This window comes from Nelumbo nucifera, chromosome 1 (assembly GCF_055504915.1).
Source record: "Nelumbo nucifera cultivar China Antique chromosome 1, China Antique-T2T, whole genome shotgun sequence".
NCBI lineage: Eukaryota > Viridiplantae > Streptophyta > Magnoliopsida > Proteales > Nelumbonaceae > Nelumbo > Nelumbo nucifera.
Genome location: NC_142649.1, coordinates 51444700 through 51516788, shown reverse-complemented (window position 1 = coordinate 51516788; position 72089 = coordinate 51444700). Strand labels below are relative to the sequence as shown.

Below are 72089 nucleotides of genomic sequence, written 5' to 3'. Positions count from 1 at the left end.
TGATAGGGTGGCTAAAAGATGAGAAACAACAGTGTGGAGCTATAGAGATGTATTAAAAGCAAATTAGTAACAATAAAGAGAAAAAAGTTAAAATAGCCAATAATTGACATATAAAGAAGAAAATATGTCTATAGACCAAAACATATAGTAACAAGTTGGAGTTCTATGATATTTGTGCTCCAACTTGAAGGGGAGTGTTGAAGTGTCTATTATTTATTTCTTTTCTATTTATCTTCAACGGGGGTATAGTTGGTAATTTACTTATATTATGTAATATAATTTATCTCTTTTCTTAGTTAAGAGCAAAGGTGTGATTTGTCATTTCATTAGTAAATCAATAAAAGAGGCAGCAGTTAGAGAGACAAACCGACTCTCGATCTCTACTGCTTTCTTTTTAGGAATAAAATTTATTAAGAGAAAAAAAGAAGATTGCAAGAAAGGTGACTAGAAGTAAACCAAGAGAAAAGGAAAAAACAATAAACCTTCGAATCACAACTCCAACCAAACAAGATAAAAAAGCACCTCATATACATCAAAGAAAACAACCACAAGAAACAACCAAACCCAACCAGCCAAGACAAATCCACAACCCTTTTATCTTTCCCATACATGCAAATCCTTGGCTCCAACTACAATCTGTGACACCCCTAATTGTGAGAATATAATGTATTCCTACTGGCAATAAAAGACGGGTTGTCCAAAAGTTGGACACTACATAATATACCTTTGATTTCAGAAAATTGGCTGATCACTATATAACTTATAAGGACTTGGGCGAATTCCCTCACATGGCAGTAATCTAAAAGTCGCCCTGTCACCATTTCCAACATCAGTTTCTACACACCAGTAATTCAGGAATACAAATAATTACTCTATGAAACCACAGGTCATATGAATATTCTTAAGTTACAGGCATTATTGACCACCAACCCATATTCTTAACTTACAGGTCATATGAATATTTCAGGTTAGAAAAAGCAAAAGATGAGGAAAAGCACAAGATGGATAAGTGGGAAAAAGCAAAAGATGAGAAAGCAGAGTAATTGTTGAAGGGAACTCTCAAGTGTTGATAGGGTGGCTAAAAGATGAGAAAGCAGCAGTGTGGAGCTATAGAGATGTATTAAAGCAAATTAGTAACAATAAAGAGAAAAAAGTTAAAATAGCCAATAATTGACATATAAAGAATAAAAGATGGCTATAGACCAAAGCATATAGTAACAAGTTGGAGTTCTAGGATATTTGTGCTCCAACTCGAAGGGGAGTGTTGAAGTGTCTATTATTTATTTCTTAAGTTATAGGCATTATTGACCACCAACCCATATTTATCTATAATAACTTCCTCCATAACACCTTCCTACTTTCCTTCAGCTCTATATAGTCAAATGCTAAATGGTGATTTTCAGGCCCACAAACTCCATTTCACTTTCATGAGGTGGAGCACTCTCCCTCTCCATAGGATCATTCAAGATATAATATTCCATCACGAAATTGGCATTTCAACTACAAAATGTCTTTTGTTCTCTTGGGTCATAGAATATATATCCTACTAGTCCTTTGGGGTAGCCTATGAATAGGCAATGACTGGTCTTGGATTCTAATTTATTTGCACTTGTTCTTTTAAAATATGCTAAACAACCCCAAATCTTCAAGTGTCTTACAGTTGGTTTTTTACCGGTCCATAGCTCATAGAGTCTTAGGAATGGATTTGGTGGAACCTGGTTCAGTACGTATATAGAAGTCTCCAATGTGTGTCCCCAAAAGGATATAGGTAGCTCTGAATGCACAAGGAGTGGTCAGACCATATCTAATAGTGTCTAATTTCTCCTCTCTGATACAATAATCTCGTTTAAATTGAAAACCCAGACCTACTCAAACAAACCAATGAACTTGGATCAATCCATACAGCACCTTGTCAACGGTCTCAAAGAATTCAAAGGAAATATTTGACCTAAGCAATTTAACGTATAGGAACTAGGCTTAATACAACTCTAATCACGATATTCGAAATTAAAAAAACCCTTCATATTTTGAGAAATTAGGAAATCAACTCAACTCCTTTAAAAAACGAAAGCAGTTCTACTCAAATCAAAACAAAGCCAAAAATAAGCATCAATCCAAGCAAACAATCCACCGTTTAAACAACCTAATACAAATCAAACCATTGAATCAAATCTCACATAAATGATTCTAGCCAAACCAGGTATAATCAATTAAACATTTTCCAAAACTGACCAAACCCTCAACATCCATTCAATGATCGACCAAATCTAGACCCACTAACAATCCTTATTAGAACTCTAAATTCAGTGTAGTAAATTCAATGAATCCAACATACTTAGATAAAGTAGGAAAACAATCATCTCGTTTAAATAGGAAGCCCAGACCTACTCAAACAAACCAATTAACTTGGATCAATCCAAATAATACCGTGTCAACGAGCTAAAAGAAGGAATTCAAAGAAATATTTGACATAAACAGTTAAACGTACACGAATCGAGTTTGAAACAACTATAATCACGATATTCTAAATTAAAGAAACCAATCAAATTAAAAGAAATTAGGAAATCAACTCAACTTTTTAAAAAAATGAAACCAGTCCTACTCATATCAAAACGAAGCCAAGAAACAAGGATCAATACAAACAATCGCACCGTTTAAATAACCTAAAACAACTCAAAGCAGAAACCTGACATAATAAATCCATCATGTCTAGATAAAATAAATCCAACCACTCACACTTATAACAGAAGCCTGTAAGAATTTATCCACATTATTTAACAAATCCATTCTAAACTACCGAGGCATTAACTAAAAAAGACCAACTACACAAAGTTTAGCAGAAATCAACTTAAAACAAACCAAGATAATCCAAGCAAATGCAACCGATCAAGAAAAAGCCAAATTAAAGACAACAAAGTTGAAAGTAGAATTTGACAATTTTTTATGACACATTTTCAAACGAACCGATCCAGATACACGTGAAACAAACTCAACATAGATAAACTCATCTGGTAAATATCGACTATACCATAGGTTAATCAAACAATTGAATCAAATCCCACATAAATGATTCTAACCAAAGCAGGTAGAACCAATTAAAAATTTTCCAAAATTGACCATGCCCTCACCAACCATCCAATGATCGACATAATCTATACCCACTAACAATCCTTATTAGAACTGTAAACTCCTTGTAGTAAATTCAAAGAATCCAACATACTTAGATAAAGTAGGAATACAAAAATCTCGTTTAAATAGAAAACCCAAACCTACTCAAACAAACCAATGAACTTGGATCAATCCATACAGCACCTTGTAAACGGTCTCAAAGAATTCAAAGGAAATATTTGACCAAAACAATTTAACGTACAGGAACTGGGCTTAATAGAACTCTAATCACGATATTCTAAATTAAAAAACCCTTCATATTTTGAAAAATTAGGAAATCAACTCAACTCCTTTAAAAAACGAAACCAGTTCTACTCAAATCAAAACAAAGCCAACAAACAAGCATCAATCCAAACAATCCACCATTTAAACAACCTAAAACAAATCAAACCATTGAATCAAATCTCACATAAATGATTCTAGCCAAACCAGGTAGAACCAATTAAACATTTTCCAAAACTGACCAAGCCCTCAACAACCATCCAATGATCGATCAAATCGACCAAAACTAACAATCCTTATTAGAACTCTAAATTCCATGTAGTAAATTCAACGAATCCAACATACTTAGATAAAGTAGGAAAACAATCATCTCGTTTAAATAGGAAGTCCAGACCAACTCAAGCAAACCAATTAACTTGGATCAATCCAAATAATATCATGTCAACGATCTAAAAAAATGAATTCAAAACAAATATTTGACAAAAACAATTTAACGTACAGGAACCGGGTTTGAAACAACTCTAATCACGATATTCTAAATTGAAGAAACCCATCAAATTAAAAGAAAATTAAGAAATCAACTCAACTTCTTTAAAAAATGAAACCAGTCCTACTCATATCAAAACGAAGCCAAGAAACAAGGATCAATACAAACATTTGCACCGTTTAAATGACCTATAACAATTCAAAGCAGAAACCTGACATAATAAAATCAACCGATTAGAATCATGCTTATTTCAACTCTAAGTCACTATTATACCTTAAACAAACCCATCATATCTAGAAAAGATTGATCCAAGTTCATTGGTTTGTTTGAGTAGGTCTAGGTTTTCTATTTAAACGAGATTATTGTATTCCTACTTTATCTATGTATGTTGGATTCTTTGAATTTACTACAAGGAGTTTACAGTTCTAATAAGGATTGTTAGTGGGTATAGATTATGTCGATCATTGGATGGTTGGTGAGGGCTTGGTCAATTTTGGAAAATGTTTAATTGGTTCTACCTGCTTTGGCTAGAATCATTTATGTTGGATTTGATTCAATTGTTTGATGGGTTTGTTTAAGGTAGAATAGTGACTTTTAGAGTTGAAATAAGCATGATTCTCATCGGTTGATTTTACTATGTCAGGTTTCTGCTTTGATTTGTTTTAGGTTGCTTAAACGGTGCGATTGATTTTATTGATCCTTGTTTCTTGGCTTTGTTTTGATATAAGTAAGACTGGTTTCATTTTTTAAAGGAGTTAGTTGAACCAATTAGAAAACAAAACTGATTCTACCCAAAGCAGGTAGAAACAACAAAACATTTTCCGAATAGATGAAGTAGAAAACAATCATCTCGTTTAAATAGGAAGCCAAGACCTATTCAAACAAACCAATTAACTTGGATCAATCCAAATAATATCGTGTCAATGATCTAAAAGAATGAATTGAAAACAAATATTTAACATAAACAATTTAACGTACAGGAACCGGGTTTGAAACAACTCTAATCACGATATTCTAAATTGAAGAAACCCATCAAATTAAAATAAATTAGGAAATCAAGTAACTCCTTTAAAAAATGAAACCAGTCTTACTCATATCAAAACAAAGCCAATAAACAAGGATCAATAAAATCAATCGCACCGTTTAAACAACATAAAACAACTCAAAGCAGAAACCTGACTTAGTAAAATCAACCCATGAGAATCATGCATATTTCAACTCTAAAGTCACTATTCTACCTTAATAATCTTGTTTAAATAGAAAACTCAGACCTACTCAAACAAACCAATGAACTTGGATCAATCCATACAGTACCTTGTCAACAGTCTCAAAGAATTCAAAGGAAATATTTGACCTAAACAATTTAACCTACAGGAACTGGGCTTAATACAACTTTAATCACGATATTCTAATTTAAAAAAAAAAAAACTCATCAAATTTTGAGAAATTAGGAAATCAACTCAACTCCTTTAAAAAACGAAACTAGTTCTACTAAAATCAAAAGAAAGCCAAGAAAAAGGCATCAATCCAAACAATCCACCATTTAAACAACATAAAACAAATCAAACCATTGAATCAAATCCCACATAGATGATTGTAGCCAAACCAGGTAGAACCAATTAAACATTTTCCAAAACTGACCAATCCCTCACCAACCATCCAATGATCGACCAAATCTAGACCCATCAATCTTTATTAGAACTCTAGACTCCATGTAGAAAATTCAACGAATCCAACATACTTAGATATAGTTTAAATAGGAAGCCAAGACCTATTCAAACAAACCAATTAACTTGGATGAATCCAAATAATATCGTGTCAACGATTTAAAAGAATGAATTGAAAACAAATATTTGACATAAACAATTTAACGTCCAAGAACCGGGTTTGAAACAACTCTAATCACGATATTCTAAATTGAAGAAACCCATCAAATTAAAATAAATTAGAAAATCAAGTAACTCCTTTAAAAAATGAAACCGGTCTTACTCATATCAAAACAAAGCCAAGAAACAAGGATCAATAAAATCAATCGCACCGTTTAAACAACCTAAAACAACTCAAAGCAGAAACCTGACTTAGTAAAATCAACCCATGAGAATCATGCATATTTCAACTCTAAAGTCACTATTCTACCTTAAACTAACCCATCATATCTAGATAAGATAAATCCAACCACTCACACTTATAACAGAAGCCTGGTAAGAATTATCCACATTATTTAACAAATCCATTTTAAGTTATTGAGGCATTAACTAAAAAAGACCAACTACGCAAAGCGTAGCTGAAATCAACTTAAAACAACCCAAGATAATCCAAGCAAATGCAAACTATCAAGAAAAAGCCAAATTAAGACAACAAAGTTGAAAGCAGAAGAAGACAATTTTTGATGACACATTTTCAAACGAACCGATCCAGATACACGTGAAACCAACTCAACATAGATTAACTCATCTGGTAAACATCGACTATACCATAGGTTAATCAAACAATTGAATCAAATCCCCCATAAATGATTCTAGCCAAAGTAGGTAGAACCAATTAAACATTTTCCAAGATTGACCAAACCCTCACCAACCATCCAATGATCGACATAATCTATACCACTAACAATCTTTATTAGAACTCTAAATTCCATGTAGTAAATTCAACGAATCCAACATACTTAGATAAAGTAGGAAAACAATCATCTCGTTTAAATAGGAAGCCCAGACCTACTCAAACAAACCAATTAACTTGGATCAATCCAAAAAATACCATGTCAACGAGCTAAAAGAATGAATTCAAAGAAATATTTGACATAAACAGTTAAACGTACAGGAACCAAGTTTGAAACAACTCTAATCACGATATTATAAATTAAAGAAACCCATCAAATTAAAAAAAAAAATAGGAAATCAACTCAACTCTTTTAAAAAATGAAACCATTCCTATTCAAATCAAAACAAAGCCCAGAAACAAGGATCAATAAAATCAATCGCACCGTTTAAACAACCTAAAACAACTCAAAGCAGAAACCTGACATAGTAAAATCAACCGATAAGAATCATGCTGATTTCAACTCTAAAGTCACTATTCTACCTTAAACAAACCCATCATATCTAGATAAGATAAATCCAACCACTCACACTTATAACAGAAAGCCTGGAAAAAAAGTTATCCATATTATTTAACAAATCCATTGTAAACTATCGAGGCATTAACTAAAAAAGAACAACTACGCAGTTCGGTGTCTACCTAGTTTGTATTTGTTTGACTATAGCAGTATGTTGAGCGCTGAAGCTATCTTGTAGTAGGTTGTTGCTTGGAGTATTGTCACTTTGCTGTCAACAATTTACTACCTTGGCACAACAGGTAGCTTAGCTTATCATCACAATTGCGAGTCATAATCAAGTTATTTTCATCGCATTTTGGGAATACTAGGTTTGTAATATTCCATTTCCCTTGGGTTTGCTAAGGGCTTTCTTTTACCGATATTCATGTGTAATTGTAGTGGTGAGGCTACGTATGGGGGTCTCCTTGAAGGACAAAGGAAGACCAGATGCAAGAGGTGGGATAAAGGCTAGGGCAAACGTGGATGATAAGATGATTTTATTGTTATGAGATGGACCCCTATTTATAGGGAGAGATCCCAAAGTCCTGAAAGCAAGGAGCCAAAAGCATTTGATTCCAACTAGGAAAGGGAATATTGGATTTGCTGTCAATTGTTTGGGTTTCACCACGTGTACTACGCGATATCCTTGGAATGAACTTTCCTTTTGTCTGAGGATTCTCATAATCCACATGTGTTACTTCCTTTCGTGATCCATTTAACCAATGTGGCACGAGTGACATCATCATTTAGTGGGTGCGCCTTTACTAGATCCATGGGGCATCTTGTTATGTGCATAATTTAAAGACGCACATGTAACTAATATTTATTCCCTGTCTACAGTGATTCTACATTTGTCATGACTCTGTAATGGCTTTGAATTCATCGCATCCCTGCATGTGCCTAAAGCTCATCGCAAATCTGTGTGTCTAAGGTTCTTCATAGATTTATGCATGTCTAAAGTTCATCGCAAATTTATGTGTGTCTAAAGTTCATCGTAGGTTTATGCTAGCCAAAGTTCATCACGACCCGTTTTGGGTACGGGTTTGTCGCAGTCATGCGATGAGTCATAAATTCATCGCAGATGTCCGATGAGTTGTGAACTCATCACAAACGTCCGTATGGTATTAATTTGGTACCCTCTGCACTCTGATGGTCTGAGCGATTGATAAGCATCTTTGCCCTCGATTCATCTTCAAATTTTGAGATGGAGAGGGATTAGTATGCATTGTGGCACATTGATCTTTGTGTGTTAAGTCAGTGATCGTCCCTGTCTTGATTGGATCTTTCGCGACCAGTGAAAATTCATTTGGATCTGTTGTCAACCCCCTGTTTATTGACAAGTTGTGAACTAGTCAACAAGCTATCATACATTCGGCTTAGTAGTATCTTCAGATGGGAATTGAGGTGTTCTTTTTGGGCTAGCTTTTCGTTCATTCTGTGATTTAGCCCCCTTGTTTATTGATAATGTGTTTTTTGTTAGTAGGCAACTCTATGCTTAGTTTGTTAGTGAAATTCTCAGCACCCTGCCTATTGACAGGAAGTAAATTGTCAAAAAACAAATATGAAACGTTAGAGTATAGACATCCAGCCCCCTATCTTTGGCGAAGTAGTGCCCGTTGCGAATATACAATTTGAGTTGATTGTGTTCCATTTAGGTGGCTTTTCATATTCAATCACAATTGAAGTGATAGGGAAGATGTTATGCGCCTGTGACGTGGCGGTCATCATTAGGGCTTTTTCGTAACTATCGTCTCCACATAAATGCACTGTGTTCGCGTGTGTGGCTCAAAGGGAGGATGTAACTTTTAAAGTGGTGGATGCCAACGCGACGCTACTTTTAAATTAATGCACCAGTTTGTCCCGCCCGACTAGGGGTATGACTGGAATTTTATATAGTTTACTTTTCTATTAAGCATCAATGGGGAGATTTGTAATCATATCGTTTCGTCTTCCACGATGCCATTTAGCATTTCAGACACATGCGAGGTTTCTATAAAAGAGCGCTACGCCTTCAACTCTTCTTTTCTGCGTTCTCTATTATTCTCAATCAGTTTGCCCTCTTTGTTTCCATCTTTACCTCTATAACAATCGTTCTCAATCCATTTCCTCCATTACTCCCTCCCTATCTTTTTACCATGGCCCCTCGCAAAATGAAAACCGAATGTCCATTTCTTGAGTTCGTCAGAGTCGTGGATACAACAAAAATACAGTCCACAGTGCCAGTCCCCTAGCCAAACTTGTTTATGTGTCTTAGGCGGACGTGTGAAGAAAATGGCTCCTCTCGTCCGCGTAGGAGGGAGCTTAGGAAAGTTGATTTAGTAATAATTTATATCTTTGATGCATTTGTTTTACTACTATTGCAATTACCATGGATTATATTGATCTATTTATAGTCGTTTGTGTTGAAGTGAGTTGAGTCGATGGCGTTTAGCCTGATGCAAAGACCCCATAAGTCTCATCTGAAAGTGTTGTGGGCGAAAAGGTATGGATAATATGGGAATTTGTATGGTTTTCCTATTACGATTATCTCATTGTACTAATCATTTGTGGTTTATCTCATTGTAGATGATTTTCGATGTGAATCCTTCTACGGTGCCAATTTCGCCCATTATCAAGCGGCTGGTGTGTGAGTTGCAATCCTCGATGTCGCTGTTAACAACGTTGCGCCTATCTCTAACGCACGAGAAGGGGTAGAGACCCTTGTAGGTCTACAAAATCAGCCCCCTAGCGAGCTCGTGGGCCAAACAAAGTTTATTGAAAAGGGTCTTCTAGCGATTGGGACACATGAAGAGCCGATTTTTGGATTAGGGCAGTCTACCAAGGAGGGGCAGGAACGAACTGTAATGGAAATGCTGTCTAAGCCTGCACACAAAGCAATGACAACAGTCACTAGTCATGATGAAGAAGCTGCGCCTACCGCTCCTGCCAAGGCTGATATCATTGGAGCTGCACCTGTAGAGGACATGGGGACTCAGCCTGAAGTTGAATCTGTGAGCTCAGACATAGCATCGCCACCCAAGGTTCTGTCGCATGACGAGGAACTCACATTAGTGCGGCAAGAGCTTAGGGAGTATTGATTGTGAGAAGCATGAGGTCGCTCATCTCGGTTATTCCGTCGTGGACCCAAACGGTGGATTGTTTGGATTGATGCTTGTTTCTTGGCTTTGTTTTGATTTGAGTAGAACTTGTTTCGTTTTTTAAAAGAGTTGAGTTGATTTCCTAATTCCCCTAAATATGATGGGTTTTTTTTAATTTAGAATGTCGTGATTAGAGTTGTATTAAGCCCAGTTCCTGTAGGTTAAATTGTTTAGGTCAAATATTTATTTTGAATTCTTTGAGACCGTTGACAAGGTGCTGTATGGATTGATCCAAGTTCATTGGTTTGTTTGAATAGGTCTGGGTTTGCTATTTAAACGAGATTATTGTATTCATACTTTATCTATGTATGTTGGATTCTTTGAATTTACTACAAGGATACAGTTCTAATAAGGATTGTTAGTGGGTATAGATTATGTCGATCATTGGATGGTTGGTGAGGACTTGGTCAATTTTGGAAAATGTTTAATTGGTTCTACCTGCTTTGGCTAGAATCATTTATGTGGGATTTGATTCAATTGTTTGATTAACCTAAGGTATAGTCGATGTTTACCAGATGAGTTAATCTTTGTTGAGTTGGTTTCACGTGTATCTGGATCGGTTCTTTTGAAAATGTGTCATCAAAAATTGCATGTTTCTACTTTCAACTTTGTTGTCTTTAATTTGGCTTTTTCTTGATAGGTTGCATTTGCTTGGATTATCTTGGGTTGTTTTAAGTTGATTTCAGCTACGCTTTGCGTAGTTGGTCTTTTTTAGTTAATGCCTTGATAGTTTAAAATGGATTTGTTAAATAATGTGGATAATTCTTATCACGTTTCTGTTATAAGTGTGAGTGGTTGGATAAATCTTGTCTAGGTATGATGATGGTTTGTTTAAAGTAGAATAGTGACTTTAGAGTTGAAATAAGCATGATTCTTATCGGTTAATTTTACCATGTCAGGTTTCTGCTTTGAGTTGTTTTATGTTGTTTAAACGGTGCGATTGTTTGTATTGATCCTTGTTTCTTGCCTTTGTTTTGATATGAGTTGGATTAGTTTCATTTTTTAAAGGAGTTGAGTTGATTTCCTAATTTCTTTTAATTTGATGGGTTTTTTTAATTTAGAATATCGTGATTAGAGTTGTTTTATGCCCTGTTCCAGTACGTTAAATTGTTTATGTCCAATATTTTCTTTGAATTCTTTTAGATCGTTGACAAGGTATAAGTTGGATTGAGAGAGAGAGCGAGATGAGAGAGAGAATCTATTTATAAAGTAAATAATTTAGTAAATTCAATAAATACTTTTTTTAACTTAAAAGAATAACAATATAAATAATTCGATGACAAAATGAGAGAGAAACAAAGAATTTCCTCACCGTGCTTTGGGCCCTATATGAATGTCGGGCTCATGCTCAAGATCTAGGCCCGAAGTTCGATCCGGACTCAAACTTGGGAATAAATATGTTATATTGATATAAACGCAAATCACAATCCTAGCCCGACCAATTTATAATTGTAATCCCAAATGAGACCTAACCTATTGAGAGCCCTAAATATTTGGCTCAAGGAGGGAGATTGAAATATCTTCATAGTTAAATAAATTATTAATTACATGAATAATTTTGTAAGTTCAATAAATATAAATATATGGATAATACCTTACTTAATTTTGTAAGATAAACAAATCAAAAATTGAATTTAATAAAATAACTAAATATTCATTTATTATTGGTTTAGTAAAATAAAAAATTAAATAAAATTTCATTAATTATTGGGACGGGACAGATACATGCTTCCACACTAGACCTAACTCGTTGATAACCAAAAAAATAACGATCAAGAGAGAGCAAAATAAATTATTAATTAATTTATTAAATTAAATAATAAAATCTATATATAACGACTCAATTCATTTAGTAAAATAATAAATAAATATCCAATCAATCTAAAACCTAGCCCGACCCATTGATAACCCAAAATATTAAACTTGGGGAGGGAGAGATATAGCGAAATAATTTGTTGATAAAATTAAATCGTTTAGAAAATTAAATAAATAAATTTTTTAAATTACTAAATTAAATATATAAATTAACTAGTGAGGAAATGAGAGAGTACTAAAGAATAACAATTTCCTCGCTGGGCTCGACCCAAAAGATAGACCTGATGCTTGAGTTGGGCTTCAATATATTCTATTGATATAAAGACAAAGCCCTTCCCGAACATGCCACCACCTGTGAATAGGTTTAATCCCAACTCAGACCCTAACCTGTTCATAAATTATTAATTAATGGAATAAATTAGTAAATTAAATAAATAGAAATCTAGGGATAATAATTTACATAATTTTGTAAAATATATAAATGAATAATTTAATTTAATAAAATAAATAAAATATCCAAGCTACGTAGAACAAACCCCACCCATTGACAACCTTTAAATGTAGGACACAGAGGGGTAATAAAGAGTGGGAAATAATTAAATAATTTGGCACGCTCTAAATCTCAGCTTGATGGTTGGCCTAGGCTTAGACTTGGGCTTTAATAAGTTATGTTGATATAAAGGAAAAGCCCAAACTAAATGTGGCCCGACCAACCGATACATATCCTATTGATAACCCTAAATATTGGGCTCAGGTTGGGGGGGAGAGAGAGAGAAAGAGAGAAATAACTTATTAGTTAAATGAATTATTAAGTACTTGATTAATTTGTTTTAGTAAAATAAATTAATAAAATTTCATTTATTATTGGGACAGGACAGGTACATCCTATCACACACCTGACCAAACATACTGATTGCCCTAAAAATAGGGTTCGAGATGAGATCAAATAATTTGTTACGAAAATAATTCATTAATTAAAAATTTAGTAAATTAAGTAAATAGAAATCTATGGATAAGAATTTACTTAATTCTTAAAAATAGATAAATCAATATTAACTTTAGCAAAAAATAAATAAATATTCACTTGTGATTGGTGCAAGACTGGTCCAAGATATCGAAATCCAAACCCGCACCATTGACAACCATAAATATTGGTCACAGATAGAATTAAATAAAAAAATTATGGAGAATATTTATTTAATCTATTAAAACAAATAAGAAATAATTTAATTTAGTAAAATAAGTAAATAAAATTTCAGTTATTATTGGGACAAGACATGTATAGCCTATCCAACACAAGATCTAATCCATTGATAGTCTTAAAAAGGGAGAGAGAAAGAGAAATACTTTGTTCATAAATTAAATCATTAATTAGTTTAATAATTTAGTTAAGTAAATAAATAAAATCTATGGATAATAATTTACAAACTTTTGGTAAAATAAATAACTATCCAAGCTATCTAGATCTAAACCCAATCCATTGACAACCCTAAATATGTAACTCACAAAGAGAGAGAGCAAGATGAGAGAGAGAATCTATTTATAAAGTAAATAATTTAGTAAATTCAATAAATAATTTTTTTAACTTAAAAGAATAACAATATAAATAATTCGATGACAAAATGAGAGAGAAACAATATGTTATATTGATATAAACGCAAAACACAATCCAATCCTAGCCCGACCAATTTATAATTTTAATCCCAAATGAGACCTAACCTATTGAGAGCCCTAAATATTTGGCTCAAGGAGAGAGATTGAAATAACTTCATAGTTAAATATAATTACATGAATAATTTGGTAAGTTCAATAAATATAAATATATGGATAATACCTTACTTAATTTTGTAAAATAAACAAATCAAAAATTGAATTTAATAAAATAACTAAATATTCATTTATTATTGGTGTCGGGTTCAATTGAATAAATAAGAGCTTATAAATAATAGTGTATCTAATGTATTAAAATATATAAATGAATAATTTGGTTTAGTAAAATAAATAATTAAATAAAATTTCATTAATTATTGGGACTAGACAGATACATGCTTCCACGCTAGACCTAACTCGTTGATAACCAAAAAACTAACGATCAAGAGAGAGAAAAATAAATTATTAATTTATTTATTAAACTAAATAATAAAATCTATATATAACGACTCAATTCAGTTAGTAAATTAATAAATAAATATCCAATCGATCTAAAACCTAGCCCGACCCATTGATAACCCAAAATATTAGACTTGGGGAGGGAGAGATATAGTGAAATAATTTGTTGATAAAATTAAATCGTTTAGAAAATAAAATAAATAAAATTTTTAACATACTAAATTAAATATATAAATTAACTAGTGAGGAAATGAGAGAGTACTAAAGAATAACAATTTCCTCGCTAGGCTCGACTCAAGAGATAGACCTGATGGTTGGGTTGGGCTTGAAGTTGGGCTTCAATATATTCTATTGATATAAAGACAAAGCCCTTCCCGAACATGCCACTACGTGTGAATAGGTTTAATCCCAACTCAGACCCTAACTTGTTCATAAATTATTAATTAATGGAATAAATTAATAAATTAAATAAATAGAAATCTATGGATAATAATTTACATAATTTTGTAAAATATATAAATGAATAATTTAATTTAATAAAATAAATAAAATATCCAAGCTACGTAGAACAAACCCCACCCATTGACAACCTTTAAATGTAGGACACAAAGCGGTAATAAAGAGAGGGAAATAATTAAATAATCTGGCACGCTCTAAATCTCAGTTTGATGGTTGGCCTAGGCTTAGACTTGGGCTTTAATAAGTTATGTTGATATAAAGGAATAGCCCAAATTAATGTGGCCCGACCAACCGACACATATCCTATTGATAACCCTAAATATTAGGCTCAGGTTGGGGGGAGAGAGAGGGAAAGAGAGAAATAACTTATTAGTTAAATGAATTATTAAGTACTTGAATAGTTTAATAAATTAAATAAATAGGAATCTATGCTTAACAATTTACTTAATTTTGTACAAAAATTATTGATTAATTTGTTTTAGTAAAATAAATTAATAAAATTTCATTTATTATTGGGACAGGACAGGTACATCCTATCACACACCTGACCAAACATATTGATTGCCCTAAAAATAGGCTCCGAGAAGAGAGAAAAATAATTTGTTACGAAAATAATTCATTAAGTAAAAATTTAGTAAATTAAGTAAATTGAAATCTATGGATAATAATTTACTTAATTTTGAAAAATAGATAAATCAATAATTAACTTTAGCAAAAAATAAATAAATATTCACTTGTGATTGGTGCAAGACTGGTCCAAGCTATCGAAATCCAAGCCCGCACCATTGACAACCGTAAATATTGGTCACGGATAGAATTAAATAAAAAAAATTATGGAGAATAATTTATTTAATCTATTAAAACAAATAATAAATAATTTAATTTAGTAAAATAAGTAAATAAAATGTCAGTTATTATTGGGACAAGACATGTATAGCCTATCCAACATAAGATCTAATCCATTGATAGTCTTATAAAGGGAGAAATAAAGAGAAATACTTTGTTCATAAATTAAATCATTAGTTAGTTTAATAATTTAGTTAAGTAACCCTAAATATGTAACTCGCAAAGAGAGAGAGCGAGATGAGAGAGAGAATCTATTTATAAAGTAAATAATTTAGTAAATTCAATAAATTATTTTTTTAACAAAAGAATAATAATATAAATAATTCGATGACAAAATGAGAGAGAAACAAAGAATTTCCTCACCGTGCTTTGGGCTCTATATGAATGTCGGGCTCATGCTCAAGATCTAGGCCCGAAGTTCGATTCGGACTCAGACTTGGGCATAAATATGTTATATTGATATAAACGCAAAACACAATCCAATCCTAGCCCGACCAATTTATAATTTTAATCCCAAATGAGACCTAACCTATTGAGAGCCCTAAATATTTGGCTCAAGGATAGAGATTGAAATAACTTCATAGTTAAATAAATTATTAATTACATTAATAATTTGGTAAGTTCAATAAATATAAATATATGGATAATACCTTACTTAATTTTGTAAAATAAACAAATCAAAAATTGAATTTAATAGAATAAATGTTCATTTATTATTGGTGTTGGGTTGAATTGAATAAATAAGAGCTTATACATAATAGTGTATCTAATGTATTAAAATATATAAATGAATAATTTGGTTTAGTAAAATAAATAATTAAATAAAATTTCATTAATTATTGGGACTGGACAGATACATGCTTCCACACTAGACCTAACTCGTTGATAACCAAAAAACTAACGATCAAGAGAGAGCAAAATAAATTATTAATTAATTTATTAAACTAAAAAATAAAATTTATATATAACGACTCAATTCATTTAGTAAAATAATAAATAAATATTCAATCGATCTAAAACCTAGCCCGACCCATTGATAACCCAAAATATTAGACTTGGGGAGGGAGAGATATAGTGAAATAATTTGTTGATAAAATTAAATCATTTAGAAAATTAAATAAATAAAATTTTTAACTTACTAAATTAAATATATAAATTAACTGGTGAGGAAATGAGAGAGTACTAAAGAAAAACAATTTCCTCGCTGGGCTCAACTCAAGAGATAGACCTGATGGTTGGGTTGGGCTTGAAGTTGGGCTTCAATATATTCTATTGATATAAAGACAAAGCCCTTCCCGAACATGCCACCACCTGTGAATAGGTTTAATCCCAACTCAGACCCTAACCTGTTCATAAATTATTAATTAATGGAATAAATTAGTAAATTAAATATATAGAAATCTATGTATAATAATTTACATAATTTTGTAATATATATAAATGAATAATTTAGTTTAATAAAATAAATAAAATATCCAAGCTACGTAGAACAAACCCCACCCATTGACAAACTTTAAATGTAGGACACAGAGCGATATTAAAGAGAGGGAAATAATTAAATAATCTGGCACGCTCTAAATCTCAGTTTGATGGTTGGCCTAGGCTTAGACTTGGGTTTTAATAAGTTATGTTGATATAAAGGCAGAGCCCAAACTAAATGTGGCCCCACCAACCAATACCTATCCTATTGATAAACCTAAATATTGGGCTCAGGTTGTGGGGGGTGGGGGGGGGGGGGGAAAGAGAGAAATAACTTATTAATTAAATGAATTATTAAGTATTTGAATAGTTTAATAAATTAAATAAATAAGAATCTATGGATAATAATTTACTTAATTTTGAAAAATAGATATTAACTTTAGCAAAAAATAAATAAATATTCACTTGTGATTGGTGCAAGACTGGTCCAAGCTATCGAAATCCAAACCCGCACCATTGACAACCGTAAATATTGGTCACGAGTAGAATTAAATAAAAAAATTATGGAGAATAATTTATTTAATCTATTAAAACAAATAATAAATAATTTAATTTAGTAAAATAAGTAAATAAAATTTCAGTTATTATTGTGACAAGACATGTATAGCCTATCCAATATAAGAACTAATCCATTGATAGTCTTAAAAAAGGGAGAGATAAAGAGAAATACTTTGTTAATAAATTAAATCATTAATTAGTTTAAAATTTTAGTTAAGTAAATAAATAAAATCTATGGATAATAATTTACTAACTTTTGGTAAAATAAATAAATATCCAATCTATGTAGATCAAACCCCAATCCATTGACAACCCTAAATATGTAACTCGCAAAGAAAGAGAGCGAGCGAGAGAGAGAGAGAGAGAGAATTTGTTTATAAAGTAAATAATTTTTTTTAACTTAATAGAATAATAATATAAAATAATTAGGTGGCAAAATGAGAGAGAAACAAAGAATTCTTCACTGTGCTTTGGGCTATATATGAACGTCGGGCTCATGCTCAAGATCTAGGCCCGAAGTTCGATCTGGACTCAGACTTGGGTATAAATATGTTATATTGATATAAACACAGATCTCAATCCAACCCTAGCCCGACCAATTAATAATTTTAATCCCAAATGAGACCTAACCTATTGAGAGCCCTAAATATTTGTCTCAAGGAGAGAGATTGAAATAACTTCATAGTTAAATAAATTATTAATTACATGAATAATTTGCTAAGTTCAATAAATATAAATATATGGATACCTTACTTAATTTTTTAAAATAAACAAATCAATAATTGAATTTAGTAAAATAACTAAATGTTTCATTTATTATTGGTGTCGGGTTGAATCGAATATATAAAATTTTGTACATAATAGTGCATCTAATGTATTAAAATATATAAATGAATAATTTGGTTTAGTAAAATAAATAAATAAATAAAATTTCATTAATTATTGGGACGGGACAGATACATGCTTCCACGGTAGACCTAACTCGTTGATAACCAAAACAATAACGATCAAGAGAGAGAAAAATAAATTATTAATTGATTTATTAAACTAAATAATAAAATCTATATATAAATGACTCAAGTCATTTAGTAAAATAATAAATAAATAACCAATCGATCTAAAACCTAGCCCGACCCATTGATAACCCAAAATATTAGACTTGGGGAGGGAGAGATATAGTGAAATAATTTGTTGATAAAATTAAATCATTTAGAAAATTAAATAAATAAAATTTTTAACTTAATAAATTAAATATATAAATAAAATGAGAGAGTACTAAAGAATATCAATTTCCTCGCTGGGCTCGACTCAAGAGATTGACCTGATGGTTGGGTTGGGCTTGAAGTTGGGCTTCAATATATTCTATTGATATAAAGACAAAGCCCTTCCCGAACATGCCACTACCTGTGAATAGGTTTAATCCCAACTCAGACCCTAACCTGTTCATAAATTATTAATTAATGGAATAAATTAGTAAATTAAATAAATAGAAATCTATGGATAATAATTTACATAATTTTGTAAAATATATAAATGAATAATTTAATTTAATAAAATAAATATAATATCCAAGTTACGTAGAACAAACCCCACCCATTGACAACCTTTAAATGTTGGACACAAAGTGGTAATAAAGAGAGGGAAATAATTAAATAAACTAGTAAATTCAATCAACAAAATCTTTTTACTTTTCAAAATAAGTATATAAATAAATAGGCAAGAAAATAAGAGAGAATAGTTAGCTCTTCATTAATGGCATCATTGTAAATAGTTACAAGTTAGCAACAAATATGGAAGAGAGATTTATAGGAAATGAGATAAACAAAGAATAAAACTTTCCTTATCGCAATTCGAGCTTTATATGATCAAGCACGCTCAAAATCTCAGCTTGATGGTTGGCCTAGGCTTAGACTTGGGCTTCAATAAGTTATGTTGACATTAAGGCAAAGCCCAAACTAAATGTGGCCCAACTAATCGATACCTATCCTATTGATAACCCTAAATATTGGGCTCAGGTTGGGGGGGGGGGGGAGAGAGAAGAGAGAAATAATTTGTTAGGAAAATAATTCATTAATTAAGAATTTAGTAAATTAAGTAAATAGAAATCTATGGATAATAATTTACTTAATTTTGTAAAATAGATAAATGCAATAATTAACTTTAGAAAAAAATAAATAAATATTCACTTGTGATTGGTGCAAGACTGGTCCAAGCTATCCAAATCCAAACCCGCACCATTGACAACCGTAAATATTGGTCACAGATTGAATTAAATAAAAAAAATTATGGAGAATAATTTATTTAATCTATTAAAACAAAAAATGATTAATTTAATTTAGTAAAATAAGTAAATAAAATTTCAGTTATTATTGGGACAAGACATGTATAGCCTATCAGACACAAGAACTAATCCGTAAATAAAATTTCAGTTATGATGTCTTTGAAGGCATCATAGGAAGGGTGATTCACTGGGTAAAAATACTTGGATATTTTCTTGTCATATTCCCATGATGATAAGGAATTGGAGGGAGGTGGCTTTATCCATTTTACGGAAGAGTAAATCACAAAAAGATTAGGATCCACCTAAAGACTATTACATAATATTAAATTTTGATGGAAGTAGCTCAGGCAACCGAGGACCTCTAGGCATGGGAGGTGGTTCCAGGTTAGAAAAAGCAAAAGATGAGAAAAAGCACAAGATGGATAAGTGGGAAAAAGCAAAAGATGAGAATGCAGAGAAATCGTTGAAGGGAACTCTCAAGTGTTGATAGGGTGGCTAAAAGATGAGAAACAACAGTGTGGAGCTATAGAGATGTATTAAAAGCAAATTAGTAACAATAAAGAGAAAAAAGTTAAAATAGCCAATAATTGACATATAAAGAAGAAAAGATGTCTATAGACCAAAACATATAGTAAAAGCAAAGGTGTAATTTGTCATTTCAGTAGTAAATCAATAAAAGATGCAGCAGTTAGAGAGACAAACTGACTCTCGATCTCTACTGCTTTCTTTTTAGGAATAAAATTTATTAAGAGAAAAAAAGAAGATTGCAAGAAAGGTGACTAGAAGTAAACCAAGAGAAAAGGAAAAAACAATAAACCTTCGAATCACAACTCCAACCAAACAAGATAAAAAAGCACCTCATATACATCAAAGAAAACAACCACAAGAAACAACCAAACCCAACCAGCCAAGACAAATCCACAACCCTTTTATCTTTCCCATACATGCAAATCCTTGGCTCCAACTACAATCTGTGACACCCCTAATTGTGAGAATATAATGTATTCCTACTGGCAATAAAAGACGGGTTGTCCAAAAGTTGGACACTACATAATATACCTTTGATTTCAGAAAATTGGCTGATCACTATATAACTTATAAGGACTTGGGCGAATTCCCTCACATGGCAGTAATCTAAAAGTCGCCCTGTCACCATTTCCAACATCAGTTTCTACCACACTAGTAATTCAGGAATACAAATAATTACTCTATGAAACCACAGGTCATATGAATATTCTTAAGTTACAGGCATTATTGACCACCAACCCATATTCTTAAGTTACAGGTCATATGAATATTCCAGGTTAGAAAAAGCAAAAGATGAGGAAAAGCACAAGATGGATAAGTGGGAAAAAGCAAAAGATCAGAAAGTAGAGTAATCGTTGAAGGGAACTCTCAAGTGTTGATAGGGTGGCTAAAAAGATGAGAAAGCAGCAATGTGGAGCTATAGAGATGTATTAAAGCAAATTAGTAACAATAAAGAGAAAAAAGTTAAAATAGCCAATAATTGACATATAAAGAATAAAAGATGGCTATAGACCAAAGCATATAGTAACAAGTTGGAGTTCTATGATATTTGTGCTCCAACTCGAAGGGGAGTGTTGAAGTGTCTATTATTTATTTCTTAAGTTATAGGCATTATTGACCACCAACCCATATTTATCTATAATAACTTCCTCCATAACACCTTCCTACTTTCTTTCAGCTCTATATAGTCAAATGCTAAATGGTGATTTTCAGGCCCACAAACTCCATTTCACTTTCATGAGGTGGAACAGTCTCCCTCTCCATAGGAGTCCTTTCTAATCTCTCAAACCTCTCAGCAATGATGAATATTCAGGAAAAATATTAAATATCCGCAAAAGCTTGCCAAACAGCTTACCAGCATCAGGTCTCAATGACTTAAAGTGCAAGGTTTTCCCCAAAAGGCAGTATAAAGAATCGGAGAGAACCCCATGCGTCTCACTCATAAATAAAATCCATCAATATATTCACCATAAATAACATCTACCAGTACAGAAGATCATTTTTGTTCTCAACTGTTTTATCTTCAGATGGAACTTCATACCCTCCCAGTTAACCCTTGGGTTATTCTTTGTCCAGCACTCCCTAACTTTTTCTTTGAATCCTGGGTGATAAAGCCACATATTCTCAAACTGGAAAGGAGATGGACCCCTTCCCCTTAAATTGTCCTTGGACAATGAGATTGGCCAATGATCAAAAGTTATTCTTGGTAAAGGTTGCCAAGGAGCATTGTTTCATCAAGGACTGCTATGAACAGATTGGAAATAATGTAGTTGGAGCTACCAAATTCAGAAGGAACGCAAACAACTAGGAGTTGGAAGAGCTGAAGAGGTGGAGAGACTGCTAGAATTGAAAGATCCACCTATTTTATTGCCATGGGAAAGGGTATCTCGTGTTAACTATTTTGGATTAGTCCACCATAATTCCACAAGGAAAAATTGCGGGAATCTAGTGAGTACAGACAACCATAAGTTGTTGAATCAAATTTTTATAATAAAGATACACCACATTCTTGCAATCTGGAAAGATGCTTGCAAATCATATGGGTAAAGTATATGAATTGCTATCAAAGTTCACACTTGCAAGAGATTGGGCACCCATATTGACAAGAAAAGCAATGCATACTACACCTGATGATTCATTATAAAGATGAGTCTTAAACGAAATAAATCCATTTAAAGTAATCAAATAATAACAGCATTAGAAGATATTTACACTTGCAACAACAGATTGAGTGCCCATATTGACAAGAAGATATTCACACAACATTAAACAAGAACAAATCCATTTCAAAGCATGTGGTAAACTTTCAAATGTTTCTTTGCTGGTGTTGGTATGGATTAAAATTCTAGTACTTCGTCAAAACCAGCATGTGGGCACAAATTCATGACAGATTGCATTTTCTTGGTCTTTTACAAGCTAACAACCAAGCTGAGCATATCTCCAATTAATAACTAATTGCATTCAATCTCATCCAAAAACCCAATAGAAAAGATTTCTGTTTCAATTGGTAATTTTTTGAGGAGTTAGAGTAATGTGTCCAACATTGATTTGTCAGAGAGGTGAATAAAGTTTTGGACATGGCCATTATTGCTAAAAATTCATGATTGTTGGCAAACTGCAAACCTTTTCCTTCTGAACAATTAAATGACCAATGAAAATTAAGAAGCACCGGTGAGAAAATTGGACATACTGATTTGTACTCAAAAGGGAGCTAGAAAGTTAAAAATCTGCGTAGGGAGAGGAAGAGAGAGAGATTGCACAAATGAACCAAAATTCAAAGGGAAAATAAAAGAAAAAAACCACAATATTCAAGCATCTAACAAGTCCCTAAAAATCTGCCCAGGGAGAGAAAGAGAGAGATTGCACGAATGAACCAAAATTCAAAAGGAAAATAAAAAAGAAAAAAAACCATGATATTCAAGCATCTAACAAGTCCCTAAAACTATCTCAAACATCTATTAATTATTGCAAAATACAACCAACAACAATTCTTTGTCTAATTGGGGAAAAAAAAAGCTAAAAAAGGTATTATAAAAGATTTATTAAATTTAGGCAAAGCACATCAATCTGAACCAACTCAGATTACAAAGAAAGAGAGTACTTGCCTATCAAAATAAAATTGAGAATCAAAATCATTACCCGGTAACCTGATTCCATCATCACCAACAAGAATAATAATCTCCTTGGCCAGGCTGGACTCAATATTTAGGGCCAATGGTTGGGCTGGGCTCGTACTTGGGCTTGAATATGTTCTTTTGCAGGGGCGGAGCTAGGAAATTTTCATGAGGGGGCCAAAACCTAAGGTGGAATTTGGGGGGCTGGGGGGAATAAATATGGATGGTTAAAAGGAGGGACACCCCATTGGGGTGGAGAGTGGGGGAGGGGAAATTTTACGGGTGCAAGTCGGGTTGTCCTGAATTAACAGTTTACACTGTTTCGGGCTTCGGCTTCAGGTTGGGCCTATTGAAATTTTGACAAAATCCCAACCCTAACAAAGCCCAGCCTGAACCTGGCCTAAATTAGATTAATATTTTTTTAACTTAATAAAATAATAGATGTTTATTAATGACATCATTACAAATAATTAGATATTTAGCAACAATTATGGAAGAGGGATTTTTAGCAAATTTTTTTAATATGAATAAATAAATAAAATTATTTAACTTAATAATATAAATATATAAATGATTAGGCAATAAAATAAGAGAAACAAAGAATTAAAATTTCCTAGTCATGCTTTGGGCTTTATATGAGGGTCGGCCTCAAGCTTAAGGTCTAGGCTTGATGGCCAGCCCAAGCTTTTTGCTAATATGAAGGCAAAGACCGACTTGAACCTGGCACAGCCCGTGGACCGGTTTAATTCCAACTGAGACCTAACCTATTGATAGCCCTAAATATTAGGCTCGGAGAGAGAGAGAAATAACTTATTAGTTAAATAAATTATTAATTACTTGAATAATTTAGTAAATTAAATAAATAGAAATCTAATTTACTTAATTTATTAAAACAAATAAATGAATAATTTGGTTTAGTAAAATAAATAAGTAAAATTTTATTATTGAGATGGGACAGATACAGGATATCCCACACCTTGTAACAAAAATACACCACATTCTAGCAATCTTGAAGGATTCTCGCTTTCAAAATTCTGCATGCATTAAGATCTAGACATTCTAGGGCATCATTCAGCTTAAATGATCACCAACCGAATTGTGTAAGTTATCTATCTCTAACCTTCACTCAATTCGGTTCTTGATTAGCAGATCCGAATTTCTAGAGTCTTTCTCAAGCACTCTAGAACTTCCAAGAATCAAGAATAATTCAATCAAACAGAATTAAGATTGCCTAAATTCTTTCTCAAGCAATTCAGACATTACAAAAATCAAGAAATTCGGCTAGCAGTTCTAACAATGAAATTTCTCATCAAGAAACATCAAGATTGCATCTAATCCATTCGAATGAACCTACAAGCAAAGACATCAGCCATAAACTGATCATCCCCCCTTATTCTCACCATTTATCGGATGAATTTTTAGGAGGAGAATACTATGAATAGTCGGGAAACTTGTATAAGTATTCTGATCAATTCCTATGAACTACCATTCTTATCGCATACATAAGAGCCAAGGAAGGGGAGAATATGAAATTCTTCAAGTTCCAACATTCACTTCCATTCAATATGTAAATCAGCTCCTTGACCGCCAAAATTAACCATCACTTTGCTAGGTCTCAAATCTGTCACTGCACCTCATTGAATGTTCAACTAACTTTTGTCCCTTTGAACCTCAGCCGTCACCGAATTTTTTTTCTTTTCTTTCCCCTTTTTTTTTGGTGTGAGTGCATTTTATGCTCCATCTCACACGGGGTATTTTCTTCTTTCTTCTTTTTTTTTCTCTTTTTTTTTTTCTTTTGGTGTGAGTGCATTTTATGCTCCATCTCACACGGGGTATTTTCTTCTTTCTTTTTCTTTTTCTCTTTTTTTTTTTTCTTTTGGTGTGAGTGCATTTTATGCTCCATCTCACACTGGTCACAGGCTTGAGGCAGATAACAATACTCGTATTCCAACTTGCTAGTTTTACTATTCAGCTCGGAATAGCGGAGTTGGGACTAAACTCGTATCATAAACCGCTAGTTTTACTATTCAGTTCATGACAGCGGAGTCGATTGGACTTTGTCCTTTTTCTTTTTTTTTTTCTTTTGCCTTTTTCAATTGTTGAACCTCATGCATTAGCAATTCAGATATGGACTAGCTTGAGTGATCATTAATAAATCAATCAAGTGCATCATACACATGAAGGTAGTTAGGGCTGGTCATGATGAAAGTCATATTCAGCTCCCTTAACTTCATGCATTGTGCTCAATTGGATCATTCACAATAATAAAAGCTAACACATACAGTGGTCTCCCTCAACTCATTGTATTCCCTCTTTGAATTCACCTAATAAACAGCAATGATCTCGAGGGGATTTTCAGTCTATTTGGCCTGTCAATGCATGTATATAAGTGTTGGGCTGATTGAAGTGCATAGCCACAGTCTAACTCCCCCACACTTAAGATGAACATTGTCCTCAATGTTCTTAGTGTTAGAGAGCAACAATAAATCGGAACTTATTTGGGCTAGATCTCTTTTGAGTGAGATTAGGGTGAAAGTAGTCTAACTCCCCCACACTTAAGATGAACATTGTCCTCAATGTTCCTAGTGTTAGAGAGCAACAATAAATCGGAACTTATTTGGGCTAGATCTCTTTTGAGTGAGATTAGGGTGAAAGTAGAGGAACCTATGATGTTATACTATGACAATCAGGCTGCAATCAATATTGCCCAAAATCCAAATCAACATGATAGGAAAAAACACATTGAAGTTGATAGACACTTTATAAGAGAAAGGATAACAACCGGAGAAGTTTGTTTGCCTTATGTCTCTTCAAAGTTGCAGCTGGCTGATGTTCTCACTAAAGGGGTGGCAAAGATTAATTAGTTTTATGATGTTGCAGCTGGGAATGTGTGACATTTACTCCCAACTTGAGGGGGAGTGTTGAAGATTAATTAGTTTTATGATGTTTTTCTAAGTAGATGTTTTATGTTAGTTGTTAGATAGGAGGTGGAGACCATAGTAGTTATGTGAGTCCAAATTTTATTATGTTTTTGAGTGTTATATATATTGTTTTATGTTTTGCCGCCCTATAAGGGCATAATTGTCTTTGTACTGTTCTATTATTTTAGTATAAATAACAAGTGAAGGGGGCGGCCAGATTATTGCTCTCTTTTCTTTTCAACTTCTCTTCTTCTCTTCTTCTCCTTCTCTCTTCAAGAAACTACTTTCTTTCATATTATTTTTTAGTTCAGAAGATTCCTACTAAGACAACTCAAGACTGGAGTTACAACAATGAAAAAAGGAAATATAAATGGTTGACCAAGGACATGGAAGTTCAATGCACGTGGATAAAAAAAAGTGTTAATTCTTTTATGGATTATCTAGACAAGGGGTGAATAGGAATTCTATTTTTTGGGCTCAATTGTAACTGTTGTTGTATTTTGGGTGACAGTTGTGGGGAGTTAAGATATTTTAGCTCCCCTTCCATGTACTCCTTTTTTAATCATTTAATGAAATCTCATTGTAACCGTTGTTGTATTTTGGGTGACATTTGTGGGGAATTAAGATATTTTAGCTCCCCTTCCATGTACTCCTTTTTTAATCATTTAATGAAATCTCGGTTATTGACCAAAACAAAATATATATGATTGCAAAACAGACAAAATCACCTAGCTGTGAATTGTATCTATTTTCCTATTAAATGACGTCCCCAGAAAGTAATCTCGGTATCTATAAAACACTTATCTAAACTAAAATTCCAAATAATAGTCATAAGGAGATTTACATAAAACTCATTCAATTAAAGAAAAAATCAACAGATATATAAATCAATAATAGATGTATAATGACACTCCCTCTGCAAGCATGCAAAACTTACCTGGATCTAAGATTATCAAAGGCTTATACTAAAAGATTGTATCCTTGAGAACTTTTGACATATATAAAATTAATCAAATTGGGGATATAATAAACAGGTAAAGAAATTGATAATAGAATAGTCTACTACACCTGCTTTCCATGTACAATGTTCAAACCAATTAAAATTAAAAGTATATATAACAAAACCTAAAGCATTGATTAAAAACCATACCATCAATACAGACGATTTTACTCATCAAAAGCAATGCTAGAAATATGTTTTGGTAAAGGCATTAATGGAAATATGTTGCTGGCTGAAAACTTGTAATCCAACCAAAACTACAAGCTAATTAAGGCTTACCAAGAAAAAGGGGAAAAAAAGTCATCATAAAGAATGTAAATTTCTCCTTACATGGTCTCCTGTGATTGTAGTAGTTGCTTTGCTCAACAATATTAAAAATACAGAGTTAAATTCTTCAAATCAGGTGTGTGACTTGCAGCCCTATTACAATGTCCCACTTCTTCCACAAAGCAGCCCACTAAACAGCACTTGAAGCATTTTCTTTCCTCCACCACCTTAGAACTAGTGACAATGCACATGGTAACCATGGCCAGATCCTAACTCACTGTTTCAACAAAGGATTATTTAGATGAACCCTGCAACCATTATAGCCTGGCCCACTGTTTTGGTCAACCCTTTGACAACACCGGCTGCCAATTGTAGGCAACCATGGCACAACCATTGAATCCTAAGTCAGGGCTACTGCATCAAATCTGTTTAGATACAAACAAGATACAAGAAGTGAATGCCATGACCTTTGTATCCGTTCAGTGTGAACTGTTGGTTGCTGTTTTTTCTGAATTAGCCATTATCATCTTGAGGAAGTGGTTGCAAATATTGTAACTCTAAAAGTGATATTTAAAGTTACAATTTTCTTATATTGGTAAATAGCTTTAAAGTATGTATGGAGCACATGTTTTATTGCTCATATAACTTACTAACCCAAGCCCGTCCAAGTTGCACCCCCTAGATTGCAGGCAGGTGGTAAGTTGGGTGGTCCAAAAAATGGGGAAACACCTCGGTGATGAGGGTCAAACATCTAGTAGGGGTTCTTTTCCTCTTCATCTTTCCCTTGAGCAGGGAAGCAGACACATCCAAGGTCTCCTCTCAATGGTGTAGGTGTGCTACTAAACTACTGGAGCTTGTGTGCTGGAGTGTCCAATAATGACACTGAAGAGGTGGAAGACAATAGGTTCCTGTGGCTACATATATATGGTCTTTCCCTCTTCTTATGGAACCTAAAAATTATTAGAACGATGGTAGGGGTGCAACTTGGGCAAGCTCGGCTTGGGCTTTTGCAAAACATGAGTTCCAAGAAGGCTTTCAAACCCCCACCAACAATGTTTTTAAAATTGAACCGGACAATGAACCGATCGGGGGTCCGATTGCCAATTCAAGGTTCGACCATTCGAACTGAATGGATGGCCCGTTTTGACAAAAAATAAAAAATTAAAAAATAAATAAATAACAGACAAACCGTTGGACGGTTCGACCACTTGGGTCAGTGGCTTGCTGACCAAATCAACGTTTTTTGGGGAAATAATGGTTCTGGGGTAAAACAGAACCGGTCACCTGACTAGTTCCTAGTTTTTGCAGTTTGATTGTCCAGTTCGGTCCAGTTTTGAAAACCATGCCCACCAATTTCCCTAGGTCATACCTAGCTCATAGAAGCCCAAGCCCAATACCAAAAATTAAAAATAAAAGACTATAAAACCTAAATGAAAAGTTAAAATGCAAAACATAAGTTCCAGGAAGGTTTTCAAGGCCAACCAATTTGCCTAGACCAGACCAAGCTCACATAAGCTGAAAGTGGTGATAGGATTAGCTTGAACTAAGCTTGGGTTGGTAAACTTGGGCATTGACTTTGATTTTAAGGTTTAGGTCATGGGGTCAGGCCTAAAGTTGGTTCAACCCCCCCCCCCCCCCCCCCCAAAGTTATAGGTCATATTTGTTTCTGCTTCATAATAACTCATAGAACATAAGAGTAGAATATCATACATAGACAAGAGATAACAGCAGAAAGTACTCACAGATTGTGCTTCTTCTTGATGTGTCAATGACCGATTGGGGCGATAAGTATGGTTTTGACGCTTTGCCCAAAGCCAAAAACGCTGGAACTGCACTGGTATACCAAACTCTTTTGCAACCTCCTCCTGTTGACAGTTATATTAGGTTGACAACCACCAAATCATCAAGGAAAGACCACAACTCTAACAGTTATATTAGGTTGACAACCACCAAACGCTGGAACTGCACTGGTATACCCCCTTTCTAGCATCCTGAAAGAATCAAATAGTAGTAGTCCCTTTAATAACCATCTTCAAGCAGCATACTTAATCCAATCCAAATGAAAAGAAAAGATAAATAAAAAGATGCTAAATGTCATAATTTTTTGTTCAATTACCAGAATTAAGCATTAAACTAAATCAGTTCACATGGCTAAAAGCTAAAAAATTTTATTATTATTTTTAATAAATCACAAGTTATTCAAACAAATCACTGCATAAAAAATTAAGACATTTGTATTTTCTCATTTAATACAATGTAGATTTTTATTTTGAATGACAAATATAACTAGATAATATTGCATGCCACCACCATCACAACCTATTATCCACCCCCCAAAAAAAAGAATAAAAATGCTCAAACAACAAGAAAACCCTCTACGCAAGGAGGGACTCATAATACAAGAAATTCCAAATGAATAGAAGATCATTATAAAGGATATATAAATTTATTTGTGGGGAAAGCAAGTGTAGGGTACAATATGTGCATGGAGGATTTTGGTTTGAGGCAAGGTTCAAAATATTGCAACGTTGAGGGGGGGGGGGGTCTCCTTATGTTCAAACACTAAACACCCCCCAACATGTCCATCATTAAAAAACTCAGACAGAAAAAAAAAAGTTTCAACTATTCGAATTACATTATGTGAAAAAAAAAATGTGCATCATGCATGTCAGTATTTTAAACCATGGTCATTGGAGAAGAATGAAACAAGAGATATAGTTTTAAAATCTGTAACAGCTAATAATATGACAATACTAAAGACATTTTAAAAAGAATGAACATTTAACAACATTTTTTTGATAAATGAACATTTAATAACATTTTTTAATAATAAGAAGAATAAAATAAGGCTTTCATTAAATATAAAAAAGGTTACAATTTCACATGAATGAACACTAAATAGCATTTAAAAGTGGGTCAAACTCAAGTCAAATAGATTTTTCCTTACTACAAGACTAAAATAAATCAGGTGTAAAGACTTGTTATTCCAAAAGAAAAGCTACCAAATGGAAGAAAAATAGAAAAGAAAATAGATGCCCAAGAAATGTTTTAAGGACTCACAATTTAAGGGCCCATAATTTGAAAAGGCTAGAAGAACATGGATTGTAGTAGTAACTAGTAAGAAATGATTTAAGGGCTCATAATTTAACATGTATGAAACTGAAGAAAACGGAATAATGAAACAGGATTCATGTAGCCAACCCCATATGGTTGAAACTTGAAACAAGGCTTAGATAATGATGACTACAACAACTATAACAATGTTCTCCCTTTATCCTCTTGTTCAATTTCTGCAACAAAGGAAAACTATTTCATTTGAAACTATTTCTATCTTTCAAATCAGAGTAATCCACTCAAAGAAGGCAAAAGCACAAGGGAGGAATACCATGACCTAATGAGAATGGAAAGAGCTTATTAATAAACTGTATAGCTGGTGCAATGGCAAAACAAGGGGCAAATGGGATTCAACTATTTTGCAGTCAATTGTCTGAATGTTGAATGTAATGAGAAAAGGAAAGGACTAGGTGGCAAATACAGGTCTAAAGCTAAGGAATATATGGCATGCATTATATGTGACATTTTTTGTTCCATGTTTAATAAAATTTAACAGTTACCCATCAAATGAATAAGATAAATTAATATGCTATCAATGGTATGTTAGCATTTAACGTACCATTTGCTTGGGGAAAAAATAAAATGCTGCATTTTGGAGGGGATGGGAAAAAGGTCATCAAAAATCAAAAACAACTAATTGCCTTAAGATTTATCAAAAAAACAACTAATTGCCTTGAGCCACTTTTTATTCACGTATTTAGACACAGAAATTCTATAAGCTTTTCACATAAATTGTTATCCAGCCTTTATACCTGTAGCCCATGTTGCTCAGCATGATACTTGTTATCACCTTCAAGACGTTCAACTTCTACATACTTATCAAAAAAAGCATAAACATCTTTACAGCCTTTGACATCAAGCTGAAGATCTGTCATTTATACATGGGCACTTCAGCACCACAGGAGATTGGCAAGGGCAATAAAATCCATTCTACAATTCAGATTGAAATTAAAACAAAAATACCATAAAATGACTCCTTCCTTGTAGACTTGTAATCTACATTGATGCATTCAATGTAGTTCATATGGTGCCCTTCAAATAATTGCTGTATTGTACCCTCTACAACAGTCCCCTGAACACCCAAGCAAAAAATCAAAATCAAAATAGTCCTGGCAATGAGATGAAACTTTCTAAAAAAAGATTATGTTCACCAAAAAACACCTTCATTTTGTCTTCAAGCTTTTCACACAAAACCCTATTAAGTTCTTGCACATCATGCTGCATGAAATAATCATGTGTCCCATCCAAAAGACTTGGTAAGCTCTTTTGTTGCAACACTGTTGTCACTGTACTGGAGCTTGTAGAATAAGCTCTGCAGAGCCAGAGGGATGCTTCCCGATGGCATATCATTCTCAGTTGTTGGCATGTGGTATACAGCCTGATATATAAATTCCAGACAAAAAAAAAGGTTTTCTTCTTCATAAGATGATAAGTTACCCTGAACTAGATACAGAGAATTTCTGCATGTATACTAAGTTTCTAACCTTTCTGAAGTAAGGAATATGGTACAGAGTCTGGAGCAGAGAATTCATGTAACAGGTTGCTCCTTGGTTCTTAAGTCCAACATAACCCGTTTCCTTTTTTGAATCATATGTCCAATAATCCACAACCCTACGGACTGCAACCTCAGCTTCAACTATACATGTATCATTCACAAGATACCCTCTACTGGGGTCACATAGCTCACTGAGAGGTATGAATGATGTGCACTACAACAGCACCAAACATGTAACTTAACATTGTACTTAACAAGCATATGGTATCGACTATTGTACAAGCAAGGGCAGAATAATGAAATAAACAAAGATAGCAAACTCCAATCTTGTTTGAAGTTTACAGGCTTTATCATGCACTTTTTAGATAATCTTCAGGGTTCATATGAAAAGAACCTAATAGAATATTAGGTTAATAGGTTTTACTTCTTTGTACTTTGGCATGGAACAGAATACTGAGAAAACTATCAAAAAACTAGTGACAGGACCAAAATATTCTTGAAAACTGAAAAGAACTAACAACTGAAACAACATGTATACTTACCCTTCTATGAAGTCCTGCGTGCCAATATTGACTACTGTACACCCAATAGCCTTAGCAGAAATGAGGGATAGTGTAAGATTTTCATTCCTTTCCCAAGGGTTCAGCACCCTCTTTGTATTGATTGCCCGTTCATCGGTGGTCCCAGGGACTGCCACATTGATAAGTTTACTACATCAAAGAATATGCCTTCAGATTACAAAGCCCCAAAACCAAGAAAGAAAAACCATCTCCAAATTCAAATTAAAGCAAAGGGCTTAACAGGGAAATCACCATAGAAGAACGCCATCTTTTACAATCTCAAAGAGATCATTAGTGGAAGGATCTATAGGAAGGTATCTCTTCAAGAACTGATCTTCTGCTAGGTAGTTGTTTATAAGAGCAACATAGGACGTTTTCTCAGATCCACTGATGGTGTGAAGCAATGTCATCGTAGCAGCCTTCAGAAATGCAGTCGAATTCTTTGCTCCGCTACCAATTCCAGCATTCACATGCGATTGCAGTTTCAAATAGACCTGTAACGATATGATTTGCTCACTCTACTTAAAATCCTTAACCCCAGTACCAATTTCTCAACCCAAAACCATAAACTGCATAAAAAAAAATGAATTCAAATTCAACAGTTACGCATTCAAGCTGCAGATCCTATAATAGTACTCACCCGAAGGAAGACTTAAAAATCCTCTGCCTCCTCGTCCATGTCCCGATACGATTCAAGCAAACACGCAGCCCTCTCTTCCTCAGTCAAAGACTCTCCAACGGTTTTCAGCTTCGGCGTCCTGGAAGGCAAGTGTCTAATTGTCACTCGCCCGAGCTCCCTCCTCATTGAGAGGAGCTGCAGAAACCAGTCGCCAACGTTGCAGGTTCAAATACAAGACCAAGAAAACAGACAAAACATCGAAGTAACCCACAAACAAGAAAGCTACTTGGGTTTTAGGGTTTTTGAGGATTACTCACATAGGAATTCAAGCTGCGAAGCTCCACCTGAGTGAACTGGCTCTGGAGCCATGGATCGCCATTCGCAGGTAAGTCTGAGGAAATCGAGTGGTTTTGTTCTCTATTTTCTCTTTTCTAGAAGCATGATATCGACCTCTTCTCTGAATGGAAAACACCAACTCTTTTATAGTAATTACTAGATGATCACGTCGATTGATAGGGATTTAGACCGTTACAAAATCAATTTAAAAGACAGGGCAAAGCGTAACAGAGGTTGCAGAATAACTACCACGATTCTTACAACGCTATGTTTAAAATTCTAACAGAAAGAAATGAGCGGTGGTGGCCTTCGGCAATTACCACGTCCTTCACCTCCATCCAAAGCAGCCGGACAGAAATACTTATCAAAACGGGAATAAGCAGCCAGACAGAAAAAGAGACGGAATTTTTAGAACGTCCGAAACCTGTTGATGGGTCGGGCTCGGGCTAGCTTTTGTCAAAATTCTAATGGACCCGGCCGGAAGTCCAAGCCGAGATAGTGTAAAGTTGGGTCCCGAGCCTGGATTATGAAAGTCCACGTTCTGTGCACTTGTGGGTTCACGGGATATTTGAACCCAACAATCACAAGCGACCACATCGGCATTTCGAAAAAAAAACACTAATATTTACGGGTGTTCAGCTGTTAGCTGAACAAATCCGGTTCAACCACCCACGAAAAGACTATGGGTTTTATTTCGAGGAGGGGTAGTTTGGGTATTTCTTGACAATAAAACTCAGAGAAGGTCTATTGCACATGCTAATACTTCACTACTTCCCATTCATACCAGGAGCAGATCTCATAGACTACCCTCAATGGTAGACCCAACAGACGGTCTACCGTCTTCGGAACTATCCACGTTAAGGTGGGGACTGGGGAAGCCCACACTACCCGATCGAAGGTCTTCACTCTTCAAAGATACCGGTCCGGTTCGATTTGATCGGTCCAGTATAACCCGATTAAACAAAAGAACTGAAAGTGTCAGCTGGACCAGTCTTGTCTTGCCCACTGGTCAAGCAAGTACAGTGTTGGCGCTTTCAACACCCACGAGGAGGCTCAGCTTAGCAGATTGACAATCAGGTCCAGCCGGGTTTTCGGAAAAGAATGATTTTGTGTTTCGGTGTAATTAAGGTGCACGGTTTTATCGGTATCCGATTATGGACGTCATGTGGGTCTCAAATTTGGGTCTACACGAGATTCCTTATACATTATGCTTCATGACTTCCGTTTTTTTTTCTGCAGAAATGCTTCATGACTTTATTCATCAATGCTTGCGCCATCGGAATGAACCAGTAATTGTGCATAATTTCATTAATAGTTAAAAAAATGATAATTTCAGTATTTTTATCTAAACTCATTATAAAAATATAAATAACCAAAGTATTGTGTGTTTGTAGATTTAAATTTTTTATTTTCATTTTCATTGTTAATACATGTGCACAATTTTTTGTATTTTCTATTCTTTTGTTTTTATCAATTTGTTTAGTTTTTATTGTATAATAATGACATCATTTGTTAACCATTTGATTTGAAAGAAAAAATATCTCATTTTTGTGCAACTTTAAAATTTTTATTATATTCTTGTAATTTATTTAAAAAAATAGTTATTGTTTATAACACTTATCTTTTGTTTAATGTGATAAATTTATATATTTTAATAGTTATTATTTAAATATGACACCATTGGTTGACCCATTTTAACCAAATAGTTGAATCGTTAGGGGTGCAAGTTGGGTGGGTTTGGGTTGGATTTAAATTCAACGCAAGCCCAACCCCTAAGCTTAATTTGTCAAACCCAAATCCAACCAGATTGGAAGTTGATGCACTTAGGTTGGGCTTAGGCCAAGACCAAACTCATGTTGCTAAATCAGCCCATACTATGAATAGGAAAGGTCAAGGCGCTCGCACATGTATATGAATAGGAAATGAGCAAAAATGTAGCTGATCCGTCTCTTACAACTCAAATCCATCATTTGTTGGACTGTATCGTCCATTTGTTCGTATAAATACCCCAAGAATATAGATGCCAACGGAAGTTGATGACCGTTGGCAGGGAGCATGGCAAGCGAAACCAATGTCGTGCACAGGCCATAATCGGGCAACTCGGGGAAGAGAAAATGGGATGCAATGTACAAAATGAAAGCAGCGAGATGGCACTGGCTATCTGCCCCCTGTACCATCACATCCCCCCTACCATGGGTCTCAAAACCAATACTCCACCCATGCCTCGAGTGGCATCTTACCCTGGGCGGTTGACTAATCGACTTGGGCTTTGAACATGGGAAACTATAGGTGGTGGGCAGACACCAACCCACCAACGGGTAATGCCAACAAGGCAACAACATCTTCTACGGTGATAGTGAATTCACTAGATGCCCCCACGAATGTATGGGTCCGGCAACACCAATACTCAAGAAAGGGCATCACATACTTTACCCCCTCTTTGCCGGGAAGATCCATGTAGCAATCCACAAAACAGAGGAGCTCGGCATCTTGCAGCAGACGACAGTATATTGGATTTTCCAACACATAGCGCGCCCAATCCGAATAACTCACTAGGGACTTTGAGGTATCGGTCCTTGGTTCCTTACACTTGAATGACATCGACTGATCCAAGCATCTGTAAAGGCACATCAGTCACTACCGTCAACGGCATCAAAAACCCCACCCACACCCCTTGCTACTGGCATAGGTGGCCAAAAACCCTTCCCACCGTCGGCCACCCTGGCCACCTCTCGCTCGAATAGCATCTCCGTTGTATCAACAACTCTAATGAATTCCACGAACGGGCACTCAATGTTCTTTTGGTGAGGAGCCATGGTCAAAGGATGAATGGGCAAGGAGTAGAATAAGGAAAGGAAACTGATAGAGAAAGAAAGCTAAAGGCAGAAACAGAGAAAGCGAAATGATCGAAAATAACTGAGAATATAAAGGGGAACTATAGAATGCGTATCACCCTTTTATAAAACCCTCACAAGTGTAGGGAATGCCAAACGACGCCGGGGAAGACTAATAGACATGATTACAGTCTTTCAGCCAATGCTTAACGGAAAAGCAAGGTATATAAATTTATGACTATACCCTCAAAAGGGCGGGACAAAACAACACATTAATTTAAAGGAGGCACAATGTCAGAAACTGCTACTTTAAATGTTTAATCTCTTATCTGAGCCACACGCGCGGACAATTTGCATTTATGAAGATACGACAGTGAGGAAATGTTCTAATGATGACTACCACGTCATCGACACATAACAACTTTCCCGTCCCATTCAACGGTAATTGAATAAGAAAAGTCACAAAGTGAAAAATTACCAATTCACACTGTATATCCACAATAGACACCACTTCGACAAACACAGGGGGTTGAACACCTATACTTTACTGTTTTTGCTTGTCTTTTGACAATTTCCTTCCTGTCATTAGGTAGAGGGCTTAGAACTTTGCTAACAAACCAAGCATAGAATTGCCTACCGATAGAAAGAAAATTGTCAAAAGATAGGGGGGCTGAATCATAGAATGGATGAAAAACTAACCCAAAATGAACACCCAAAATCCCCATCTGAAGTTATCAATAAGCCAAATGCATGACTGCTTGTTGACTAGCTCGTAGTTTGTCAACAAGCAGGGGGCTAACAAAAGATCCAAACGAATTTTCCCTTACCCGCAAAAGATCCAATCAAAACAGGAACAATCACCAGGAACGCACAAAAAATTAGCATGCCACTGACCCCTCTCTACATTGATCCATCACAAAACCTTAAGGAAAATCTGAAGGCAAAATGCCTATCAGTAAGATTCCACTTACTAGTGATAAGTAGGGGGTTAATGTAGGTACATAGTGATCGCTCAGACCATCAAAGTACAAAGGATACCAAATTGATACCACATGGACGCTTGCGATGAGTTCATAACTCATCAGTGTCTTGCGATGAGCTTATAACTCATCGGACATTTGCGATGAATAATATATGACATCACACGATTGTGACAAATTCGTACTTGAGATGGGTTATGATGAACTATGGCTAGCATGAACCGGCGATGAACTTTAAACGTGTGCGGTTCTACGATGATATTCGGACGCGTGAGGAGTTGCAATGAATTTGAGACCATTACAGAACTACGGGATCATTGTAGATAGGGAATAAATATCGGTTACACGTCCCTCTTTAAGTTACACACGTGATAAAGCACCATGTGGATCTAATAAAAGTGCACCCGCTAAATGTTGATGTCACTAATGCCATGTTGGTTAAATGGGTCACGAAAGGAAGTAGCATACACGGATTATGAGAATCCTTGGACAAAAGGAAAGTTCGTCCTTAAGAGATCTCATAAGACACGTGGCGAAACCCTAGCAGTGCTCCTTAATAACTGACAACAAATCCAATATTCCCTTTCCTAATGGGAGTCAAATACTTTTGGCTCCTTCTTTTCGGGACCTCGAGATCCCTCCTTATAAATGAGGGTTCATCTCATAACAAGATCTTCATTCCATTACTCATTCGATCCTACCCTCTCTTATCATTCCCATTTGCCCTAGCCTCAAACCTACCTCCTGCCTTCGGTATTCCTTTGTCTTTCAAGGAGACCACTCCTACATAGCCTAGCCACCTCACCTACACTTTCCTACTGCCCCAAGGTTGGTGTAGATTGGGGTGTAGTTCTCTTAACAGTGTGCGTCGTTCTTTCTTCGCACTTCCATAACTAGCTGAAGGTTTTAATCTCCATGTTCTCTATGCCTATCTTGTAGGTGGGTTGCATGCATTGCATGCATTGTTTGACAAAACTCTTATCGGTAACATGTTCATCGAAAACAAAGTGGGTCAATTTTTGAAATCGCATCACGTAAGCTAGAAGATCTTCTCTCGTATGTTGCTTCATGTTGTGTAGGTCAGCCATCGTTAGTCTCCACTCCAAGGTGAACCATTTTGACAAAAACCTTTTGGCCAACTCCGCCCACAAGTCAATGCTATCCGTGGTGAGGTTAACGAACCAGGTGTATGCCCTGTCAAGGACTTAGAGAACTCTCTGACTTTCAAGTATTCGTCGAAAGCAAAGAACCCAAGGACATCCTCAAATTTGTTCACATGCTTTGGTGGGCTTCCTTTATGCCTGTCCTACTGTGGCCACTGTTGGGGAGGGACATAACCAACAGGATATAAGGTTTATAGAGGATCCTGTTAGAGTAGGGCTTTTGTAGGACAAGTGAGGACTGGGCTCGGCTTTGACTCTTCGCCACCAGTCCTTGGACATACTCTTTTAATTCGTCGCGACTAAGTAGTGACTCTGTTACTGGGTCAATCTGAAGAGCGACCCGGGACTGTCTGATGGTGGGTTGATTGGTCTGTATGGGTACACGGTTAACTCTGGTGGGTTGCTCAACACGGCGGGGTTTAAATTGGTGGAATGGTGGCTGGTGGGGACAGATGCAGGAGGAGTGGCTAGGGTGAAAGGGGACTGTCCAGTTCTGGCCATTTGCTGGAGGAGAAGTTGCAGAGTGGCCCTCATCTCTTGTTGCATCTTCTGCTCTAAGTGATCAAAATGGGTCTCAAACTCGTAGACCTTGTTTGAGAGTATTTCGACGTCAACCTATTTGGTTGACTGCACACCATACTGGTCCTTAACTTTTGGGTTAACATTCTCCTTAGTGTTGTCATGCTCTTCAGGGATGGGAGAGAGGTTAATCCTATAAGCAACCATCTTCAGTGATTAAAGAACTAACCAAAGATTCTAATGTAAGTGTGGTGGTGAGGCTACGTACGAGGGTCTCCTTGAAGGACAAAGGAAGACTAGGTGCAGGAGGTAGGCAAAAGGCTATGGTAAATAAAAATGATAAGATGATGATTTTGTTATGAAATGGACTCCTATTTATCGGGAGAAATCCCGAGGTCCCGAAAGGAAGAAGCCAAAAGCATTTGATTCCCACTAGGAAAGGGAATATTGGATTTGTTGCCAGTTTGTCAGGGAACACTACTAGGGTTTCACTACGTGTTTCACAAGATATCTCAAGGATGAACTTTTCTTTTGTTCGAGGATTCTCATAATCTGCGTGTGCTACTTCATTTTGTGACCCTTTTAACCAATGTGGTGTGAATGACATCATTATTTACCTGGCCCGCCCTTATTAGGCCCACAGAGCGTTCCATCACACACGTGTTTCTAGCATTTGTTCCTAGTTCGCAGTAGTTATGTGCTTATCGTGGTTCTGTAATAACTTTGAAGCTCATCATAGATCTGCATGTGTGCAAAGCTCATCACAAGTCTGTGTTCGCTTATGCGGGCCAAAGACCATCACGACCCATTTCAGGTATGATTTTATCGCAATCATGCGATGAGTTCATAACTCATCGCAAATGTGTGATGAGTTATTGACTCATCACAGGAATCTATGTGGTATTAATTCGACACCCTTTGTGCTCTATTGGTCTGAGTGACCACTATGTACCTATAGACATTGCTGTGCTTTTGTCACTTCCAGTTGGTAGGAAGGTGTCTGCCCATCATTTGTAGTTTACGGAGTTCGTCCCTGCCAACCCGTCTAATCTTTGTGCGGACTTGATGAAGGAAGTCCAAGATTTCAAATCTTAGGTGGACGAATCGACTGCCCGTGGGAAGATGCCAATAGCCAAGGTGGCATTATGGTCTGAAGGGGAGACAACTTGTGTCACCTTGCAGCTTTTGTTCTCTATGTGACATTTTGTTTTTTGTTCCCAAGTACCCCGAATTATGGCTTACGCATAGTGCTGATTCCCCTTATTGTTATTGCTGCTGGCAATCATCAACTATCGTTGGATTCCATGTTTTTGGGTTATCTATTTTACCAGATGGATGACATTGTCCATCAGATGATGGATCCTAGCTACAAGCAGCGCCGAAACTATGTTTTTGCCCCCTTTTTGTTCATGTTCTCCTGCGAGCGTCTACAACTAAGTGTTACTCCTCGCCGTTTGTCCCCAATGACTGTTGCCATCGCTACTCTAGAGGGGGGTCTTGTACGAGGAGTCCGCAATTCAATGCCATTCTACATTGGTGTCAATGTTCTTGAGGGCGACGACCAACAATGCATTGTGGAAGCTGATAGCCCTCTTGCCCTTGTGGCTCATCTTGTGCTATGTATGGCCTGGTGTCGTTGTGTATCTTGATCGAGCCGGTGAGGCGGCAGCTTACTGTCCTGACCAGCTTCTCTGATAGTTCGGATATGATGGTATGGGCTCACAGTTTCTGAGATATTTTGGTGAGGATGTGTTTTGGAGACGTCGGAATGTGCTGGCGTTTCCAAATGCCCGATTCCCTATCGCAGGTTTCGAGAGGGTCAAGCAGTGCGAGTCCTTGCACTTAACATATATGTGCTCATTGTTCGGTGGGATGTAGAAGTTTATGGCTGCAAATACCCATCCCCGTCACGTCATGGCTCTTCCTCCGATCGGGTCATGCAGCGGAGCAGAGGCGAGAAGAGGTCCCTTCCCAGCTAGGTTCTTCACCGGTGATAGCAGAGGAGCGCAAGTTTATGGGCATTGTTTGGCAAGGTAAGAGTCTTGCCATCGAGGAGGGTGAAGGCAGCTGACCCCTTGCATCTAAGAAGTTTAGGACGACAAGGGTGCCTCGCTTTTTCTGGCTGTCAATACCAGGGGAGGTTCGTGAAACCAGGTCCGACTTGTATCATCTTAGGCTGAGGAGCACCAATTTAGGGGTTCTCCATGGGACCACCTTGAGGAGGTTGTACAAGATCCTGTAGCCCCAGCTTCTGAGTCAAGGGAAGTAGTTAATGCAGAATCGGTGCAGTCTGCAATGCAAGTTCCTCCTGGAAAAGTTGTTTTTGTTCCTATCGCCAGTGGGTGGGTAAAGAAGCTTGCTCCCCGTCCTCGTAGGAGGGATTCTGAGAGGGTTGGTTTGGTAAGTTTATACAATTTTTGCGATGTGTTTAGGTTACTATTTCTTTTACTGTGTGTGCTAACTTGTACTATTTTTACAGTCCATTGTACTGAAGCGGGTGGAGGTCAGTGAGACTCACCTCGAGGTTTAAATTCCACAAGTCCCGCCTGAGGGCATTGTGGGTGAAAAAGATATGTGTCATTTAGATATTTATTTGATGTTCCATTGTTCTTTATTTCCTTACACTAATTGCATCTTGTTTGTTCTATCGCAGGGAGTTCTCAATGTCAACATTTCTGATGTGGTAGTTTCGCCTGTTATTAGGTGTTTGGTGCAAGAGTTGAAGTCTCTTCAACTCCCTCTTGAAGGGCAAGAAGCAACTGAGGAGCATCCCATTGGCTTGGGAGATGCCAAGGCCGATGAGAAGGGGAATGTTGGTGACTCTGCATTGGTTGCTCCTGTGCGAGAAGAAGAAACTCCTATGGGCTTGCAGGAGCAGCCCCCCAGTAGTCCGGTGGGTCATACTGAGGGTATCCAAGGGGATCAACCAATAGTTAAAATGCCAAGACATCACTTTGGGAGTCCAATGGATGTGAATCATCGACCCAGGAGCCAGACATTGTTTCAGGGCAGCCCACTAAGGAATAGCAAGAGTAGAAACCTATTGTTGTTTTGCCTGAGCAGGTGTGTAAGGCTACGGTGTCAGAATCTCATCATGAAGAGGAACCTGTAACCACTAGCCATGTGGAGATTGGAGTTTGTGGAGATGTATTAGTAGTGCTTCCCTAACATTCTAAGGCTTTGGCGGTTTAACCTGTAAACTTGGAGACTCAGTCTAAAAGCGAACTTATGGATGTTGAGATATCATTGCCGCCCGAGGCTCTATCACATGACGAAAAACTTGCATTGGTGCGCTAGGAGCTTCAAGAATACTAAAAAAAGCATGATGTCGTGCCTCTTGGCTACTACGTCGTAGATCTAGTCTCTATTCAATGTCTTCGCAAACACGAGAAGTACTTTTTTTCAAGCTTTGTAGCGAAGACCGCGACTCTAATCATTCAGAAAGGTTGGCTACCATCTGGTGACATCCCTCCGGTGGTTATAGTGGAGCAAAAGGAGCTTTTAGAGAATGAAATGCAAAGGCAAAGTTTGGCGAAGATCGCCCGTATGAGGAGCAAGTGGTATGTTGATTGAGATGTATATGTAACATTATATCATGTAAAAAAACATTGAGATTTTTTAATGAAAGAGAATTTGGTTTTATTCTTGTGTGATTTGATTTCTCCTTAAATTTTTGCTAATTGTGGCCCCTTTTGGTTTTTATAACGCATGAGGCAAGAGCAGCAGTGTTAATGAGTCTATCAGGCCGAATGCAACACCAGTAGACTCTTTTGGGCAGAGCGTGATGCCAGTAGGCCATTTGGGCTATGTGTATGCTTAGAGGATTTGGGCTCCTATTTAGTGATGATGAGGCCCATGGATTCGCTTTGTGTGTCTCCTTGGATTTTTCAGTTTCTGAGGCAGCTTGTTGAGGAGGATGGCTGAGCATTCTTCATTTAGTGCAACTGTAGCCATGTCTCCCAATTTCCTTTTGTTCACCAAGATTTCCTTAAGGAACTTTGCATAGTGCGGCATCTGGGCTAAGGCATCTACAAACGGAATGTTAATATATAAACTCTTGAAAATTTCAAGAAACTTACCGAATTCCTTTTCCATTTTGTGTCGCTTAAGCTTATTGGGAAATGGTACTTGTGGCAGTTGACTTGTCTCTTTCCTGGAATTAGACTGCTCTTCCTCCTTCTTTTCGGGTTCTCGGGTCGTGCCCATCTTACCTTCTTCCTTTGCTGTCTTCTCCACCTCTTATAGCTCCTTACTGCTCCTCAAGGTAATGGCTTGCACCTGTTCTCTTGGATTTGCTTCTGTGTTGCTGGGTAAGGTGCCTTGGACTCTAAAGGATATCATCTGTGCCAACTGCCCCACTTGAGTTTCTAAGTTCTTGATCGATGCCTCTTGGTTCTGAAATCTCGTTTCCGCACTTGATATGAACTTGGTCATCAGCTCCTCTAGATTAGATTTCTTTTCTAGCTGAGCAAAGTTTTGAGGGAGGGGCCACCGCATTTTCATTTGACCAAGACAGATTGGGGTGGTTCCTCCATCCGGGGTTAAATGTACGAGGGTAATGATTACCTTGATGCCTTTGAAGATTCCCTACGAAATGTACTTACTTGCTCAGGGGACTGCACGAACTGATTTCCAACTTGGCATTCGGTGCTGATATGACCTCCCCCACACCATTCACAGGCTACGGTTTGAACATGCATGACTGCCAACTGCATTTCATCTATCTTCTTGCTGAGGGCGCCGATTTGTATAGATAGTGCTGTATAGGTGTCTACATTGTGAAGGCCGGGTTGTCTCCTAACTTGGGCTCTCTTGGAATGCCACTAATAATTATTTGCAGCCATTTCCTCAATGAGTGCATTGGCAACTTCAGGGTTCTTGTTCTTAATGGATCCCTCAGCTGCAGCATCCATAATAGTCTTATTGCTTCGGTCAAACCATTGTAAAATGTCTGAACTTGGAGCCAAACGGGAAGTCCATGATGAGGGACCTTCCTCAGTAATTCCTTGTAGCGCTCCCATGATTCATATAATGATTCCCCGTCCTATTGAGAGAAGGTGGTGATATCATTCCGCATCTTTACAGCCTTGGACAGAGGGAAATACTTGGATAGGAAGCAACTGGCCATTTCATCCCATGTAGAGACCAAAATAATCTGAGCCTCACTGCATCATCACTAACTCCATTGTGCTTGAATGTGTCGCATATCTCCAAGAAGTTGGCAATGTGAGTGTTTGGATCTTCATTAGCCAAGCCGCAGAACTGAACTATGTTCTGGATCATCTGAATAATTGCTGGTTTGATCTCAAAGTTGTTAGCAGCTATTGCTGGTCTCACAATGCTCGAGGCTGCCCCGGTGAGGGTTGGCATGGCATAGTCCATCATGGTCCTTTGCTCGGCCGTTTCTGTACTTTCAGCTTTCCCTTTCTTAGAAGCTCTAAGGCGGCGGCGGAGAGTTCGTTCAATCTCTGGATCATAGATGATGCTCTCCTTTTCACTTTTGTGTGTCATATATTGTACAAGTCAAAGTCGAAAAGATACTAATACACACATATCATAAACATATTATACAAAATCAGATTAACAACAGTAGATGGTTCATAATATTGTTGTGATAATCCCTGACAACGGTGCCAAAAACTTGATGCGTTTAGAAGACACTAGCAAATGCACTAACCGATCAAGTAATATACTGATGAGTAGAGTATCCTTCCCACAAGGATTAATCCAACAACTACTAGTACCGAATCAGCCATTTGTTATCTGACTATCCAAAAGGTTTAACAGAAATAAACTTAACTCCTAATTAGCAAATTACCTTAAGTATTCAAGGATCAAACCGCCTTAAGTAATGAGAGGAAGTGCTTCATGCAAATACTAGCAGAACAGGTTCAGCAGTTACACCATTAAGCTATCCAACCGAAGTTGAATTCAGTCATGGGTTGGCTAATTCCTCGTTGTATGAGCAGCCTCTTTCGAGCACAGCCCACTCTATCTATGCACAACAACACTTATATTTCTATCAAGAATTTAATTGCCATAGATGCATTAAGAACAAAGAATTTGAAGGAAATCAATTCTTGTTGAATGAATGCCAAACGAATCATGCATATTATCTCTAAGATACATTCAATCCATTTTCATGATTAGTTGATCTGATTACCTAAACCCTTTCTCAAGCAATTCAAGTAATCCAAGAAATAAGAATAATTCGGCCAAAACTACTCTTATAATCGAAAACCCTAATCAAGAAATCCCAAGACTGAATCACTATCAATCGGATCAGCTAAAAATATTAATTACAAATTTGAATTAACATCCATCATGGTTCGCATAATAGAAAGAAAGAAAGACTCAACAAAGAAAAACCATTAAACCCTAATTGAATCTAGGTTACCAAATTCGTAGAATCAAAGAAGAAGACAACTTAGGATTTCCGCATCAATCTTCGATCTCCTCTCCAATTCGCATTCAGCAGCCTTGTGATCCTTCTCCAAGCACTTTTCTGAAGGGATGAGAGATCCATCCCATGGACGCCCAAATCCTGTGGAATAAGGGGGTGAATTTCAAAAAAAAAAAATTTTTTTCTCTCCCTTCAACTAGGAATCGCATTCCCAATTTAGAAAATCATATTTTCATGGATCATTCTTGAACCATGAATCAAACCAGATCTGAACCAAAAGGAGTAGGAGGGAGGACGTACCTGATACGGAGAAATAGTATCTCCCAATGGAAGTGTTCACGCCCAAGGAAGGATCCAAAATCTGCTCCCACTGAAAATGGCGCAGTGCAGGATGGAGCCGAATCAGCAATGTTCTTCCAAAAGAACTTGACCCTTCGCAAGAATCAACTTGATGGGTTGTGTGTACAGCTCCAAACAATCTTTTCCCAAAAGATTTGAATCAAGATCAGATCTTGATTTCTCCCAAGAACTGGAGATCGAACTGAAGGCAATGGCGGCGGTAGTGAGGAGGCGGCAAGAGAGTATTCGCAGGGTGCAGAATTCTCTCTTATTGTGATTTCAGCACTCTGGAAGATCTGAATCTGTGTTTGTTTCTTGAGGCTGCCGCCCCCTTCTTTTGTTAATCCTAAAAGATCAGCTCCTAATCCCATTAGGAGCTGCTCATCCAAATCATATTTGGATCAGCCTTCTCTTCAGATGATAAGGATAAATCCCTATCTTATCTGTAGATCAGATTAGCTTTCTTCTAATCTCATTAGGAGGTTTCTAGATCTGAATGTGATTCAGATCTGGACTCTCTGAGTGGATAGCATCAATACCCTATCCTATTTGCTAATCTATCTCAGAATTCGCCCCATAATTAACTAATCAAACAGCCCAGTTCGAAATGGGCTTTAGGCCCATTAAGCTTATGTACTCACTTAACCTTCCTAACTACTGTCCAGTTGGGCTTCTTTGTATGGCGTGGGACCCAAACATTGATCTACACATCAGCCACATGGGTTCAGCCCAACCTTTGTTACAAGGCCTGGCCGAATACACTGTTATTGACAGTGCACCCCCTGAAACCCATCTTATGGGCTCTATGGGCCCAACACTTACCCTAAGTGGTCCTTGGGCCAAGCCACCTTGTAACACCCAGGGACTGTGGGCAGATGCAAGATTAGCCCATCAGGTATTATCCTCAATGGTCTTACACTTAACCTCTCAGCCCATAATGATCATACACTGCCTGACAAGAGAAGACCTCTCCCTCGGCTGCAAGGAACAGTGTTGCACTCTCTACTTATATGGATCCGGGGAATTAAAACCTTCTTGCAAACATTTTAGAAACCATAATGTATATACTTTCATATCTCATATAAAATATACTTTGCAAAACAAATCCCAACGGTTGAAATCGGTTGCCAGCAGTCTTGGTTTCCATCAGTGAGAGTGCATCCCCGATCATTACCTTTGTCCGACAAAGGGGCTGATCCTGTCACTATGATCACCCACTCAGATGAATTCTCGGACTGTCCCAACATACCCAGGTTTTGACCCCTACTAAGGTTCTCACTGATTGGTATATCAAAGACAGCCCAATTCGACACCTAGTGCAATATCATAATCGAGACTAGGGGTTGGGTGTAAATTTCCAGTTTTGCCCATCAATCTCCAAGGCCCAGGGCAATACTGGAAATCTGGTTCAGTTCAAAGATTCAATTAATCCTACACTGTATGTGCCTAGGGTCTCACCCTGGCAGCTGAGACAGGCCACCCTAACCGACTTGGTGGCACCACAGTGTCAACCTTGTCAGGATGGGTCTCCCCAAACCGATCCACTGGCTATGAACATTCTAAACTAACACGAGTCTCATTAAGTGTCCAGTTTAAGGGTATTACACAGAAACATACCAAGGGAACATTTCCTTTCTTGGAGTTTTCCGTGCTGTATCTTTTGACTATTTTGTCAACGTAAGTAGATTGGGATAATCCTATTATCCACTTTGATCTATCTCTATAGAGTCAAAGACCCAGTATATAGGAGGCTTCTCCAAGGTCTTTCATGGAGAATTGCTGTGATAGCCATACTTTCACCGTAGTTAACATTCCTACATCATTCCCAATGAGTAGAATGTCATCTACATACAGAACCAAGAAGGTAACCTTATCCCCACTGTACTTCCTGTAGACACAGGGTTCATCCGGATTCTACTCGAAGTCAAACGATTTGACAGCAGAGTCAAAACGGACGTTCCAACTTCTAGAAGCTTGCTTAAGTCCACAAATGGATCTGTTAAGTTTACATACCATGTTTTCCAGACCTACAGCAATGAAGCCTTGTGGCTACAGCATATAGATATCTTCAGCAAGATCTCCATTCAAGAATGCAGTTTTGACATCCATTTGCCAAATCTCATAATCATGGTATGCTACTATAGCTAGCAGAATCCTAATGGAATTAAGCATGGCCACAGGTGAAAAGGTTTCCTCATAATTGATGCCCTCTTTCTGAGTGTATCCTTTCGCCACCAGATGAGCTTTGAAGGTATCAACCTTACCATTGGGGCCCTTCTTCCTCTTGTAAATCCATTTGCAACCGATTGCTTTTACCCCGGAGGGCGGATCTACTAGAGTCCAGACTACATTGGTCTCCATTGAGTCCATCTCTGCTCTCATGGCCTCTACCCACTTCTGGGAATCTATGTCCAACATAGCTTCCGCGTAAGTCATGGGATCCTCCTCACTAGTCAAGGTTTCCACCAGGGTGTTCAGGATATAATCGGTTTCCAAGAATTGTGCATTTCGATTGTAGAACACTTTCTGCTCACTTGGGTCATAGAATAGGTAACCCACAGAGCCTTTTGGGTTACCTACAAATAGGCAACAGCTGGTCTTGGATTCCAACTTGTTTGCACTCGTTCTTTTAACGTGTGCTGGACAACCCCAAATCTTCAAGTGTTTGACACTTGGTTTCTTTCCGGTCCAAAGTTCATATGGAGTATTCGGAACTGATATGGTTGGAATCCGATTCAGCACATATATCGCAGTCTCTAATGCGTAACCCCAAAAGGATGTGGGCAACTCTGAGTGTATGAGAAGTGACCAGACCATATCCAATAAGGTCCTATTCCTCCTCTCTGAAACACTGTTAAGTTGTGGTGTAGCAGGAGGATCCAACTGTGATACTATCCCATTGTCCTTTAAGTAGTCCTTGAATTCGTTCGAGAGATATTCGCCACCTCGATCTGATCAAAGGGCTTTAATTTCTCTCCCTAACTGTTTCTTGACCTCTTGTCTGAACTCTTTGAACTTTTCAAAGGATTCAGACTTGTGTCTCATTAGGTACACGTAACCATATTGTGAAAAATCATCTGTGAAGGTGATGAAATACACGTGTTGGTTTCGTGTCCTAACACTCAGGGGACCACATACATCAGTATGTATTAGGTCAAGTGTGCCTGTACATCTTTCAGGCTTACCGTTAAATGGTCGTTTCGTCATTTTGCCTTGTAGGCAAGGCTCACAGGTGGGAAGATCTTCTACAGTTGGAAAATCCAAAGGGTCATCCTTTACTAACCTTGTGATTCGGTCAACACCGATGTGGCCAAGTCGGTAATGCCACAGACACGTGGGATAAACTGTATCACGGGCTTTCTTCTTGGGGACGATTTCATCCAACGTAGTTTCGGTTATGTCAGTTTCTAGAGATGCTTGTAGAACATAGAGACCGTTCTCCAGTTCCCCGAATGCGATGAATCTATTGTTTCTTTTAATAGTAATTGTATTACTACAGAAGACTGAATAACCATCTGCACACAGTTTTGCAACAGAAATCAAATTTCTCCTTAAATTTTGTACATAAAGACAATCTCTCTGTACAATAGTTCATTCTCTAAAAAGTAACTCCACGGATCCTATGGCCACGACTGCAACAGTTGCATTAGTCCCCAAGTAGAGTGTGACTTCTCCTTCACTTAGCCTTCTGCTTACCTTGAACCCCTACAGTGAATTACACGCATGAGTTGAAGCCCTGGAGTCAATACACCAGGACACAGAAGCTACCACCAATAAATTGGTTTCTATAACACAAGTTTCGAAATTACCTTTCTTGGATTCCAGGTAGGCAGGACAGTTTCTTTTCCAGTGGCCGATCTTCTTGCAAAAATGACAGGCATTTGATGCCTTGTCCTTCCTCTGTTTTTTGGGTTTGGCAGCCTTCTTCTGGGGCTTTCTCTTTGCCTTCCTTCTCTTGCCCGATTTGCCAGTTTCAGCAAGCATGGCAATGGACTCATCCTTTTTAATCAATTCTTTGGCCCTCTGCAACATATTGCTGATTTCCTGCAAGCTGACGTTCAGCTTGTTCATGTTGTAGTTCATGATGAATGGATTAAAGGATGGAGGCAGAGAGTTGAGAATAGCATCGATATGTGTTACCAGATCTAGCCCGGATCCAAGGGCCTCCAATTCTTTGATATAGCCCATCATCCGAAGACAATGGTCGTGAACTTGTTGCCCCTTGGACATCTACGCGGTCATGAACTGTTTCAAGACCTTCTGCCGAGTAGAACGATTCTGCTCTTCGTACATTGTCTTTAGACTGTCCAGTACGTCCTTAGCTAGATCGATCTGATCGAACTGCCTCTGAATAGGATTGTCTAAAGAGGCAATGATATAGCAGCGGGCAAGGGAATTTTTCTCCTCCCATTCTTGGTATTCTCTTCTCCAAGCCTCAGAATCCCCATCTCCCAGATGATCCGAGGCAGGATTCTTGGCTACCTTATCCAACTTTTCAGAGGTTCAGACCAACATAAGGTTCCTATACCAGTCGGCATAGTTTGGGCCGTTCAACTTGTTGTCATCAAGAAATTTTGCAAATGATCTGTTTGCCATTTTCTGATAAAAGAGCAAACATCAGTCCACAACCTAATTTGATTCATGTTCATTTCATAGATATGGATTTTAATCTACGTTCCATTTCCATTTATTCATCTCTGAGATTTCCCTCCTTTCTCAGTGATGGAGACTACGGGTCATCTCTAGAAATGTGGCAAATCACATAGGGTGCATGGAGCCAACTGTTTCACCTGCATAACCCCACCACCTTTCTGTGAAGGATCATATCCACTCATCATATCAGTTTTCCCTTTGACCTCTGTCAGACAAGGTTCAGAGCCGTTTTCAGGTAAACCTTTCTGTCAAGTGAGTGCTTACCCATCATATTCATGAACGCCAAGGTACCGTGAGAGAGTTCCCATCTTCTGGTGAAGCCCCTCCCACATCGGTCTATGACGCCCCTATCATCTTATTAAACACTTAGACAAAATCAACAGCAAATGGATAGCCCATTTTCTGGTGTGTTTCCTCATTACTGAAGGACCCATCCTCATGCTAATGATGGAAGACCTTTAGAGAGTTCATCACAAGTCTCCCCAGACTGATCCACTGGCTGTGAACATTCTAAACTAACACGAGTCTCATTAAGAGTCTAGTTTAAGGGTATTACACAGAAACATACCAAGGGAACATGAATCAAATATGCACTTGTATTCAATTACAATAAACTCATAAAGTACATCATTCTGATTGAAGCTAAGGGCATACAAAACTGTCTAACATTTTCCTCTTCAATTTTGTCTCCAGGGTTCGAACCCTAATTTCCACTCTTTCTTTTTCTTTTATACTCTTCTTTTCAGCTTTTTGTTTTGATTCCTCCCCCTCTTCAATTCTGCTAAAGTCAGCCGCCTTTTGGAGCCTCCCATAGGGTTTTGGTTGGGCTGTAGTTGGACCTCTCTCCTTGGTGGGCCGAAGTGTTCTCCCATAGGATTTCGGTTGGGCCTTTCTTCTTGATGGGCCGAAGTGCTTCTTTTTACGCCATATCAACATGTCTTCATGCTCTCTTCACCCTAGACTGTCCTGAACTCCTAGTTTCTTGAAATCTTACTTAATTAGGGCAGAAACCATTAAGAATCATAATCAAAACCATGTATAAAGCAATAAAAATAATGTGTAGCATGCACACACATCATCGTGGCTTCCACCAAGTAACTTTCTTGGTCATAGCCGTAATGAACTGGAGGCCTGGATAGCCGGGTAAATCTCCTAGGTTGGTTATTATCTGGAGTTTGTGGGACATCTCCCACTACCCTTGAGCTCTCCTCATCAAGAACAACTTCTTGACGATGTGGGGGCAGCTCGTTCTTCGCCTTTCTCTGTGTGCCACTCCAGCTCGAGGTCGTCAGCCACCTTGGTCTTTCCCTTCAGGGCGGCAACATAGCACTTGCGGGACTCGAGCTGGTCGCCCCGCGCTATCCCCACACCGAAGTCTGTAGAGAACTTCATGGCCAAATAATAAGTGGAAACCACCACCCGCAGGACATGAGTGATCGGCTGCTCTATTATGGCATTGTATGGGGAGGGGATCACAACCACCAGGAAGTCGTGGTTGAGTCTGACCGCACGGAGCCATGTGCCGATTTCCACAGGTACTGTCACTTTTTCGAGGGGCCTGGCTTCTTCTCCACTGAAGCCCACCAAAGGAGTGTTTGCGGACTTTAGGTCGCTTCGCTACAACTGAAGCTGGTCAAACGCCGATTTGAAGAGAATATCTGCCGAGCTACCCGAGTCAACAAGTATACGCCTGACTTCGAAGTCGTTGATCCTCAGCTTTATCACAAGCGCATCATCGTGAGGGTAGTGGACCCCTCGCGCATCATCCTCTGTGAAGAAAATTGGTTCTTCTATCCTCTGCCTCTTCGGAGGATTCTGCTCTTCTCGGGCAGCTTCGCGAACTGACGTCCGAGCCACTGCCGAAGTACAACCTGCTACAAATGAACCTCCCACTATCACGTGGATGGTTCCCCGAACTAGCCTCTCTTCCGGAGGCTGTCTCTACGACTGTTCGTCCGGCCTGCTACTGGACTCGGGAGTGTCCTTATTGTGCTCCTCTTGCTGACCTGTCTTATTATTATTATTGTTATTATTTTGTACAAAATTCCTTAAATATTCGTGACGGATGAGCTCCTTTATCTCATCGCGGAGGTAATTACAATTTTCGGTACTATGACCGTGATCTCTGTGAAAACTACAATACAAGTTCTTGTTTCTCTCGTTGGGATTCCCCTTTAGGTGAGGTGGCCACTTCACATAAGGGGGTCCTTGATCGCCATCAGGATCTCGGTCCGCCTCGCATTCAGTGGGGTGTAATCAACTCGGTCTGCTGTAGGAGCTCGATATGGCTGACTTGGCTTTGCCCCCCGAGTTGAGTCCTTCTTTCGGCTGTCCCCTTGGATGGGGGGTTCCCCTTCCCTTTTTCTTTTTTCGAGTGCGCCCTCACCCTTCTGGTTGACTTCCTCCTCTATAGCTATGAACTTGTCTATGAGCTTGAGGAAGGCTGTAATGGTCTCCGGCTGGTTCAAACCCATATGCCACTTGAACTGATTATGGGTCACACCCTTCTTGGCTGCGGCGATCCATACCGCGGGGTCAAGGCGCGGTATCTGCATGCATGCATCATTGAATCGCTTGATGTAGCTTCGGATGGACTCACCCTCTCTTTGAACTATTTTGAGGAGGCTCTCCTCCGTTCGCGAACTGTGCCCAGCTCCTTATCGAGCTGGGACGTGAAGGCCAGTGCGAACTGTGCCCAGCTCCTTATCGAGCTGGGTGCAAGGTTTTGGTACCATGTGCGCGTTACTCCTCTGAAGGTGGTGGAGAAAGCCACGCACATGCAGGACTCACTAGCCCTGGCTAGGTGCATCTACGACTGGAAGGCGTTCACATGATCATTTGGGTCAAACAACCCGTCATATTTGTCAAGAGGGGGGAGTTTGAAGTCTTTAGGCATCGGGATTGCCAAGAGCTCGGGAGATAGGAGGGAGGGAACTGAAAGGAGAGGAACTTTAGCCTCATCCGAGTTTACCTCTTCCCGGCCTTTGAGCTCGGGCAGGCTGTAGGATGCAGTTCGGCGAGCTCGGCGGCGGCGTCTTTGTTTCTTGGTCGGCTCCGCGTTGGTGCTGCTCGCCTCCGTACTGTCGGGGATCGTCTGCGCCGAAAGCATCTCTGGTTGCTAGTGATGGTTGCAGACAGAGGGGTTCTGCTTAAAGTCCGTGGCCAAAGGTTCGAACCGATTCTCCAAGAGCGGAGCTTCGGACCGCGACTGCGGAGGCATTGTAGATCTGGCAAGCTGGGGTCTGCCCGACCTGGCCGCCTGTGGCGAGACCGGTGTGGCCGGTCTTTCTTGTCTGCCACGGGAGGAGGCCCGACTCTTGGGGAGGTTTTGGGAGGCTTCTCCCTGGTGAGGATGCTCGTCCTGGAGGCGAGACCTAGCTCACTGTGAGGCCGGGTGCCGCGGAGGGAGCTGCGGCTACTGGGGCTGAGATTTTGGCAGTTGGGGGAACTGCTGTTGATAGTGGAACTGAGAGACTTGGTGCAGCACTTGGTGCTGGTAGAGCTGGTATTGCTGGAGTTGCTGCACCTGTGCTTGCATGGTTTGCATGCACTGCATCAGATCTTCAAACTGGTTTTGGCTGGCCGCCAGGGGGACGACGGTCGGTTCAACGAAGGTCGTCTCAACAGAGGGAGGAAAGGGGGCACCCATAGGCGCCGTTGCTCGTGGTGCGTTCAGGCTGGGGACCCCGTTCATCGAGAGGGGAATGGTGAACTGCCCAATGCAGATGGTAGGAACCTGGGGTTGTTCCCTGGCGGTATTCATCTTCATGGTGCGTCTGACGTTGCTTGAAGAAGCCATGAGTGCTAAGTCTTTAGAGAAGAGAGGAAGAAAACTAAGAAGGTTTGGAGGAAGGCTTTTAGAAGCGGTTCCCACAGACGACGCCAAATGATGGTGCACAATCCGGTCAATCCTAGCTGGCACTTGCGTGGCTCCCGAAAGGTGCCTGAGATGAGGGAGAAGAAGAAGAATCCCCTGGGGGTTTTCCCGGCGGGAACACTCCGACGATTAAGTTAGTATGCTGTGTAGGAAGCAAGGAGAGGATACAGACTAAGAGTGAGATAGCGCAAGTAATCAGAATATCATACCTGTTTCTTGGGGAAAGGGTCCTTATACCAGAATTCCGTTGTATCAGGCCCGCTAGCCTCTGACAGGGCAGGTACATTTGGCCCCTGTAGGGCAGGTACAACCGCCACTGTCAGCCTGCCACAGCCGTTACAGGTAAGGCTGAGGTGGCACGCGCGGGGTTGTCGTTGCTGGGTTTGTGCCTGTCAGGTGTATGACGCCCTCTAAAGGTGGCAGGCACGATGCCCTCTGTCAAGGGACATGGCGGCTGCCCCAGTTTTGTCGGGTACGGTGGTCGGGTAGGAGACCCCTCTGTGGTATGCTGACCTACCATGCGGGCAACGAAAAGCCTGTAGCGAGCTACGCCGAGCTGCCTGGCCCGAGGTGTCTTCACCTTGAGGGTGTCTAAAGATGAGTCGGTGTGTTCCTGTCTAGGAGTGGCCCAAGGTCCATCGGGAGGAACACACCGACTCGCAGGGCAAGTCGGCATACCATCAGGTATAATCCTAAATGGCCTTACACTTAACCTCTCAGCCCATAATGATCAAGTACTACCCGACAAGAGAGGACATCTCCCTTGGCTGCAAGGAGCAGTGCTGCACTCTCTACTCACATGGATCCCGGGAATTTAAACCATTTGCAAAACGTTTTGACACTATCCCGGGAATTTTCCAAAACAAAATTCCAACGATTGACATCAACTGCCGGAAGTTTGGTTTCCATCAGAGAGAGTGCATTCCCGATCATTGCCTTTGTCCGACAAAGGGGCTGATCCTGTCACTATGAACACCCACTCAGATGAATTGTTAGACTGTCCCACCAACATACCCAAGTTGTGACCCTTGCTTAGGATCTCACTGATTGGCACATCAAAGACAGCCCAATCCGACACATAGTGAAGTATCATAATCAAGTCTAGGGGTCAGGTGTAACTTTCCAGTTTTGCTCATCTATCTCCAAGGTCCAGGGCAATACTGGAAATCTGGTCCAGTTCAAGGGTTCAAGTAATTCTACACTACGTGTGCCTTGGGTCTCACCCTGGTGGCTGAGACAAGCCACTCCAACATTTGGCAGCACACTAGTGTTAGCCTTGGTAGGATAAATCTCCCCAGACTTATCCAACGGCTGTGAACATTTAAAACTAACATGAGTCTCATTAAGTGTCCAGTTTTAGGGGCTTACACAGAATTAAACCAAACAACATGAATCAAACATGCACACTTAAATGTCAAAAGTACATCAAATCAGATTGAAGCTAAGGGCATACAAAACTGTCTAACATCTCCCACTTGCACTTAGGTTCAAACTGGTACAAGCTGGAGCCCCATATTTTTCTCGTGTTTCTGAAACACCTTCTATGTCAGTGGCTTAGTTAATGGGTATGCCACATTATCCGTTGATGCTACTTTCTGAATTAGGATGTCCCCTCTACCAACGATCTCCCGCAGTACGTGGTACTTCCTCTCGATGTGCTTCGACTTCGAGTGGGCCGAAGCTCTTTAGCATGGGCAATGGCTCCATTGTTGTCACACAACAACGGGTTAGGTGATGTGCTGGACGGAATCACTCCCAATTCGTGAGCGAATTTCTTCATCCACACGGCTTCTTTGGCAGCTTCACTTGCGGCAATTTACTCGGCCTCGGTTGTGGAATCTGTAGTGGACCCCTGTTTGCTGCTTTTCCAGCAAACAACACACGATCCTATTGTGAAAACATACCCAGATGTAGACTTTCTATCATCTGGATCCGACTAGAAATCGGCATCAGTATACCCTAGAACTTGTAGTGAACTACCATCGAATACTAGACAAAACTCTTTTGTCCTTCAAAGGTATTTGAGTATGTTCTTCCCAGCAATCCAATGCTCCTACCCTGGGTTGGCCTGGAATCTACTTACTAAACTCACTGCCTGCGCAATGTCAGGGCGAGTGCACAGCATGACATACATGATGCTCCCTACGACAGAGGCATAGGGAACGTCTTTCATGCCCTTAATCTCCTCAGATGTCTTGGGAGACATCTTCTTGGAGAGAGTGACTCCGTGCCTGAAAGGAACGTTTCCTTTCTTGGAGTTCTCCATGCTGTATCTTTTGACAATTTTGTCAATGTAAGCAGTATGGGATAATCCAATTATCCGCTTCGATCTATCTCTATAGAGTCAAAGACCCAGTATGTAGGAAGCTTCTCCAAGATCATTCATGGAGAATTGCTGCGAAAGCTATACTTTGACCGAAGTCAACATTCCTACATCATTCCCAATGAGTAGAATATCGTCCACGTATAACACCAAAAAGGAGATCTTATCCCCACTGGATTTCCTATATACACAGGGCTCATCCGGATTCTGTTCAAAGTCAAATGATTTGATGGCAGAGTCAAACCGGATGTTCCAACTCCTAGAAACCTGCTTTAGTCTATATATGGATCTATTTAATTTACATACCATGTGTTCCTGACCAGCAGCAATGAAGCCTTGTGGCAGCAGCATGTAGATATCTTCACTAAGATCTCCATTCAGGAACACGGTTTTGACATCCATCTACCAAATCTCGTAGTCATGGTATGCTGCTACAGATAGTAAGATCCTAATGGATTTAAGCATGGCCACGGGCGAAAAGGTTTCCTCATAATCGATGCCATCTTTTTGAGTATACCCTTTCGCCACCAGACGAGCTTTGTAGGTCTCGATCTTGCCATCGGGGCCCTTCTTTCTCTTATAGATCCATTTGCAATCAATTGCTTTTACCCCGGAGGGCGGATCTACTAGAGTCCAGGCTCCATTGGTCTCTATCGAGTCCATCTCAGCTCTCATGGCCTCCACCCACTTCTGGGAATCTATGTCCAACATAGCTTCCGCATAAGTCACGGAATCCTCCTCACTAGTCAAGGCTTCCACCAGGTAACTATCCTGGTCATAACCATATCTGACTGGTGGCCTGGATACCCGGGTGGATCTTCTAGGTTGGTCACTACCTGGAACTTGCGGGAAATCTCCCACGGCTCCTGAGCTCTCCTCATCAAGAACTATTTCCTGACAATGGGTGTCCAAGATGTAATCGGTCTCTAAGAATTGGGCGTTTCGACTACAGAACACTTTCTGCTCACTTGGGTCATAGAATAGATAACCCACTGAGTCTTTTGGGTAGCCTATAAATAGGCAACGACTGGTCTTGAATTCCAACCTATCCGCACTCGTTCTTTTAACGTGCGCTGGACAACCCCAAATCTTCAAGTGTCTAACACTTGGCTTCCTTTCAGTCTAGAGTTCATATGGAGTTTTCGAAACGTATTTGGTTGGTACCCGATTCAGCACGTAGATAGCAGTCTCTAATGCATATCCCTAAAAAGGATGTGGGTAATTCTGAGCGTATGAGAAGTGACCAGACCATTTCCAACAAGGTCCTATTCCTCCTCTCTGAAACACCGTTAAGTTGAGGTGTAGCAGGAGGAGCTAATTGTGACACTATCCCATTAACCATCAGGTAGTCCTTGAATTCAACAGAGAGATACTCGCCACCTCGATCCGATCGAAGGGCCTTGATTTTTCTCCCTAACTGTTTCTCGACTTCCTGTCTGAACTCTTTGAACCTTTCAAAGGATTCAGACTTGTGTCTCATTAGGTACATGTAACCATACCAAGAATAATCATCAGTAAATGTAATGAAATATACGTGTTGGTTACGAGTCCTAACACTCAGGGGCCTCATACATCAGTATGTATTAGGTCAAGTATGCCTGTACATCTTTCAGGCTTACCGTTAAATGGCCGTTTAGTCATCTTTCCTTGAAGGCAAGGCTCACAAGTGGGAAGATTTTCTACGTTTAGAAAATCTAAAGGACCATCCTTTACCAACCTTGTGATTCGGTCAACACCGATATGACCAAGTAGGTAATGCCACAGGCACGTGGGACTTATTGTGTCACGAGTTCTTTTCTTGGGATTTTCGACCGACATAGTTTCGGTTAAGTTAGTTTATAGAGAATGATGTAGAACATAGAGACCATTCTCTAGTTCCCCACATGCAATAAATTTATTATTCCGTTTAACAGTAATCATATTACTAAAATAAATAGTATATCCATCTGCACAGTTTAGAAACAGAAATTAAATTTTTTCTTAAGTTTTGTACATAAAGACAATCTTAAAGTACAAGCACTCCTTCTCTGAATACTGATTCTACGGTTCCTACTGCTGTAGCTGCAACACTTGCAGTCGTTCCCAAGAACAATGTTACTTCACCTTCGCTCAATCTTCTGCTAACTTTGAACCCCTGCTGTGAGTTACACGCATGAGTTGAAGCCCCGGAGTCAACACACTAGGACACAGAAGTCACTAACATATTAGTTTCTATGACACAAATTTCGAAGTTACCTTTCTTAGATTCCAGGTAGGCAGGACAGTTCCTCTTCCAGTGGCCGGTCTGCTTGCAGAAGTGACAGGCATCAGATGCCTTGTTCTTCTTTTGCTTCTTGGGCTTGGCAGCTTTCTTCTTGGGTTTCTTTGTCTTTCTCTTTTTCTTGTCCGATTTGTAGTTTCAACAAGCATAACAACAGGCTCATCCTTCTTAAGTAAATCCTCGGATCTCTGCAACATATTGCTGAGCTCCTGGACACTGACGTTCAGTTTGTTCATATTGTAGTTCAATATGAACCCATTGAAGGAAGAGGGCAAGGAGTTCAGGATGGCATCTACCTATGTGCCAAGATCTAGCCCGGATCTAAGGGCTTCCAGCTCGTTATAATAACCCATCATCCGAAGACAATGGTCGTGAACTTTCTGCCCCTTGGACATCTGCGTGGTCATGAACAGTTTCAAGACCTTCTGTTGAGTAGAACGATTCTGTTCTTCATACATTGTCTTCAGACTGTCCAATATGTCTTTGGCAAGTTCGATCTGATCGAACTGCCTCTGTATTGAGTTGTCCAGTGAGGAAATGACAAAGTAGCGGGCTACGGAGTTCTTATCCTCCCATTCTTGGTACGCCCTCCTTCGGGCCTCAGATGCCGTGTCACTCGGACGCTCCGGGGCAGGATTTTTCACTACCTTTTCTAACTTTTCAGAAGTTAGGACCAGCATAAGTTTTCTGTACCAGTCGGCATATTTGGTCCCTTAAGCTTGTTATCATCTAGAAGCTTTGTGAATTGACTGTTTGCCATTTTCTAGTAAAACAGCAAAACGTTAGTCCACAACCTTAGTTTGATTCATGTTACCTACATAGATATGGCTTTTAATCTATGTTCCATTCCCATTTATTCATCTCTGAGACTTCCCTCCCATCTCAGTGACGGAGATAGCGACTTGTCTCTAGAAATGTGGGAAACCACATAGGGTGCATGGAGCCAACTGTTTCTGTTGCAAAACCCCACCACCTTTCTGTGACGGATCATATCCACTCATCATATGAGTTTCCCTTTGGCCTCTGTCAGACAAGGTTCAGAGCCGTTTTTAGGTAAACATTTCTGTCCAGTGAGTGCTTACCCATCATATTCAGGTTACGCCAAGGTACCGTGAGAGAGTTCCCATTTTCTAGTGAAGCCCCTCCCACATCGGTCTATGACGCATCTCATGAAACACTTTGACAGATCCAACAGCAAATGGATAGCCCAATTTTATGGTGCGTTTTCTCATTACTGAAGGACCCATGGGGCATCTTGTTATGCGCATAATTTAAAGACGCACGTGTAACTAATATTTATTCCCTGTCTACAGTGATTCTACATTTGTCATGACTTTGTAATGGCTTTTCATCGCATCCTTGCATGTGCCTAAAGCTCATTGCAAATCTGTGTGTCTAAGGTTCTTCATAGATTTATGCGTGTCTAAAGTTCATCGCAAATTTGTGCGTGTCTAAAGTTCATCGTAGGTTTATGCTAGCCAAAGTTCATCACGACCCGTTTTGGGTACGAGTTTGTCGCAGTCATGCGATGAGTCATATATTCATCGCAGATGTCCGATGAGTTGTGAACTCATCACAAACGTCCGTATGGTATTAATTCGGTACCCTCTGCACTCTGATGGTCTGAGCGATTGATAAGCATCTTTGCCCTCGATTCATCTTCAAATTTTGAGATGGAGAGGGATTAGTATGCATTGTGGCACATTGATCTTTGTGTGTTAAGTCAGTGATCATCCCTGTCTTGATTGGATCTTTCGCGACCAGCGAAAATTCATTTGGATCTGTTGTCAACCCCCTGTTTATTGACAAGTTGTGAACTAGTCAACAAGCTATCATACATTCGGCTTAGTAGTATCTTCAGATGGGAATTGAGGTGTTCTTTTTGGGCTAGCTTTTCGTTCATTCTGGGATTTAGCCCCCTTGTCTATTGATAATGTGTTTTTTGTTAGTAGGCAACTCTATGCTTAGTTTGTTAGTGAAATTCTCAGCACCCTGCCTATTGACAGGAAGTAAATTGTCAAAAACAAATATGAAACGTTAGAGTATAGGCATCCAGCCCCCTCCCTATCTTTGGCGAAGTAGTGCCCGTTGCGAATATACAATTTGAGTTGATTGTGTTCCATTTAGGTGGCTTTTCATATTCAATCACAATTGAAGTGATAGGGAAGATGTTATGCGCCTGTGACGTAGCGGTCATCATTAGGGCTTTTTTGTAACTGTCGTCTCCACATAAATGCACTGTGTTCGCGTGTGTGGCTCAAAGGGAGGATGTAACTTTTAAAGTGGTGGTTGCCAATGCGACGCTACTTTTAAATTAATGCGCCAATTTGTCCCGCCCGACTAGGGGTATGACTGTAATTTTATATAGTTTACTTTTCTATTAAGCATCAATGGGGAGATTTGTAATCATATCGTTTCGTCTTCCACGATGCCATTTAGCATTTCAGACACGTGCGAGGTTTCTATAAAAGAGCGCTACGCCTTCAACTCTTCTTTTCTGCGTTCTCTATTATTCTCAATCAGTTTGCCCTCTTTGTTTCCATCTTTACCTCTATAACAACCGTTCTCAATCCATTTCCTCCATTACTCCCTATCTTTTTACCATGGCCCCTTGCAAAATGAAAACCGAATGTCCATTTCTTGAGTTCGTCAGAGTCGTGGATACAACAAAAATACAGTCCACAGTGCCAGTCCCCTAGCCAAACTTGTTTCTATCTGTCTCAGGCGGACGTGTGAAGAAAATGGCCCCTGGCCAAGTTCATTGGTTTGTTTGAGTAGGCCTGGGTTTGCTATTTAAACGAGATTATTGTATTCATACTTTATCTATGTATGTTGGATTCTTTGAATTTACTACAAGGAGTTTACAGTTCTAATAAGGATTGTTAGTGGGTATAGATTATGTCGATCATTGGATGGTTGGTGAGGGCTTGGTCAATTTTGGAAAATGTTTAATTGGTTCTACCTGCTTTGGCTAGAATCATTTATGTGGGATTTGATTCAATTGTTTGATTAACCTAAGGTATAGTCGATGTTTACCAGATGAGTTAATCTTTGTTGAGTTGGTTTCACGTGTATCTGGATCGGTTCTTTTGAAAATGTGTCATCAAAAATTGTCTGCTTCTACTTTCAACTTTTTTGTCTTTAATTTGGCTTTTTCTTGATAGGTTGCATTTGCTTGGATTATCTTGGGTTGTTTTAAGTTGATTTCAGCTACGCTTTGCGTAGTTGGTCTTTTTTAGTTAATGCCTCGATATTTTAAAATGGATTTGTTAAATAATGTGGATAATTCTTACCAGGCTTCTGTTATAAGTGTGAGTGGTTGGATATATCTTGTCTAGATATGATGATGGTTTGTTTAAAATAGAATAGTGACTTTAGAGTTGAAATAAGCATGATTCTTATCGGTTAATTTTACCATGTCAAGTTTCTGCTTTGAGTTGTTTTATGTTGTTTAAACGGTGCGATTGTTTGTATTGATCCTTGTTTCTTGGCTTTGTTTTGATATGAGTTGGATTAGTTTCATTTTTTAAAGGAGTTGAGTTGATTTCCTAATTTCTTTTAATTTGATGGGTTTCTTTAATTTAGAATATCGTGATTAGAGTTGTTTTATGCCCGGTTCCAGTACGTTAAATTGTTTATGTCCAATATTTTCTTTGAATTCTTTTAGATAATTGACAAGGTATAATTTGGATTGAGAGAGAGAGCGAGATGAGAGAGAGAATCTATTTATAAAATAAATAATTTAGTAAATTCAATAAATACTTTGTTTTAACTTAAAAGAATAACAATATAAATAATTCGATGACAAAATGAGAGAGAAACAAAGAATTTCCTCACCGTGCTTTGGGTCCTATATGAATGTCGGGTTCATGCTTAAGATCTAGGCCCGAAGTTCGATCCGGACTCAAACTTGGGCATAAATATGTTATATTGATATAAACACAAATCACAATCCTAGCCCGACCAATTTATAATTGTAATCCCAAATGAGACCTAACCTATTGAGAGCCCTAAATATTTGGCTCAAGGAGAAAGATTGAAATATCTTCATAGTTAAATAAATTATTAATTACATGAATAATTTGGTAAGTTCAATAAATATAAATATATGGATAATACCTTACTTAATTTTGTAAGATAAACAAATCAAAAATTGAATTTAATAAAATAACTAAATATTCATTTATTATTGGTTTAGTAAAATAAATAATTAAATAAAATTTCATTAATTATTGGGACGGGACAGATACATGCTTCCACACTAGACCTAACTCGTTGATAACCAAAAAAATAACGATCAAGAGAGAGAAAAATAAATTATTAATTAATTTATTAAATTAAATAATAAAATCTATATATAACGACTCAATTCATTTAGTAAAATAATAAATAAATATCCAATCGATCTAAAACCTAGCCCGACCCATTGATAACCCAAAATATTTGACTTGGGGAGGGAGAAATATAGTGAAACAATTTGTTGATAAAATTAAATCGTTTAGAAAATTAAATAAATAAAATTTTTAACTTACTAAATTAAATATATAAATTAACGAGTGAGGAAATGAGCGAGTACCAAAGAATAACAATTTCCTCGCGGGGCTCGACTCAAGAGATAGACATGATGCTTGAGTTGGGATTGAAGTTGGGCTTCAATATATTCTATTGATATAAAGACAAAGCCCTTCCCGAACATGCCACTACGTGTGAATAGGTTTAATCCCAACTCAGACCCTAACCTGTTCATAAATTATTAATTAATGGAATAAATTAGTAAATTAAATAAATAGAAATCTAGGGATAATAATTTACATAATTTTGTAAAATATATAAATGAATAATTTAATTTAATAAAATAAATAAAATATCCAAGCTACGTAGAACAAACCCCACCCATTGACAACCTTTAAATGTAGGACACAGAGCGGTAATAAAGAGTGGGAAATAATTAAATAATCTGGCACGCTCTAAATCTCAGCTTGATGGTTGGCCTAGGCTTAGACTTGGGCTTTAATAAGTTATGTTGATATAAAGGAAAAGCCCAAATTAATGTGGCTCGACCAACTGATACATATCCTATTGATAACCCCCTAAATATTAGGCTCAGGTTGGGGGGGAGAGAGAGAGAAAGAGAGAAATAACTTATTAGTTAAATGAATTATTAAGTACTTGAATAGTTTAATAAATTAAATCAATAGGAATCTATGCTTAACAATTTACTTAATTTTGTACAAAAATTATTGATTAATTTGTTTTAGTAAAATAAATTAATAAAATTTCATTTATTATTGGGACAGGACAGGTACATCCTATCACACACCTCACCAAACATACTGATTGCCCTAAAAATAGGGTTCGAGATGAGAGAAAAATAATTTGTTACGAAAATAATTCATTAATTAAAAATTTAGTAAATTAAGTAAATAGAAATCTATGGATAAGAATTTACTTAATTCTTAAAAATAGATAAATCAATAATTAACTTTAGCAAAAAATAAATAAATATTCACTTGTGATTGGTGCAAGACTGGTCCAAGCTATCGAAATCCAAACCCGCACCATTGACAACCGTAAATATTGGTCACGGATAGAATTAAATAAAAAAATTATGGAGAATAATTTATTTAATCTATTAAAACAAATAATAAATAAGTTAATTTAGTAAAATAAGTAAATAAAATTTCAGTTATTATTGGGACAAGACATGTATAGCCTATCCAACACAAGATCTAATCCATTGATAGTCTTAAAAAGGGAGAGATAAAGAGAAATACTTTGTTCATAAATTAAATCATTAATTAGTTTAATAATTTAGTTAAGTAAATAAATAAAATCAATGGATAATAATTTACAAACTTTTGGTAAAATAAATAACTATCCAAACTATCTAGATCTAAACCCAATCCATTGACAACCCTAAATATGTAACTCGCAAAGAGAGAGAGCGAGATGAGAGAGGATCTATTTATAAAGTAAATAATTTAGTAAACTCAATAAATAATTTTTTTAACTTAAAAGAATAACAATATAAATAATTTGATGACAAAATGAGAGAGAAACAAAGAATTTCCTCACCGTGCTTTGGGCTCTATATGAATGTCGGGATCATGCTCAAGATCTAGGCCCGAAGTTTGATCCGGACTCAAACTTGGGCATAAATATGTTTTATTGATATAAACGCATATCACAATCCAATCCTAGCCCGACCGATTTATAATTGTAATCCCAAATGAGACCTAACCTATTGAGAGCCCTAAATATTTGGCTCAAGGAGAGAGATTGAAATAACTTCATAGTTAAATAAATTATTAATTACATGAATAATTTGCTAAGTTCAATAAATATAAATATATGGATACCTTACTTAATTTTGTAAAATAAACAAATAAAAAATTGAATTTAATAAAATAACTAAATATTCATTTATTATTAGTGTCGGGCTAAATCGAATAAATAAAAGTTTATACATAATAGTGTATCTAATGTATTAAAATATATAAATGAATAATTTGGTTTAATAAAATAAATAATTAAATAAAATTTCATTAATTATTGGGACGGGACAGATACATGCTTCCACACTAGACCTAACTCGTTGATAACAAAAAAAATAACGATCAAGAGAGAGAAAAATAAATTATTAATTTATTTTTTAAACTAAATAATAAAATCTATATATAACGACTCAATTCATTTAGTAAATTAATAAATAAATATCCAATCGATCTAAAACCTAGCCCGACCCATTGATAACCCAAAATATTAGACTTGGGGAGGGAGAGATATAGTGAAATAATTTGTTGATAAAATTAAATCGTTTAGAAATTAAAATAAATAAAATTTTTAACTTACTAAATTAAATATATAAATTAACTAGTGAGGAAATGAGAGAGTACTAAAGAATAACAATTTCCTCGCTAGGCTCGACTCAAGAGATAGACCTGATGGTTGGGTTGGGCTTGAAGTTGGGCTTCAATATATTCTATTGATATAAAGACAAAGCCCTTTCCGAACATGCCACTACCTGTGAATAGGTTTAATCCCAACTCAGACCCTAACCTGTTCATAAATTATTAATTAATGGAATAAATTAGTAAATTAAGTAAATGTAAATCTATGGATAATAATTTACATAATTTGTAAAATATATAAATGAATAATTTAATTTAATACAATAAATAAAATATCCAAGCTACGTAGAACAAACCCCACCCATTGACAACCTTTAAATGTAGGACACAGAGCGGTAATAAAGAGAGGGAAATAATTAAATAATCCGGCACGCTCTAAATCTCAGCTTGATGGTTGGCCTAGGCTTAGACTTGGGCTTTAATAAGTTATGTTGATATAAAGGTAGAGCCCAAACTAAATGTGGCCCGACCAACCGATACCTATCCTATTGATAACACTTACAAAAATTAATGATTAATTTGTTTTAGTAAAATAAATTAATAAAATTTCATTTATTATTGGGACAGGACAGGTACATCCTATCACACACCTGACCAAACATATTGGTTGCCCTAAAAATAGGCTCCGAGATGGGAGAAAAATAATTTGTTACGAAAATAATTCATTAAATAAAAATTTAGTAAATTAAGTAAATTGAAATCTATGGATAATAATTTACTTAATTTTGAAAAATAGATAAATCAATAATTAACTTTAGCAAAAAATAAATAAATATTCACTTGTGATTGGTGCAAGACTGGTCCAAGCTATCGAAATCCAAGCCCGCACCATTGACAACCGTAAATATTGGTCACGGATAGAATTAAATAAAAAAATTATGGAGAATAATTTATTTAATCTATTAAAACAAATAATAAATAATTTAATTTAGTAAAATAAGTAAATAAAATTTCAGTTATTATTGGGACAAGACATGTATAGCCTATCCAACATAAGATCTAATCCATTGATAGTCTTATAAAGGGAGAGATAAAGAGAAATACTTTGTTCATAAATTAAATCATTAATTAGTTTAATAATTTAGTTAAGTAACCCTAAATATGTAACTCGCAAAGAGAGAGAGCGAGATGAGAGAGAGAATCTATTTATAAAGTAAATAATTTAGTAAATTCAATAATCAATTTTTTTAACTTAAAAGAATAATAATATAAATAATTCGATGACAAAATGAGAGAGAAACAAAGAATTTCCTCACCGTGCTTTGGGCTCTATATGAATGTCGGGCTCATGCTCAAGATCTAGGCCCGAAGTTCGATCCAGACTCAGACTTGGGCATAAATATGTTATATTGATATAAACGCAAAACACAATCCAATCCTAGCCCGACCAATTTATAATTTTAATCCAAAATGAGACCTAACCTATTGAGAGCCCTAAATATTTGGCTCAAGGATAGAGATTGAAATAACTTCATAGTTAAATAAATTATTAATTACATGAATAATTTGGTAAGTTCAATAAATATAAATATATGGATAATACCTTACTTAATTTTGTAAAATAAACAAATCAAAAATTGAATTTAATAAAATAACTAAATATTCATTTATTATTGGTGTCGGGTTGAATTGAATAAATAAGAGCTTATACATAATACTGTATCTAATGTATTAAAATATATAAATGAATAATTTGGTTTAGTAAAATAAATAATTAAATAAAATTTCAATAATTATTGGGACTGGACAGATACACTTCCACACTAGACCTAACTCGTTGATAACCAAAAAACTAACGATCAAGAGAGAGCAAAATAAATTATTACTTAATTTATTAAACTAAAAAATAAAATCTATATATAACAACTCAATTCATTTAGTAAAATAATAAATAAATATTCAATCGATCTAAAACCTAGCCCGACCCATTGATAACCCAAAATATTAGACTTGGGGAGGGAGAGATATAGTGAAATAATTTGTTGATAAAATTAAATCGTTAGGAAAATTAAATAAATAAAATTTTTAACTTACTAAATTAAATATATAAATTAACTAGTGAGGAAATGAGATAGTATTAAAGAAAAACAATTTCCTCGCTGGGCCCAACTCAAGAGATAGACCTGATGGTTGGGTTGGGCTTGAAGTTGGGCTTCAATATATTCTATTGATATAAAGACAAAGCCCTTCCCGAACATGCCACTACCTGTGAATAGGTTTAATCCCAACTCAGACCCTAACCTGTTCATAAATTATTAATTAATGGAATAAATTAGTAAATTAAATAAATAGAAATCTAGGGATAATAATTTACATAATTTTGTAAAATATATAAATGAATAATTTAGTTTAATAAAATAAATAAAATATTCAAGCTACGTAGAACAAACCCCACCCATTGACAAACTTTAAATGTAGGACACAGAGCGATAATAAAGAGAGGGAAATAATTAAATAATCTGGCACGCTCTAAATCTCAGTTTGATGGTTGGCCTAGGCTTAGACTTGGGCTTTAATAAGTTATGTTGATATAAAGGCAGAGCCCAAACTAAATGTGGGCCGACCAACCAATACCTATCCTATTGATAACCCTAAATATTGGGCTCAGGTTGGGGGGGGGGGGGGGGGAAAGAGAGAAATAACTTATTAATTAAATGAATTATTAAGTATTTGAATAGTTTAATAAATTAAATAAATAAGAATCTATGGATAATAATTTACTTAATTTTGAAAAATAGATATTAACTTTAGCAAAAAATAAATAAATATTCACTTGTGATTGGTGCAAGACTGGTCCAAGCTATCGAAATCCAAACCCGCACCATTGACAACTGTAAATATTGGTCACGAGTAGAATTAAATAAAAAACTTATGGAGAATAATTTATTTAATCTATTAAAACAAATAATAAATAATTTAATTTAGTAAAATAAGTAAATAAAATTTCAGTTATTATTGTGACAAGACATGTATAGCCTATCCAATAAAGAGAAATACTTTGTTAATAAATTAAATCATTAATTAGTTTAAAATTTTAGTTAAGTAAATAAATAAAATCTATGGATAATAATTTACTGACTTTTGGTAAAATAAATAAATATCCAATCAATCTAGATCTAACCCCAATCCATTGACAACCCTAAATATGTAACTCGCAAAGAAAGAGAGCGAGCAAGAGAGAGAGAGAGAGAGAGAGAGAATTTGTTTATAAAGTAAATAATTTTTTTAACTTAATAGAATAATAATATAAATAATTAGGTGACAAAATGAGAGAGAAACAAAGAATTCTTCACCGTGCTTTGGGCTATATATGAACGTCGGGCTCATGCTCAAGATCTAGGCCCGAAGTTCGATCTGGACTCAGACTTGGGTATAAATATGTTATATTGATATAAACACAAATCTCAATCCAACCCTTGCCCGACCAATTAATAATTTTAATCCCAAATGAGACCTAACCTATTGAGAGCCCTAAATATTTGGCTCGGGCTAGCTTTTGTCAAAATTCTAATGGACCCGGCCGGAAGTCCAAGCCGAGATAGTGTAAAGTTGGGTCCCAAGCCTGGATTATGAAAGTCCACGTTCTGTGCACTTGTGGGTTCACGGGATATTTGAACCCGCCAATCACAAGCGACCACATCGGCATTTCGAAAAAAAAACACTAATATTTACGGGTGTTCAGCTGTTAGCTGAACAAATCCGGTTCAACCACCCACGAAAAGACTATGGGTTTTATTTCGAGGAGGGGTAGTTTGGGTATTTCTTGACAATAAAACTCAGAGAAGGTCTATTGCACATGCTAATACTTCACTACTTCCCATTCATACCAGGAGCAGATCTCATAGACTACCCTCAATGGTAGACCCAACAGACGGTCTACCGTCTTCGGAACTATCCACGTTAAGGTGGGGACCGGGGAAGCCCACACTACCCGATCGAAGGTCTTCACTCTTCAAAGATACCGGTCCGGTTCGATTTGATCGGTCCAGTATAACCCGATTAAACAAAAGAACTGAAAGTGTCAGCTGGACCAGTCTGGTCTTGCCCACTGGTCAAGCAAGTACAGTGTTGGCGCTTTCAACACCCACGAGGAGGCTCAGCTTAGCAGATTGACAATCAGGTCCAGCCGGGTTTTCGGAAAAGAATGATTTTGTGTTTCGGTGTAATTAAGGTGCACGGTTTTATTGGTATCTGATTATCTGTCCAAAAAATCCGGATTATCCAACGGTAACGTAATCATGCAATAATATGGGGAGCTCTTCTTTTTTCTTTGGAACGATGAGAAATTAGAAAAAAAAAACGCACATGATCGACGTGTATGGACGTCATGTGGGTCTCAAATTTGGGTCTACACGAGATTCCTTGTACATTATGCTTCATGACTTTCGTTTTTTTTTCTGCAGAAATGCTTCATGACTTAATTCATCAATGCTTGCGCCATCCGAATGAACCGGTAATTGTGCATAATTTCATTAATAGTTAAAAAAATGATACTGGGCTCGGCTTTGACTCTTCGCCATCAGTCCTTGGACATACTCTTTTAATTCGTCGCGACTAAGTAGTGACTCTGTTACTGGGTCAATCTGAAGAGCGACCCGGGACTGTCTGATGGTGGGTCGACTGGTCTGTACGGGTACAGGGTTGACTCTGGTGGGTTGCTCAACACGGCGGGGTTTAAATTGGTGGAATGGTGGCTGGTGGGGACAGATGCAGGAGGAGTGGCTAGGGTGAAAGGGGACTGTTCAGTTCTGGCCATTTGCTGGAGGAGAAGTTGCAGAGTGGCCCTCATCTCTTGTTGCATCTTCTGCTCTAAGTGATCAAAATGGGTCTCAAACTCGTAGACCTTGTTTGAGAGTATTTCGACGTCAACCTATTTGGTTGACTGCACACCATACTGGTCCTTAACTTTTGGGTTAACATTCTCCTTAGTGTTGTCATGCTCTTTAGGGATGGGAGAGAGGTTAATCCTATAACATCCTCTATGATTAAAGAACTAACCAAAGAGTCTAATGTAAGTGTGGTGGTGAGGCTACGTACGAGGGTCTCCTTGAAGGACAAAGGAAGACTAGGTGCAGGAGGTAGGCAAAAGGCTATGGTAAATAAGAATGATAAGATGATGATTTTGTTATGAAATGGACTCCTATTTATCGGGAGAGATCCCGAGGTCCCGAAAGGAAGGAGCCAAAAGCATTTGATTCCCACTGGGAAAGGGAATATTGGATTTGTTGCCAGTTTGTCAGGGAACACTACTAGGGTTTCACTACGTGTTTCACAAGATATCTCAAGGATGAACTTTTCTTTCGTTCGAGGATTCTCATAATCTGCGTGTGCTACTTCATTTCGTGACCCTTTTAACCAATGTGGTGTGAATGACATCATTATTTACCTGGCCCGCCCTTATTAGGCCCATAGAGCGTCCCATCACACACGTGTTTCTAGCATTTGTTCCTAGTTCGCAGTAGTTATGTGCTTATCGTGGTTCTGTAATAACTTTGAAGCTCATCATAGATCTGCACGTGTGCAAAGCTCATCACAAGTCTGTGTTCGCTTATGCGGGCCAAAGACCATCACGACCCATTTCAGGTATGATTTTATCGCAATCATGCGATGAGTTCATAACTCATCGCAAATGTGTGATGAGTTATTGACTCATCACAGGAATCTATGTGGTATTAATTCGACACCCTTTGTGCTCTATTGGTCTGAGTGACCACTATGTACCTATAGACATTGCTATGCTTTTGTCACTTCCGGTTGGTAGGGCGGTGTCTGCCCATCATTTGTAGTTTACGGAGTTCGTCCCTGCCAACCCGTCTAATCTTTGTGCGGACTTGATGAAGGAAGTCCAAGATTTCAAATCTTAGGTGGACGAATCGACTGCCCGTGGGAAGATGCCAATAGCCAAGGTGGCATTATGGTCTGAAGGGGAGACAACTTGTGTCACCTTGCAGCTTTTGTTCTCTATGTGACATTTTGTTTTTTGTTCCCAAGTACCCCGAATTATGGCTTACGCACAGTGCTGATTCCCCTTATTGTTATTGCTGCTGGCAATCATCAACTATCGTTGGACTCCATGTTTTTGGGTTATCTATTTTACCAGATGGATGACATTGTCCATCAGATGATGGATCCTAGCTACAAGCAGCGCCGAAACTATGTTTTTGCCCCCTTTTTGTTCATGTTCTCCTGCGAGCGTCTACAACTAAGTGTTACCCCTCGCCGTTTGTCCCCAGTGACTGTTGCCATCGCTACTCTAGAGGGGGGGCTTGTACGAGGAGT

At 37.7% G+C, this 72089-nt stretch overlaps 1 non-coding gene and 1 pseudogene across 2 annotated transcripts; one reads left to right on the top strand and one right to left on the bottom strand.

The window, feature by feature from the left end:
* Nucleotides 1–27325: 27325 nt before the first annotated feature.
* On the bottom strand, nucleotides 27326–36364 carry LOC148803256 (ubiquitin C-terminal hydrolase 12-like; annotated as a pseudogene). Its single transcript, XR_016080425.1, has 10 exons — nucleotides 36190–36364; nucleotides 33138–33162; nucleotides 32846–33043; nucleotides 32683–32743; nucleotides 32023–32247; nucleotides 31700–31916; nucleotides 31502–31610; nucleotides 31291–31406; nucleotides 29167–29289; nucleotides 27326–27849 (listed from the first exon to the last, which is right to left on the bottom strand). The product of XR_016080425.1 is annotated as a ubiquitin C-terminal hydrolase 12-like (transcript).
* Nucleotides 36365–44016: 7652 nt separating this feature from the next.
* LOC148803255 (small nucleolar RNA R71) lies at nucleotides 44017–44123 on the top strand. The gene has a single exon (XR_016081659.1). It is a non-coding gene; the product is annotated as a small nucleolar RNA R71 (small nucleolar RNA).
* Nucleotides 44124–72089: the final 27966 nt, after the last annotated feature.